We start from the raw sequence: 72,089 nt of genomic DNA, 5'->3' as shown, positions 1-72,089 counted from the left end.
TGCCGAGAACTAAGCTACCAACTATCAACCTGAGGTTGAGGCCGGGGAAGGCAGTAGGCGTCCTTGCAAAGAACCGATGACAGACCCGGAGAAGCCAACATCAAATGTTAGGGATGATGACGTCGAATCTGTTGAGAGAAATATTGGTGAGGCGCATCCAACAGAAGAGGGAGGTGAAGAGGTTGACATGAGAGAAGAGAATGGGGAATAAGACGTAGAAGAAGGTGAAGAGGAGGAACAAGGAGATGAGGGTGACGTAACACCCCCAAATCTCCCTCTACGGAATTACCAGTATAATACGTATAATTATACCGTAGAGATAGACTTGGGCGTATTACCGCCGCGTGATTATGCAAGGCTACTCAAAATACTTAACTCAATAACAAAACTTGCAGTGGAAACTCAACTTTCTTTTATTAATACTTATAAAAATAGTAACATTGTTATGAGTACTCAAAATAAAACACGAAGACCAACATTTCCTAATCTAGGTGAAACCATTCCCGGAACTCCGTATGCTCAATTATTGACTCCACCTGAAAATAGTCAACACTGCTTACCATTACGGTAAACAGGGCGAACCAAAACAAATAAGAAATACGAATTAGAAAAATATGCTAAGTACGATTAAACATGGGCACGGGCCGTGCCGACACGCGGGCGGCACGGGCCCGGCACGGCACGGCACGGCGGCCCACCTGTGGGCCGTGGGCCGTGCCGTGAACAAAAATCCGGATTCTGGCACGGCACGTGGCACGGCGGGTGGCACGGTGGCCGGCACGCTGGCACGATCCGCCGGCACGGCACATGGCACGGCCAGGCACGGCCCGGCACGAATCCAGGCACGGCCCGGCACGGCACGGCACGGCCCGTGCCTTACCGTTGGAAAACTAGCCGTTTATGGCCGTTTTCCAACAGCTCTAAAACGGCTAGTTTTCCCCCCCTTTTCCCACCCAAATTCCCTATAAATACCTCATATTTTCCTCCAAAAATATCACAATTCATCAAATCATCTATTCTCTCTTATTCTCTAATATTCTTACTCTTAAATTCTCAATTCTCAAATTCCTACAAATCATACAATCTTGCTCTCTTTTGTGAAAAGAAAAAAAAAATTCCTACTCTCTTATAAATTTTACATTTTTACTATTATTACTTTTATTAGTCTACTACCAACAAAAAAAAATTGTTATATTTACATTCGGGAAATTAAAAATTCGGGAAATTATAAGTTCGAGAAATTATAAATTTGGGAAAGCATTGAAGCGTCATTGTAAGATCTAACTCAACTTTATTTTAATTTGTTATTGTTATTGTTATTGTTATTATTATTGTTATTATTATTATTATTATTATTATTATTATTATTATTATTATTGTATTCTTGGAACTACTTAATTATATAAAAACTACTTTCTATTTTAATTGTGGGTTATTTGGATTGTTGAAATCTGTCTAAGGCGGGATTTGGGCTCTGGACAACGTCGCTCCTAACCTCTCCTACCTGGGATCTCATTGATCCAAGTAATCTACTATTATTATAATTATTTTTAAAAATTTAATTTATATAAAAAGTACTTACTAATTAATTCTTATTGTTATTGTTATTATTGTTGTTGTTAATTGTTACTTTGTTATTGTTAGTTGTGTTATTATTATTAATTAATCATGGCATCAAACCCGAACGTTTCCTCCTCCTCTAGAAAAGCCAAGTCAAAACGTAGGGAATCACCAAACCCAAACACTTCAATGTCTATGCCCCCCCCCCCTAACATGCCCTTTCCCTCTCCTAACATGCCCTTTCCAAACACTTCCACCCCTTTCTTTCATCCCCAAAACACGGGAGGGCAAGAACAAATGGATGATATGGCTCTTTGGACCCAATTTCAACAAACCCAATTTCAACAATATGAATTTCCTTTTCCTCCTCCTTCCCAAGGTAGCCAAACACAAGCCTCCGGGTCGAGTGAACCATCCACCCAAAATCCTAACATATTAGAGTGGTGTACCGAAGAGGATTTTGCTCAAACCAAAAGAAAGAATGAATGTTGGGCACATTATCAATTAAGTAAAGATGGAAAAAAATGCAAGTGTCGGACTTGTGGTAAAATTTTCTCGGCCGATACCAAGGGAGGGATGGGACACCTTACTAGACATACAAAAAAATGTGGTGGACCATCTAGTGATCCAACCCAACCTAAAATTTCTCAATTCCATCCACAAGGTTTCATTTACAATTACGAGAGAGATAGGGATGAACTTGGGAGAATGATTGTACATGCAGAACAACCTTTTCTTTTCGCCGAAAATGATGCCTTCAACAACTATATTAACCGAGCACTACAACCAAAACACAAAAAAATCTCCCGAAAAACCGTTCGATCTGCTGTCATGAAGACTTATCTAGAGTACAAATTGAAATTAGTAAATGAATTAGCTAATCTTCCTAGTAGAGTTTCTTTAACCGCCGATGCATGGGATGGTGGGTACGGACTTCATTATTTATGTGTTACTTGTCATTGGTTAGATAATGAGTGGATGTTACAAAAACGCATCATTCATTTCAAAATGCTTGAATACCCTCATACCGGTCTTAACATTTCACATCATTTAATGGAAGCCATTGATGCATATAGTCTTAGGGATAAAATCATGTTTATGACTTTCGATAATGCAACTTCTATGACATATAGTGCGAATTTGGTTAAATCCCAATTGAACGATGTTATATTAGATGGAGATGCACTTCATGTTAGATGCATTTGTCATGTTCTTAACTTGTGTGTGAAGGATGGAACAGAAGCAATTGGTCCATTTTATCACAAAATAAGGAATGCTATTATGTCTATTAATAGCTCTAACATGAGATATCAAGAATGGAAAGGTTTTTGCAGGAAACAACGGATAAAAACCTTAAAAATAGCACCGGATTGTCCAACTAGGTGGAACTCCACCTATGAAATGTTGAGTCGGGCAATCGAGTACAAGGTTCATTTAACACTTTTTTATAATATGAAATTTCCACAAAATGCTTTACTAGAAGATGATTGGGCTAATTGTGAAAAATATATGCAGTTTTTACAATTACTATATGGTATGACACATTGTTTTTCTTCTGTATATAATCCTTGTGCTCATTCTTTTCTTAGCAATGCATGTTTACTTGCACAACTTTTTGCGGAACACCGATCACAACATGTTTATCGTGGATATCTTCCATCCATGGAGGATAAATGGCGTAAATATTACACCGATATTCCTATGATTTATATTTTTGCTTCTATTTTAGATCCTAGACAAAAATATGATGGCACCTTTTTATTAATTGATATTTATTATAGTAACATGAATTTTGAAGATGATGTTGAAACTTTTAAGAATAAGGTGACGGATGAGTTTTTTAATTTATATAGAGTTTATGAAAGTAAATATGGAACCGTGTCTCGATTTGCCCCTTCTCAAACATCCAAAAATGTAAGTAAACGGGCCAAAGGTTTATTTGCACAAGCTGCTAACTTGATGTCTAAGTATTCAGGTACAGAATCATCATCATCTAGGAGAACACAAAGCGATGTTTCGGAGTTGCAAATGTACTTAAGTTACGACTTCATGAAAGGCATGGACGATGAATAGAAGTTTGGCCCCGACATCCTCGATTGGTGGAAATCACAAGCCGTGAAATATCCAATTTTGTCGGCAATGGTTCGTGATATTTTTGCTATCCAAGTCTCCTCCGTTGCTTCCGAAAGAGCTTTTAGTGCGTCGGGAAGAGTTCTAGACGATAGAAGAACAAGACTAAAACCCGAAACACTTGAAATGTGTGTTTGTTTCAAGGATTGGTTGGATGCCGAAACTCGTTCTCAAGATCGTACTTATGCACAAAACGACGACGATGAAGGAACGTCGACTTCTTTTAGTTCTCATACTTCTCAATCCACTCAATTGGCGGATGAACTTGAACCTCTAGGAGACGAAGACGAAGATGAAGACGAAGGCGAAGACGAAGACGACCAATAATAATTACATGATTACATATTTACATTATACACTATTGTATTCTTTTTGTATTATCGAACTTCGTATTCCGTATAATAAATGAAGTTATTCAATATTCATACACTATTGTACGATTTTTAATTATCATTACTTATTTTGTAATTTTGTATTATTGAATTATCGTACATTCGTACCGGCTACCGTCATATAATAAAATAAGTTATTATTCAATTTTTTGTGTTTTCGAATTATCGCACTCGTATTTTTTTTATTATATGCATTGTTGTTTTTAATTCGTTTTTTTATCATTTATTTTTTTTTAAAAAAAAAAGAAAAAAAAAGAAGGGTGGCACGGCCCGCTAGGCACGTGGGCCGTGCCGTGGGCTGGGGTGTGCCAATTTCAGGCACGGCACGGCACGCCGCGGAGCCGGCACGGCACGGCACGGCACGACCCCCACCCCGGCACGGCCTGCGGCGGCACGGGCACGGCCAGGCACGGCCCGCGGCGGCACGGGCACGGCCAGGCACGGCCCGCGGCGGCACGGGCACGGCCAGGCACGGCCAGGCACGGCCCGCGGCGGCACGGGCACGGCCCGTGCCCATGTTTAAGTACGATAAGTGTAAGATAATGTAAACTCAATTTATTTGCAAACATGCTTTTAAAAATCTATTCCAATAATTAATCCAATAATTTCAAACTCATTATTCCAAAACCGATTCCAATGATTCAATATTCAAAATAATATTTAATAAAACAATTCCTTTATTAAGAACCAATTTATTTTAATCCAATTCCTCACCCAAGTGTGCACACCCCCCAAGCTAGTCTCCTTATATTACAAGGCTATTCTTGAGGAAAGACCGGTCATACAAAGTCCAAGGCCTTATCAATAAACCAAATCCGCATAGTGGGATTACCAACATGCTTATAAAGCATTAATAATAATAATTCAATGGTTCAATAAATCCTTTTAATATCAAATAAATTCCAATATAATTGAAACTCCTTTTTAATAATTCCACATACTTTCAAAATCAAAACCTTTTAAATAGATACTTGAAAATAAAATCTCATATTAATAACTTTTCAAAATCAATAACTCTTCCTTGAAAAACCTTTTATTTAATTCAACAAACCTTTTAAAATCAATTCCTTTATTTAAACACGATAAGTAATTCAAACCATTCAAAACATGATTTAAAAATCAATCATTCAAAATACTTTTATTAAAATCAATATCTTCAAACATAATTCAAATCAATTTAATTCAATCACCAATAAAATCATATAAAACATGTTATTCAAACCAATCACTTTCAAAGGTATCTAGCCACCTAAACGTACCTTGATCATTGCTAGAAAAATCATACAAAAAGAACCTCAAGAACCTTGATTCCGAATATCAATCAACACTTCGCACTTTCAAAGTTCAATAACAAATACACCTTGCAAATAACATAACCATAAGGTTATCACAACATAAACTCAAATCTAATATGCATGGACTATAAAAATCTTTTAAAATAATACTTTAATATAAAATTATAGCTTATTTGTATTTTAGAAAACTAACCATGAAGAAGATAAAAGAATAGGATTAAAGAGAATTGCATTTTCGTAGAAAAGAATAGGCAGAACTTGCAGAGGTCATAACTCCTTCAATATAACTCCGAATTGGGTGATTCTTGAGCCTAACCTCAAGGATTTTTTGAGAGAAACAATTTTTTGTGAAACACCAATACCCCAAAAACTAACCAGAAGTGCCCGAAAACTGGCTTCAAAGGTATACGGGATAATATTAGTACGAAAAGAGGAGAAAAAAAGTATGAAAAGGTTTAGGGAAAAGAAGAATAAGAGAATTGGGTTTTTGGTGTGAAGAATATGAGAGGTATGAAGGGGTATTTATAGGCTAGCTCATGCAAGAATTATGGCAAGAGAATGTGGAAAGAATTATGGCAAGTAAGGTTTGAGGGATTACTTGGAGAAGTGAGTAAAAGAATTAAGGAAAGTTTGGATATTAAGGTGATTGTGTATACTTGAATATGGAAGGTATGTATGTCATGAAAAATAATAAGGAAATTAGAATTACTTGGGGAATAATTAAGAAGAATGAATGGCAAGAAAATATGATGATTAGATATTAAAAAGATGGAGAATTAGAATTAAGGAAAATAAGAGATTTTGAGGAGATAATTAAAAATATAATTTACCAAAATAAGTCACCCAAAAATCCATCATGGTGGCTTTAGATATTTAGGGAATTAATTTGCTAGTTTTAAGGAATTAAAAATAATTGTGTAAATAATATTTATTGTATAAAATAATTACTTAATAAAATTCCAATTATTCACTAAATAAAATAACTAAGAAAATCAGATTTTCTACACATAGAAAATCCGAAAATCATAGTTAATAATTTAGGAATTTTCGACCCTTTTAAATAAATAATAAAATAAAATTTTGTTTAGTTAAAATATCCGAAATATATATATATATATAATCCGATTTTTAAAATAAAATAAATGGATAATAAATCTTATCCAAAATCCAAAAATAATAATTGAGTTTTAAAATACTTTTGGCGCCAAAATTCAAATATCATTTTGGCTCCAAAATTCAAATAGAAAAATAAATTACTTAAGATACCCTTTTTAGAAAATACTAATTGATTAATTAAATAGAAAATACGTTTCAAAAATACGGGGTGATGATTTTCATGGACTTTCCCTCTTCTTTGAATTTGTTTCGGTGGTTGCATTGGATAAAGAAAGATAGCCAGTCACCCGGGTTTTGGTCCTTATATACAGCTCCTGGCAAATGTACAGTTTGGCCGAAATTGACCAGTTGCAAGAAATGGCAAGAGTTTTATTTCATGACCGTACCCGATGATTACAAAGTTCGTAAGACTTTCTACCCCCCTCACAGCATGTTTGATACTATTAGGTCTAGGAAATTAGGTAACCGAGAGGGAAAAGCTTTTAGGTGGTTTACCTGTAAATATGTTGGTGCCGGTAAGAAAAATAAGGTTGTTCCAGGGGTGTGGCTGCCCCATTGTAATTACATACTAGGCAACGCCCCTCTTTCTCACATCGGTCTCTGCCATACCAATGAATTTGGTATGGACTTTTTCGTGCAGTCACATTTCTTTAATATACATTGACTGCTTTGCTTTTTTTGATACTTGCTTTTTATTTTCGTATTACTTGTAAGTTACGTAATCAGTCTATGCCCTTATACTAATCTCAGGCTGGTATTTGCAGGAATTAACAAGCTAGACTTCGCTCGATTGGGCTGCACCCTAACGGTAGAGTCAAACATCAGTGCCCTCCGAAGCCGAAAGAGTCCTTTGACACCTTGCCCGTTTTTGCCACTAGAGCGTAAAAAAGAAGGCAAAGAAGAAAGCAAGATATGGCTCCTAAACAGATAAGAACTCGTTCTAGGAACCTTCCCTTGAAGAGGGGGGTCTTGTAGGAGATTATAGGTACTAAATTACGGAAAACATATGAATCATATTCATAAAGCACCTAAACCAAGGATCTCATGCATAACACATAAAGAAGTAAGAATTATACCTTTGAAGCGTGATTCCACTAGTAATCGAGCAAGAACAAGGGAGATAAAGAACCTCAAACGTGATTCCGAGGGATCGAATTATAGGTACTAAATTACGGTTGACTAATGTCACAGTCGAGCCCTCATCATTATGAGTAAGCCTGACTATATCAAAACCATCGTGGAGTGAGAACAAGATTATGTCATGTGCGGTGTCATCATCAAACGGTTTCCCAAGGACGTCCATCTGATTGAATAAATCAATCAGTTCATTGACATGGGTCCTTACTGACTGACCAGGCATGAGCTTCTTAGCCATTATCTTACAATGAACATTGTAAGCCTCATACCTTATGCTGTCAGTCCAAGTCCTTCATGGAAAAACAACTCTTCAACCATTCCTTGACTGACTCAAGCATTGGTATGTCATTTCCCATGAGTAGTATGTCATCCACATACAAGACTAGGAAAACTATGCTGCTCCCACTAGAATTCTTGTATACACAAGGTTCCTCTTCACTTTTGAGAAAATCAAAATGTTTGATTGCTTCATCAAAACGAAGATTCTAATTCCTAGATGCTTGCTTCAATCCATAAATGGATTTCTGAAGTTTGCATACCTTTCTAGGATTTCTTGGATCTTCAAAACCCTCAGGTTGTGTCATATACACTTCCTCCGTCAAGAACCCATTCAAAAAGGCGGTTTTGACATCCATCTGCCAAATTTCGTAATCGAAAAATGCAGCAATCGCTAGAAGGATCCGAATGGACTTAAGCATAGCTACTGGGGAAAAGGTTTCATCATAGTCAATACCATGAATCTGTCTGTACCCTTTTGCAACCAGTCTTGCTTTATAGATGTAGGCATTTCCATCCTTGTCTGTTTTAATCTTGTAAACCCATTTGCAACCAATAGGTTTTACCCCATCAGGCAAGTCAACTAGGGTCCACACTTTATTTTCAGACATCGATTCCATTTCGGACTTCATGGCCTCAAGCCATATATCTGAGTTGGGGCTCGCCAAAGCTTGCTTGTAGGTTGTAGGTTCCTCATTCTCCAATAAGAAGATTTCAGAATCCTCTGTTATTAGAACCTCAACAAACTGTTTGTTTCTGATTCTGGCAGACCTACGTGGGGTAGGAGCAACAATAGAAATATTATCTCCAACACTTTGAAGATTTTCGCATGAAGTAGATTCAAGTGGGACGATAGGAGTCTCGCTAGTCGAATTAGCTTGCTCCGACGCATGATTAATCGACTCATGCTCCCTCACCTCTGATGTGGTGTTATCCACATCCATTTATTGCTCGTCTCAAATTTCTTCGAGAACCACTTTACTCCCACTTGGCTTTCTAGAGAGAAATTCCTTTTCTAGAAAGACACCATCGCGAGCAACAAACACTTTGTTATCTTCGCGATTGTAGAAGTAATACCCCTTTGTTTCTTTTGGATAGCCCACAAAGAAACACTTGTCTAATTTAGGGTATAGTTTATCGCCTTGTAAACATTTTACATAAGCTTCACATCCCCAAATCTTGAGATAAGACAAATTGGAACTCTTCCAGTCCATAACTCATATGGTGTCCTCTCAACTGCTTTGGAAGGGCATCTGTTTAGTACTCTGGCAGCTGCTTCTAATGCATATCCCCAAAATGATATGTGAAGATCAGTAAAGCTCATCATGGACCGAACCATATCTAGTAAGGTCCTATTCCTCCTTTCTGACACACCATTCAACTGTGGCGTTCTTGGAGGAGTTAACAGTGAAAGTATCCCACAATTTATTAGATGTTCATCAAATTCTTGGGTTAAATATTCACCACCACGATCAGATCACAGTGCTTTAATTGTCTTCCCAAGTTGATTTTGTACTTCATTATGGAATTCTTTGAACTTTTCAAAGGCTTCCGACTTATTCTTCATTAAGTAAATATAACCATATCTACTTAAATCATCAGTAAAAGTAATGAAGTAATTAAATCCACCCATTGCTTTTGAACTCATTGGTCCACACACATCTGTATGTATGAGTCCCAAAAGATCACTAGCTCTTTCTCCTATACCCGTGAAGGGTGACTTAGTCATTTTCCCAAGCAAGCATGACTCACAATTTTCAAATGATTCATAATCAAAAGAAGAGAGGAGTCCATCCTTATGTAATTTTTGGATGCGCTTTTGGTTAATGTGACCAAGTCTATAATGCCATAGGTAATTTGGGTTTGAACCATCTGTTCTTTGCTTTTTATGATCAATGATGTAGACATGAGTTGTATATTCTAAGACATACAAACCATTAATTAACTTTGCGTTAGCATATAACATACTTTCTTTAGAAATAAAACAACATTTGTCTCTTATTTCAAATGAAATCCTTCAGAATCTAAAACAAGAACTGAAATAATGTTTTTAGTAATTGTTGGTACATAATAACAGTTATTAAGCACCAAAATAAGTCCAGTGGGAAGTCTCAAGTGATAACTTCCAATAGCAAGTGCAGCAACTTTTGCTCCATTTCCTACTCGAAGCGTTACTTCCCCTTTTGCTAACTTCCTACTTTCTCTTAAGCCCTGCACGTTATTAACGATGTGAGCACCACAACTGGTATCGAATACCCAAGTGGAAGATGAAGTAAGATTAATTTCTACAACAAAAACATCAAGTAACTCTTTACCTTCTGTTTTCACTGGTGTATAATGGGGACACCCTGGTGTATGGCGAAGCCAATCACCACAATAGAAGCATTCGCTTTGTCTCCTCTTCAGGTACTCCTCAGCATGGTTGAGTAAAAGGTTCACTAATGTCACAGTCGAGCCCTCATCATTATGAGTAAGCCTGACTATATCAAAACCATCGTGGAGTGAGAACAAGATTATGTCATGTGCGGAGTCATCATCAAACGGTTTCCCAAGGACGTCCATCTGATTGAATAAATCAATCAGTTCATTGACATGGGTCCTTACTGACTGACCAGGCATGAGCTTCTTAGCCATTATCTTACAATGAACATTGTAAGCCTCATACCTTATGCTGTCAGTCCAGGAATAGTAAATCTGAGGGATCGAATTAACGACCTTTCTTACATTGTAATCGTTGAAGTTTCCTCCTCCACTTCCTAATGCCCCAATACCACCTCGACAGATGGCATGAAGACATTCACACAAGTTGGTTAACTCATATTGCCTGAACCTTCTTTTCCAACAATTTGGAATAGATTCTAAAATGAGATTTCTGATTTTCTCTGCATCCGAAACAATTTTCGCATGCCTTTCAGGATCATAACCTTCAGTATACTTGCCCTCAACAGGTATGTATAAACGAGATTCAAGCTTTTGGCTTATGAGAACATTTCTCAACTCGTTCTCCCATTCCCTGAAGTTTCGGAGATCCAGCCTTAAATTTAGTTTCGTTGGCAAAATAGTGTTGTCATTATAGTTATTCATCTACAAACAAAAACAAAACGAGGCAAAGTTCAAAAATTATGTTTAATAAATTTAAAGTACCATAAGCGATTTTAAAACTGGTAACTTTAAAGCATTTATTCAATTTTAATTGATCCCTATTGAATAAAATGATTCCAAGACCCTTTATTTGTGCAATAATTGACCGGACTTTGGCCCTACCATCAACTATTACATTTTCAAGGTGAGTAAACTCTTTACTGATTACAACTCTTTGTAATTCTTGGTTGAATAATTACCCATCACATGTTTAATTATTACCCTTAGCTTCAAGGTTCTAAACTCTTTAGGTAACCTTGTTGAGTATAACCAATCAAAAATGTAAAATTTGTTTTACCCCCACTCCCCTAAGATATAATATGACACCCTGCTTAGGCATGACCCATCATAAATATCGAAGGTTTCATCGGGTTTTTGATTGGAAAAGCTACCTCAATATTACCGGGACCTAGATTTATTATATTGTGACTATTTAGTGAACTCTAGCGCATCATCAAGCAACATAAATAAAATCTAACATGCATAATCTACTAATGCATAAACATGACATAGTATGGCCCCTTAATCCTAAGAAAAACTAATAAAGTAAAGAGCTCCCACTTGAACCTTCATGGATCTCATCCATCTTGCTCCTTTGGGCCTTCACTCCATGGATTTCTTGGATTAACTGCAACCTGTAATACTATTCTATTCTATCTACTACTTAAATAAAATAAATTAAATTACAAAAATACTTAACGGTACGCAGACCGTATTTAGATTACAAAAATACATCACGATGCGCAGATCGTATTTAGAATCTATGGGCCATACTAGTCTATATAGCAATAAATAACATCATATATTATAAAATGCCATATAATAAATCACTCATCATGCTTTCCTAAACTACAACATCGAATATTCACAATTAAGGAAACATGGCTCCTAAATATCTCATATTTTAATTAATTACTGTAATTAGATAATATCATATATTATTCATAACCAATTATAAAATATCATATATTTTAATTTAGGTATGAGATAGAATCAAATCTTATTTTAATTATGGAAAATAAATATGATTTATCTTCCATGATTATCCTAACTTTAAGGAAATTCTATCCTAATTACTTGCCAATCACATATTTTAAATCAATTATTATGGGATAATCTCATTAAATTAATCACTATCCAAATAGAATATTTTGCTCCATAATTATCCAAACTTAACAATAATAACAACTTTAATTTTGTCAATTATCTTTTCAAAATCAAAACTTATCTTTTTAAATTTTTTTTGAAATCTGATTTTTTTTATTTAAATTTTTTTTTTTTTAAAATAGCTGCGCCAGCCACCGTGGTGTGGCCAGCCGAAGCCAGCCACGGTGGCCGTACACCTTACGGTGTACGCTGCACAGCAGTGACGCAGGAACAGCAGCAGCAGCAGCAGCACACGTAGCTGGTGGTGCACTACTGTGCTGCTCCTGTTCAGCTTCTGCCCAGCCCCCCTCCCTCCTGGACCACCACCGATGCGGCAATCGTTGTGGCAGCGCCACCCATCCGCGGCTGTCGCACCCAAAATCCCCCCTTTTTATTTTAATTTAAATAAAAACAAAACAATTTTGTAAAATTAAATTAATGTGGTCCAATTAATTTCAAAATTAAATCATATTCAATTTTGAAATTAGGGTTCTTCATGAAATTAATCCCTAATTCAATTTAACTTTTAAATTAAATAATTTGATCATGAAAAATTCATAATTTAACATGAAATCAAATAGATTAAATTCTCTAAACATAAAACTTTCGAATTAAATCAAAACCCAAAACACAAATTTCACAAATTAGGGTTTATGATTTCGAAATTTTCGAAATATTAGGGTGGGGGGTTCGAATTTTTCGAATAATATAGGGCAATTTCGGATCAATATTGGAGCAAATTAAACAACTTTTAATGATTCTATATTGTTAAATCAAATTTAATATAATGATCGACCCATAATTAAATTATTCTCCCCTCTTAATTGAATTAAAATTGTGGATTATCAAAGAATTAATACTCAATATATGTAATTGCAAGAGGCTAACTGATACCACTGTAGGAGATTATAGGTACTAAATTGCGGAAAACATATGAATCATATTTATAAAGCACCTAAACCAAGGATCTCATGCATAACACATAAAGAAGTAAGAATTATACCTTTGAAGCGTGATTCCACTAGTAATCGAGTAAGAACAAGGGAGAGAAAGAACCTCAAACGTGATTCCTCTACTTGGTCCACAGGCACGGATTAAGGCCTCCACTAATGCTAGTTAGTCGCGATCGAACTCTTCAATCGACTTTCTACGGAGAAGTATGAACAACGAACTAGTCACGAACCACCACGAACGCCACTAGGGGTGGCCGGTCGCAAGTCCAAGGGGGAGGGGAGAGGGGTGCCGTGAGAGAGAGAGAGAGAGAGAGAGGGAGGTTAGGGTTTTTGGGATTTTGGTTGCCTTGATTCACAATTCACTGTAAGTTAATTGTGACTTAACTTATCAACCCTAGGCATGGATCTTATTTATAGATCACATCTCTAAATAAGAGTCCATGACAAAGCCCAATTCCTAATCCCAATCAAACTACACTAGCCCAATCCTATTCATGATTAGTTAAATGTTCATAAGGCCCATTAATGGGCCTCTTACTTGCTTAACCCAATACCTTTGTGTGTGACCTCATAGGATCCATTCTAGCGGGCTTTGGACTATTTTACTAGCCCAATGATCATCTCTCATAGTCTAGCAACAGATGATGACTCCCCAAGAGAATGAACTTATTATCTCCATAATAGTGATCCTTGATATATCTAGTAATTGCACTTATCGAAGACACAACTCCTTCAGGTCTCTCAGTATCGGCTCCAAACGAGCCAACGAAACCAGTGACTGAGAACAGGCAAAGAAAAAGAAAAAGGTTGATGATCAGCAGGCAACACTGTTGCACACCCAGCAATCAGGGCTACCCAAGGACGTTACCGTCGACATCCAAAACATTATTCAGCTAGATGAAGAGGACGTGCAACCGACCGTTCAAAAGAAGCTGAACATTATCTTGCGCGGTCAAGCTACTACCGGTACCAACAGGGCCGCGTCCCTTAAGAGGCAACCAACTATGACAGGACGATCTGGCGCTAGTAGTCAGAATGCTTTCATCCTAGTGATGACGGGTGATTACATTGAAATACCTCACGTGAAGCTTCCGGACAAGGTACTTGAGGAGTTTCTGGTTCCTACCGGCAGTGCCGGTGAGCCTTGGCATCCCCGTATCAGCGTCAATCGGGGAGAGTCTGTCATATGTGATGACCCCGGTTCTGGGGGGAGCATGGGATGGAGGATGCTAAAGGATTTAACAACTCCAGCTGACAGACCTGTTGACCGGTTGGCTGCTCCTTGTGTGCAGATGCTTAATGATTTACTCAGAGTAAGACTTTGTGTTTATTCTTTTGCTTCCCCCTTTACATGTTATCACACGTATATATCTTTTTAATTTATTTTCACATATTTCATTCATTTTATGTGCTTATGTGATGATGACATACGTACTTATATTTTTTATTTTAGTCTGTCAACTCGGCTGTGGAAGTTGTGCATATGTATAAATACTATCAAAGGTATGCTGACCAAGCCGAAACGAAGGTGAAGAAGGCTGAAGAGGAATGCAAGGCTGCTGTTCTGGTGCGTGAGAATGGCAAAGTCCATATGGCTTTGCTACAAAAGCAGGCTGCAGATCATTCAGCTCTGAAGAAAAAACTTGCAGATCAGGATAAGCTGCTAGGTCAGACTGTCGATTTGGAGAAGAAACTCAAGGCCGATAAAGAGAAGCTGAAGAAAAAACTAGAGGAAGTACACAGCGAGAATCCCGGTATAAGGCGTCGAGCGGTAAATCGATTTTTGAAATTAGACTTGTACCGTGACAAGCTTGTGGATCGGTATGCATCGCTGCGTGTGCAAAGCTGAAGAATGGATCGAGGGAAAGTGGCAGGCTGTTGAGTCTGCATACGCTGAAAATAAACACCACTCCCCTACCAGCTATGAGAAATCTTATTTCGCCGAACCCCCTTCATATGAGATAATGACCAATTTGGATCCACGCGAGTTACCTAATGAAGAATTTGATGACGCCCTTCTTGCCAACCCTGAAGCTAGCAAGAGGCCCGAGAAGGAAGTTGAAAAGAAACAAGATTAATGGGGTGGGCAGCCATCACTAAACTCGTCATGTGGATCCTCTTTTTCCTATAATCACCGTTAGGGTTGTCTGTATGAACAATTTACGTTTTTGTGTTAGGAAACAATTTATGCTGTCGTTTTGTATGCCTATATCTTTAAATATTTGTTCAACTATCAACATTCTCAACTCTTAATATCTATTGATGTTTTATCTTATATATATATATATTTATTGTGGACTAAGGATTTTAGAATGGATATGAGGAATCCTCATTATCTTTGCGTAATCAATGACTGATGTCGGCCTTAGATAACTCAATGTATCTTTATCGTCCTTTAAGGATATACCACGTAATTTTAAAGCGTTTGTTACTATTATTACGCCTCCTAGTTTAGCAAGAAATGTTCAACTTAAATTACTTGCAAAACTTACATGGCTCCATAAAAGTTTACCCATCAGGGCCAAGCCTTTCGTCATCCAGATTTACCAGTGGTAAACATGCAACCTTTGTCAGGCCGAGTAAAGACAGTGGATCAGACCGTCATTTTAACTCGCCTTTAGGCGCATTCGTTATCCAACCTCCCTCACTTGAATTAGTGAGACAGCTAGCTAGGTTGTTCGCATGTTATACAGAAAGTGTGGGGGTGGTTCTGTTTTTCAGATTATCAGCCGCTAATAACTTTTATTAACGGTTTTTGCCAAATTGAAAGCAGGTTACAAGGTATATTATCAACCATTACTACAATAGTAAACATGAAATAACTTACAAAACATTTGACCATATGTCATTCCAAGATCAAACAAGTAAAACAAAACACTTAAAAATGCTTAGACATGATACTTCTTTAGGACACTGCATTCCAAACATTCTTTAACGGTATTCCTTCCAAAGTCATAAGCCGATATGAGCCTTGTCGGAGGGTTTCGTATATTTGTTACGGTCCTTCTCAGTTTGCGGTGAATTTCCCATCTATGTTTCCTTTACCTGTTGTTGCGGTCCTTCGTAAAAGCAAATCACCATCCTTCAGGTAATTAACTCTCTTGTTGTACGCCTGACTCATCCGATTTTTGTATGCTACGGATTTAATAGCCGCTTTCAGTCTTATCTTAGGAAAAAAATCTAACTGCTGGCGAAGCAGAAGATCGTTTTGATCTTCACAGTAATGATGAATACGAAAAGTAGGAAGGCCTACTTCAGCAGGGATAACCGCTTCAGAGCCAAAAGCAAGGTTGAAAGGCGACTCCCCAGTTGTTTCTCGTGTTGTCGTCTTGTTTCCCTACAGTATTTCGGGTACCAAATCAGCCCATAATCCTTTTGCCTCTTCGATCTTCTTTTTAAAAGCATTCAAAATCTGTTTATTAACGGCTTCTGCTTGTCCGTTTGACTGTGGATGACATACTGCTGCATAGGCAAATTCGACCTTGTATATGCTAAGGAAGTTTTTAACTGGGCTACAATCAAACTGGGAACCGTGATCGAAAACCATAGCCATTGGTAAGCCGAAACACGTGAATATGTTTTTCCAGATAAATTTTTTCACCTCGTTCGCTGCTATCTTAACCATAAGCTCGACTTCCATCCATTTTGTGAAATAATCTATGCCCACTATTAAAAACTTGCGTCCCCCTGTAGCCGATGTGAAAGGACCAGCAATATCCATCCCCCATTGCGTAAAAGGGATCGGATTGAGAACAGGCGTTAAGTCGTTTGGCGGCTGATTTATTGCCGGCCCCAAACTTCTGGCACTTGTCGTACTTTTTGGCATAAGCAAGCGTATCTGCGTTCATTGTCGGCCAATAGTATCCCATTTTCTTGCTTCTAAGGACATTGATCGGCCACCGGCGTGATTTCCACAATCACCCTCGTGAATTTCTTCCACAAGCCGGGCTGACTTGTACGCTGTTATACATCTTTGCAACGATAGTGAGAATCCCCGTTTGTATAGCATTCCACGAAACATGACGAACCAAGCGCTATCTTTCTTGACCTTTTGTGCCTCAATCTTATCGGTAGGGACAACGTTGTGCAACTTATAAGCCAGTATGTCATCGTACCATTCTCGACCTCCATCAACACAGTTAACCTCCTTTAGAGTTTCCTCGTCAATGCTTTTATGGTCCAAAATTTCAACCATTACTGTGCGTTCTAGATCATTGAAGCTTGAGCTTGCTAATTTCGCCAAGGCGTCTGCCTGCGCATTTTGAGCACGTGGAACCAAATTGATCTCGAAGTGATCCAGCTTAGCCGTTACAGTTTTAAGCTTGGTCAGATATGCTATCATTGTTTGCTCTCGAGCTTCGTATTCACCGCTAAATTGGCTTGCTACCAACCGTGAATCTGTTGTCAATTCAACTCGCCTTGCTTCAGCGGCTATGCATAGTTGTACTCCTGCTAGAGCTGCTTCATACTCGGCCTCGTTGTTCGAGGCCTTGAATTTGATCTTGATGGCATACTCGAACGTATCCCCTTGTGGAGAAATCATGATTATACCGGCCCCAGATTCAGTTGAGGCTGCGGAGCAGTCAGCTGAGACCTTCCACAAACCAATATCTTCTTTTTCCTCTGTATAAGATTTTTTAACAATAAAGTCAGACAAGTCCTGGGCCTTTATCGACACTCTTGGCCTATAGAGTATTGCGTATTCTGATAATTCTATTACCTATTTAAGAAAATGACCGGAGGTTTCCATCTTCTGGAGAGACTTCTCTAACGGTTGATTTGTTAGAATTTCGATCGTGTGTGCGTCGAATTATGGCCGTAGTTTTTGCGCCGCTACGACCACTGCATATGCTATTTTTTCTATCAGGGGATACTGTCTTTCTGCAGCATTCAAAACGTGACTCACGAAATAAATGGGCATTTGCACCTTCTTCCGTTCTACTAACAGTACGGCCGCTACCGTCTTTGGTGATGCGGAAATATACAACTGCAAGTTCTCCCCTTTCTCCGGCCTAGCTATTGTTCGTAAGGATCTTAGATGACTATTCACTACCTCCAGCGCTTTTTCCTGCTCTTTTCCCTACACAAATGTCTTATTTTGACGTAGCACTACAAAGAATGGTAAGGCCTTATCAGCTGACTTGCTAATGAACCTTGTAAGTGCTGCCATACGACCGATAAGCTTTTGTATGTCTTTTTATTGATTTCGGCTGTGGTAAGCTAAGGATGGCCTCAATTTTATCTGGATTTGCATCTATTCCCCTTTCACTGACCATGAAACCCAAGAACTTTCATGACCGAACTCCGAAGACGCACTTCTCTGGGTTTAACTTTATCCGATATTGTCAAAGGGTCTCAAAGGTCTCCCTTAGATCCGCAACGTGGTCTGTGTCCAGTCGGCTTTTTACGATCGAGTCATCAACATACTCTTCTACGTTCCTTCCCTTCTGATTTGCGAAGACCTTGTCTACTAATTTTTGATACGTTGCTCCTGCGTTTCGTAGCCCAAACGGCATTGCTCTATAGCAGTACACTCCTGCATCGATGATGAAGGCTGCTTTGGTTCTGTCGGGCTCATATAGACTAACTTGATGGTATCCCGAGAAGGCATCCATGAAGCTCAGTAAAGCGTGGCCAGAAGTCGAATCTATCAGCCTATTTATCCTGGGTAGTGGGTAGCAATCTTTTGGGCAAGCTTTACTCAAGTCTATAAAGTCAACGCACATCCTCCACTTTCCTGAAGGTTTTTTCACCATTACTACGTTTGCTAGCCACTCAGGGTATGTGCAGGGCTCAATAAACCTGCTGCTAACAGCTTGTTGACTTCAGCCTGTATTGCTTTAATTTTTCTATAGAGAAGTTCCTTTTCTTCTGTCTTACCGGCCTTACTCGCCTGTCTACATTCAACTTATGTACCATTACATCGGCCTATCATCATGGCATAAAAAGCCTTTGCAAATAAGATGTTGGCGGAGCTTCCCCCATCAACCAGTGCCCGTTTGATGTCGCACCCATTGACCATGAGTATCAATACTAACGGGTCGTCATGTGGGAAGACAACACCCTTGACATCAGCCTCTGAAAAAGACATGAAAGGAATTGCAGCAAGCCAAGGTCGCTCCTCTATTCCTAGGGCATTCACGATATGCTTATACTCCGACAAGCTCTTCTTTGCTTCGCTAACGGAGTCCCCATGCACAAGCCCACCGATAATGACGTCTATGGTGATTTTGTGACCTGGCGGCGCATGACCTTGTCGGTAAATGTCATCCTGCATGGATGAGTCTCCTTGCTTTCGGTATTCCATTTCCCTTGTCGGTAAGTGCGAACATAAGGTAATGCATGATCGTTCAACCGTCGGCTTAGTTCCGCTAAAGCCACCTGACTACTAGTTTTTTGTAGCTCCTCACTCTTTAGGTACTCATGTGCCTTGCTAAACGCTGTGCCCAAATTCGCAAAGGACTTCCTGGCCATGTACTTGTTGAAGTCACTATCACACAGACTATTCATGAGAGCAATCACGGCTATTTCCTGCTGCAATTTTGGTATGGTGTTAGCCTCGTTGTTAAAACGCCTGAAGAATTCCCTTAACGACTCATCCTTTCTCTGTCTAACAGCCATAAGCTCTCCCGATGTTCTCTACCTGGTGGTGTTGCTGATATATTGTCCCGTAAACACTTCTACTAGAGTTTCAAAGCAATCAATGGAGCCGAGTTCCAAATTGGAGAACCAATCCAAGGCCGCCCTTGTCAAGGTCGTCAGAAAAACCTTGCACCACACCGCATCTGTGTCGGTGTAAAGCAGCATCTGGCTCTCAAAGGCCGCTATATACCTCTTGGGGTCTCCTTTGCCATCGTACGTGCATGACGGCATTTTTATCTTTTCCATCTGCTGATCGAGGATCCCCTGAGTAAATGGGGACTCTCTCGGCCTGACCACTGCCCTGGCCTCGTGCCTTAGCGGCCCACTACTAGCATCCTGCCGGTAAGATTCCGATTCTCCAAACCGCACTCCTTGAGGAGCTTGACGCTCTCGGTTCATCGACTCTGTCCTTGCCGAGGCTACCTCACGGGGTTGTCGAGGTGATTACGGTGCTACCTGGTTAAATTGACTTTCTAAATTAACAAATGCAGGCATAGACTGCACTCCTTCCCCCCTTATTCCACCAGCAACCGCTTCACCAACCTCCTTTCTCTTTCGAGATATCACGCGCATGACTTTGGCCGTTATTTCTAGCTCTTCAGGAGTTAACTCAGCTAGGGGGTCTAGGGTGAGTGCTCGAGGTTGTTCAGGTGTCATTGGCATGTTTGTTGGGTCATTTGGGATTAAGTGGGTCTCATCCTCCACCACAATCTCTGGTTAAGTGGTCATTACCTTACTTGCCCCGGTATTGAGGATATCGGTATCATAGATATGATTTTCGGTTTTCAGAATTACTGTGGTGTTTTGGTTGTTTCCTTCCATGACTGCTTGAGGTTCTTTGGACGATAAAATTTATTACTATCCCCTCCTTCTAGCGCCAATTTTTCCAGATTAACACTGGTACTATGAGTCTAGGGGTTGGTAAAGGTTTACCGTCCAATTTAGCACATGTACAGTCAGCACAAATTAGCTAACCCGGGGGATTATCCGGGGATAACCGCTCCGATGCTAAAGTTAGCAATCTGATAAGAAGAATGAAAGAGTAAGAAAGAGATAGAGTAAGAAAGAGATAGAGAGAGAGAGAGAGAAAAAAAAAACAAATTGTACCTTAATAATGAAATTAAACATGCTTGGGTATTTATAGAAAGATAGCCAAGCTGGTGCCACCTATCGATATAGGTGACAAGTTGACTTTGCTAACAGCAGGGGCCTACATGGTCGTTAGCAGCTCTCCACGTGGCCGAGACTATTTCTTAACGGTATCGGCAACTATCCCATACACAACCTCATACGTCACCCCTATTGATGGAGATGGTGACGTGGATTGGATGTTTCCGGCGATGAGAAAGTATCTAATGAGTTTTCCGACAAGGGGATGGTGAACCGGTGTCAGAAACGACATTGTTTGTTGGAGATGGTGAATGTAATTGACGGAGTGTCACTAATTTAATTAAGTTTAATCTTGGATGGTACCGTACGGAAGAAACATAATATTTGAATATCATATGAAAAAGCCAAAAGTTAAATGGTATCATATGGAAAATCCTTAAATAGTAAAAACTAGACTAACTACTAAGAGGACAGAAGAATGGGAAATGTGGCCCATAACTTTCACTTACCCCTACTTTATCTACTTGATAATAATTTTAATAAAACACAAACAATTTGGTTTTGACTGTAAAACAACCAATTAAACATAATTTGATTAATTTCTATGTTAAACGTAGAATTTTGTAAACTGCTAGCTTCTGACCAATTGACCAGATTGATAAATAAAAAATACCCCTAGCGACAATTTGGTAAAAAAAACTTCATCCGGAGACAATTTGGTAAAAAAAGCTAACCATATGTGACAATTTGGTAAAAATAATAAACTTCAACGACATTTAGACTAAAAAATCTAATTTTTTTCGACAAACTCTTTAAGAATCCTAATTTAATTTTTTTTTGTGTTATTAAATTTATTTTTCCCTTTTAAAATTTTAAATTAATATGCCATCTCCTTTTTATTTTGCTAAATTCCGATACCAAATTTATTTCCAACCCCCTTTCTAAAAACATTTCATTAGTAAAAGGTACGAAACTTAAGTGAAAATTGATACTTAACAAGGTTTTTTTTTTCTTGAAATTATTATTTCCATAAAAAGGGTTGGTAAAAAAAAACCACGAAAAACGAACTAATTTAAGTATTTGCGAGTAATTTGTCGGAAATTTTTGTATTTTTTGGGTTAAATGTCGCCTGAGATAATTTTATTTACTAAATTGTTGCTTAGGGTTAACTTTTTTTACCAAATTGTCGCCTAAGTTAATTTTTTTACCAAATTGTCACTAAGGGTCTTTTTTATTTACCGATTTGGCCAATAGCCGCTAGCTTCTACTAACTTTTATTCTAACCTGAAAGGATAACATCCAATAATTCAGCCCAATTACAAGCCCAAAAAAATCAAATCGAACTAACCCACAGGTAAATCGACCCACGTGCTAAACAAGCCTATTTCAACCCAACCCATGTTAACCTACTACGCGACTAACACAACCCAAAAAAGACTCAACTTTATGTACCAATCCAATATGAACATAAACTCATTTTGACCTAATCGTTTCAACCCAACCTGTTTATTTATGATAACTATGACCCGACTAAAATTGATATTGTGCAAAAATTAAAGGATGTACAATTTTATTGAAAACGATCTGGTGAAAACAGGTCCAATGGTCCATATGTGAGAATTCATACTTATATGAGAATTGATCTAAATTTAGAACATGTGAGTAAAAATTTAGAACATATGAGTTAAAATTTAAAACATGTGACTCAAATTAAAATTTAAAACATATGAGTAATAATTTAGAATATTTGTGTGAGTAATAATTTAGAACATCTGATTTAAGAATTAGAAGAAGTGATTAAAAATTTATAAAATTTGGTTTATGAAATTTAGAACATATGAGTAAAATTAGTAAAAGTTAGAACATCTGATTTAAGATTATGAACATGTGAATAAAAATTTAGAGCAATTGATATAAAATATAAAAAATGTAAGTAAAAAAATTTAGAGCATACGAGTAAAAATTAGAACATACGCTTTAAAATCTAGAACAGATAATTAAAAATCTTAGAACACACGTTTTAAAATTTAGAATATATAAATTAAAATTTAGAACATTTGATTTAATTTAGAACACCTGAGGAAAAGTTTAGAACATCAGATTTAAAATTTAGAACATAGGAGTAAAAATTTAGAACATAAAAAGTGTTCTCATATAAGAAAAATTCTCACATATAGAAAAAGTTCTCACAAGAGTCTTCCCCTATATATATATATATATATATATATATATATATATATATATATATATATATATATATATATATATATATATATATATATATATATATATATAGGTAAGAACTCCTCCTTATATAAGAACCCTTTCTTATGTAAGAAAACCTTATGTTCTAAACTTTTTTCTATGTTCTAATTTTTTTTTTCTACTTATGTTCTAAAGTTTTTCTTATATTCTAAATGTTTCCTACTTATGTTCCAAATTATTTGTTCTAATTTTTTTTTACTTATGTTATAAATTTGTTCCTATGTTCTAAATTTTTCCCAATGTTCTGAATTATTTTTTCATCTTATGTTATAAATTATTTCCTATGTTCAAAATTATTTTTCTTATGTTCTAAAATTTTGTTTTCTTATGTTCTAAATTTTTGCTATCTTCTAAATATTTTTTTCCCTATGTTCTAAATTTTTTCTGCTTATATTCTAAATTTTTTCCTATGTTCTAAGTTTTTTTCTATGTTTTAAATATAAATACCTCAAAATTACAGAAATGCCATTACTAATGGATCATTTTAGATGGTTAGATCATAACTAATAAAGGGTTGGGATTGGTTCTTATATAAGATTGGGTTTTTATATGAGTCTTCCTATATATATATATATATATATATATATATATATATATATATATATATATATATATATATATATATATATATATATATATATATATATATATATGAGAAGTTTCTTAAAATGAAAAGAATGAGAAAGGTGAAATGTGCAAAAGTTTTTCACTAAATGTGCTTTTTTCACTAAATATGCAAAATTTATTTTCTAAATAATAAAAGTTTGATTTTTTTGGAAAATTATAAAATGTGCACATTATGTTCAAAATTTATGCACATCGAATTTGGGTCAAAATTGCACATTTTGTTAAAAAAATTATATGCACATTTAGTACAAAAATTCTGTACATAAAATTCTTCTCCATCTTTCTCATTTTAAAGAACTTCTCATTTGACCCTTAAACTTTATATATATATATATATATATATATATATATATATATATATATATATATATATATATATATATATATATATATAGGGTTGGGATCCAATGAAAAGGATCTTATAATGAGAAGGATGAGAAGCAATCTTGATCGTACATATAAATCCAACGATGCACATTTCACCTCCGCAAAATGCACATTTAGCACAAAAAATATGCACACTTAATACAAAAGTTATGCACATTCAATTTTTACTTTCAATTTTCTTCTTAACTGCAACAATCTCTCTCTGTGATCTCTCTTCCCTCCATTAAAGCATTTAAAGTTCTAACATTTATTTTAAAGATAACAAAGGAAGTATTCATTGTTTTGAGATTCAAGAAGGGAATTTTCTTTATTACTCTTTCCTCCTCCTTTCTATTATTTGGGAGTAAACAGTTTGACAACTTTACAACATTGAGGTAATCAAATTCGAGTAGTCGTATCTTTTATATGAATCAAATACAAAAAATTTGTGAGCGTTAATATCTAATTAGTAGTAGATATTAGTCAATTTACTGCACATAAGAAGGTTTTTTGGAAAATATTCATTGAAAGGTTTAAAGTATTGAATCTCTCGAAGGAATCACCATTGATGCTAGCTTAAGTTCCAAATTGCTTAATATTCTTCAAAAATGTCATCGATTTCATGTACTACACTCATAATTTGGACTATATTTGTCATGGCTTTGCATATATAATTTGAGATTTATTGTAATGCTACTCGAACACCAGCAGCTAAAGACTCTCTTAGATGAAGGAATAAATGGACTAAATATCATGTATATTTTGAAGTAGATTCATGCATATTTAGTTCATAAATTATGCACAATGAATTGTAGGTTTCTTTCGATTGAACACACGTGTAGTATCTTAATATAGGTAGAGGATGAGAGAGTGACACAAGTAAGGTCCCTTTATGAATGAAGTAATGGAGTAAATATTAAGCATATTTAGAAGTAAAACTATGCACATTTTATTCAAAATTAATGCACATAAAATTCGAGTCAAAATATATTTGCACATTTAGTTTAAAAAATTTGTACATTCAGTACAAAATATATGCACATAAAATCCTTCTCATTATTTTAAGAAACTTCTCATTTGACCCTAAATCTATATATAAACAAACACATTTTATTACAAAAAAAAAAAAAAAAAAAAAAAAAAAAAAAAGACATTTTATTACAAAAAAAAAATATTTAAATAATAAATTGAATAAATAATCTAAAAATGAGATTTAATTTACTCACCTCAATTTTGAGGATTGTCAATCAACAAGTGAAACTGTCCGGTTTTAGTAGCCACGACTATAACGGTCACTGCTCAGAAGTTGTAAGTCAGAAATAATTAAAGTTAAATATAAATATAAATATAAATATAAATATAAATATACATACACAGCTAACAATATAATTTAATTAAACATGTAGGTTTAGAAATATTGTTTGTGGTTTAAAATCAGTTCTGCGAATACATAATCAGCAATAACAGATTCGCTCGCAAAAAATAACTGCTGGATAAACAGTGTAATTGTAATTATTGTCAAACGATCAAAAGATTTGCTGATATTGTTCAAACTCATTGTCATGAATTGATAAATTAAACATATAAGACATTTTGTCAGTAACGAATCTAGTTTTTTATGGGTGTGTTCAATCCACATGAACAAATTGTAATAAATAATTTATAAATTAACAAATTACGTGAAACTAAATTACGTGAAATCATGAGTAAGTCTCCATTAATATAGAAATTAACATTTAATATTAAATCGTAATAAAAAATATTAATACATTTTACTACTATTTTCTTAAAAAAAAAATTATACAATTAAGATCACACATATATGTTAGAGATAATTGATATCCCAAATATTACGCCTTCAATCAGTGAACAATAATCTATAATGTTAGAGTATTAATTGATTAGAATTTCAATCAATTAATTCTCTATAATTAACTCTACATGCTTTAATAATACTTGCCAAAAATTCTTTTAAAAAAAAATAATACTTGTCAAAAAAGACACATGTTGATTATTCTTAGTGTGATTTTTTCCTGTCATTTTTGTTGTTTTTCAACATTAAATTGATATGAATATATCATACAAAAGTTATAAAAAAAAATTATATAGTGTAATTAATGTTAATTTAAAAAATAATTATTGAAAATTATCATACATGGCATGGGACCTAACCTAGTAATAATATTATTAAAACTCAAAGGGATAACATGAAATCGTCATGTGCCTTTTCCTGAAAATGACTAGGTGCCACATGTGTATTATTTGTCATCCCATGTGTTGAGATCCTTCAGTTGGCTGTGAACAATTGTTTTGCTTGATTTACTTTTAAATAATAATCATCAATTTTCAATTGGATGTTTAGAGCAAAAATTAGTGCCTAATTTAATTTGGTAACTGATAGGCTTATTCCAATTTCCGACTAATTTAATAGCTTAACTGTTTAAATTTATTCCATTTAATTGTTATGCTTGATTTACTCTTCGTAATAATTATCAATCATCAATTGGAGCAAGGAATAGTGCCTAATTAATTTGGTAACTATTGGACTTATTCCAATTTTCGGATAATTTGGTGGTTTTATTGAATGATTAAACTAAATGGCAATGCTCATTTAAATTTGGTCTTTGTATTTTATGTTTTGTATTTTTTTTGGTCAAAACTTTAAATGGAAACCATTATTGTTCATGTCATTTTGTTTATTATAACGTTTGGCAAGTAATTGAGTCTTTCTTTTTTGTGTCTTTCTTTTTCGAATTGAGTCTAACACATGTGTCAAAACACATTGAATCACATAAGAGTCACACACGTGTCAAAACACATTGAGTCAACCTCAAGTCAGTCAATCACCTTAGGTCAACCCTAAACAAAAATAAAAAACACTAGCAAAGTCTTTTGGCAATCTTTTGATTTTACAGGATACAATCAGAAAAGCTCCTGTTCACAGCCAACCGAAGGATCTCAACAAACATCCAAGTATCATTCAAATCTCTTTGTTCAAAGACGCGTGGACATTTCTTTTCAAGCTCTTTTGCTCAGAGACGTGTGGGCATCCTATTTAAGCTCTTTTGTTCAGAGACACGTGGACATATCAAAAAGCTCTTTTGCTCAGAGACGCGTGGGCATATCATTCAAAGCTCTTTTGTTCAGAGACGCGTGGACATTCCTTTCAAGCTCTTTTGCTCAGAGACGCGTGGGCATATCATTCAAAGCTCTTTTGCTCAGAGACGCGTGGGCATCCTATCAAAGCTCCATTGTTCAGAGACGAGTGAACATTCCTCAAAAAGAAGCTCTTTTGTTTAGAGACGAGTGAACATCAACGACGACCAAGCACGACCACAACATCAACAACGGCAAGATGGCGTTCCCAAGCTTGCAGAGGGTTGTCACAAACAACTGAAGATGGCTTCAAGCGGAGTTATCTTCAACGACGTTCCCTAGCTTGTGGAGGGTTGTCACAAACAATTGAAGATGGCTTCAAGCGGAGTTATCTTCGACGACGTTCCCTAGCTGTGGAAGGTTGTCATAAATAGGAGGTGATTTCAAGCAAAGTTATCTTCGATCATATTCCCTAGGATGTGGAAGAAGGTCATAAAACAGCGGAAATTGAAGGCAACTGCAAGCGTGGTAGTCTTCAGGCGGTATCCCCTAGCTTGAGAAAGATCGTCAAACAAGATCGGTTACTCTAGAGACGTGTGCTCGACGGTGCAAGATACGCTTTTCTTAACTCTTTTATCTGTTTAACTAACACTAGTTTGCAGGTATCGGCGTTACAAGAATGATTTAGGATTGCAGAACGTTCTGAATCATTCTCCATCCCTATCGCTACTTTGACTTTCGTTTTCGAAACTTGCGTTTCTCCAAACTCAGTCAAAGTGGGGGCTTCTGTAGACACTCAAATGTGTCTCCCCAAAACCTAATCCAGTGATGAATACCTTTCACGTCATTTGATTATCGAACAAAGTGAAAGTATGGAAAGCCTAGTGATGAGGATGTTTTTATTAAAATATTTCTCTTTCTGTTTTCAAAAATATTTCTTTTCTTACTCTATTTATATAAAAATATCCAGTCCAATTTGGTTTAGTCCATGATAAGGGTCCAATAATAGTGTAATTGGATTGAGCTTGAAAAGAGCTTTCCAATGATATATTATAAGCCCAATTCCGATGAATTATAAGGAAGTTATGGATTAAATTAAATTAGGCCCAATGATCTAGAGGAGGGCCTATTAATTATTACTCCTAATGTAATTAGGATTGATTTTGATCTTCTAGGAATATCTAGAGGGTTCTCTTTAATTCTAATAAGATTAGGATTGATAATTATATTTTAAAAAGATGTTTTATTTTGAATAAAATATATTAAATCTGATTTTAAGTCTGCTTGGACGCAGAATTACCTTTAACCGATTTAAAAGGTGATTCCGCGTGTAAAAGCGCGTTGTACTTTTGAACCAGCGCGAGACGACAGAGTCGTCGCTTGGCGCTGACCTTCGTCGCCTGGCGATGAGCTTGTCGTCTAGCACTGACTCCTGTCGTTAGCGTCAGGAGGTATTTTATTCCGAATATGATTTTCTTTGATCCCGTGCTATTTTTCCTATAAATAGGGGTCGTATCTCCCCGTTTTCTACAATCTACAATTCACAATCATCTCTATCTCTATTCTCTTCTCTCTAAATCTAGAAGTTTTCTCTCTCTCTATTCTTTCCCTTTCCCAAAATTCCTCATACATTAAATCTAGACACACCTAGCCGAGATCGAAGTTGCCTTCGCCCTAGACGTGAAAGGTTTAATATTTTTGAGGGTTTATCCCCAAATTCCTATTTCAGTTATTTAATTTAATTGTTTGTTTTATCATTTTCCTTGAAGTTACTAACGCGTGTATTTTGTTATTAAAAAGAGATACGAGGCATCGAAGTAAGTAATTTAATTGTTTTATTGATCTCTTGATATAGAAATCATGCTTAGGTTATTTTGTTGATTCTTAGTATCATGTTAGGATGTTTTTGTTACTTTCTAGTATCATGTTTAGGGATAACAAAATTTCTAATATCATGTATATTATTATGATGCTTCCTATTTCTTTCTAATATCATGCTAGGGATAAAGCTTTGATCTTTAATGCTTAGTGACATGCTAGGGTTTGTTATTAATCTTGTTAGTATCATGCTTAGGATCTTGCTATTATTATTATGCTTTGAGATTGAGATTATTATTATGATGGTGATTGTTATTATGTTGCTTGGTATATTATTGTTATTGCTTGATCACGCCTTTTATGCATGTTTAAAGGGAATTTGTACTTGTAATCACGTTTAATAAGATAATTAATAATCTTGTTTAGGCTAATATGATTATAATTCAAGTGATCGCCAATAATAGTTTTGTTTGTGCATTAAATTCAACCAACATAGATTAAACAGGTTTAGGGTTAATCTATTAATTGTATGTTAGTCTGAAAGTGCACATGAATACGAGAAGAATAAAGTAGAGGCCTATTTAGGGCAGGTTCAATCTCTTTTAGGTTGGATTTGTACCTTCATCCCCGAACTTCCAGTCATGGTTCCAGACCTATTGGAGTTGACGATCTCATGGATCGTTAAGGGGTGTAACCTTCACCCTGTGAACGGTTTACAAGTTCCTAAAACTTATTGGCGACTCTTTTACTCTAGCTTCCTTCTCTTTGGACGCCGCCATGCTTAAGTGTATGATCACCGTGGGGCTCAAGTGTGGGATGCTTGAAATATTCCCTACAGGTATGTACATGTCTACTTCGTTGTAAGTAGTATCATATTTAGGTACCAAAAAGGAAAGAACTTAGTTTCATGTTTAGAGAACACTTGGATGGAAATTGTTTGGTTATACATTTAATTAATTCATGTGCTTATGTTTATGACACATGTTTTGGGGAATTGATTATGTTTGTATGGAATTATGGATGCAAGCATGTTGAATTATATTGGATTAATTGTTTGTATGGAATGTTGATACAAGCATGTTTTTATGGATTGGTTTATTAACCATATTTTGATTAATGAAGAATTGGAATTAAATGGTTTAAGTGGAATGAATTTATTAATTATTCCACAAGGTTATTATTATTTTATTTATTACTCAAGCATGACTTGTTAGTATGTTGAGTAAAAGTGGATTAAGCCGAAATGGCTAGGTGGGTTGACTATGTTCAACAATTTTGGATAATTTGGAGTTTAAAGGAACTAAAGGTCAATTTGTGATGTGATCACCATTGTACTAAATAAAATTAAAAGTGAATTGATGTATGATTGTTATGTATGGTCTACTTGAATGAGTCGGCTATTAATTAAATTGATAATCACGTAAAGTGAAATAAGGATGAGCAATAAAACTCTGGAAAGTGTGCACTTCTAGAGTATTGACAATTATGGGTTGGGGTACACGGTGGTAGCCCGTGGCTTTCCGAGGCTTGTTTGATCAACATGTCCTCTTCTCTTTTGGTATTTACATTTTTATTTTATAATGAAAGTTAGATGGGATCCTAGACTAACTTTGTGAGAATGGAGTCGCACCCATTTTTGCATTGCGCTAAACTTTTATTTTAAATGGTCAATTGGGACCAAAATGATTTGGTGGGTTGAACAACCTCGTCTATTGCTTACTCCAAATTAAATTAATCAAAATTGAATATAAAGAGTCAAGTGTTTGGAATTGGTTAGTAAGTATGTTGAGTCAATTGACTTGTCTAAGTGTGGAGTCTTGATTAATGAATTCGTGTTGTACGTTTATTTACTTTAATTAATTGAGCATGCTAGGTTTTGTACGTTGTAGCTTGTATGTACTCAGCTTTGCTGATTGTGTGTTTTGTGTGTGTTACTTTTGGTCATGGCCTTCGCCTTTCAATTACCCTGTGATGATCCAATTATTACACTTGTATTATCGGGGAGTATATTGCACAAGTTAGCTTGATGATGTGAAGTTTGGGGATTTGACATACGCATTGTCAAGGGATTGGTGTGATTGAGAGTATTCGTTCTTTGTGTTGAACTTATTTATGTTTTACTATTTTAATTATGTTTTGGGATTTTGAATATAGGTTTAGTTTTAATAGGGCCTTTATGGTTCCAATTTGTAAGCTTTGACTTATTGGTTTTCTAAATTATATTATTTTAAGATTTAAGTTGGATTTCCGCTGCGATACTTTGATAAAGCCTTAACGTTTTAACACGTGGCGGTAACATGCCAATGGTTCTCCTCTAATTTTTATTTAAAGTAAGTGATTTGGAAAAGGGAGAATTATTGGGGTGTTACAGAAACTTGCTGGCAACCACAAGCAAGCAGAAGAATATCCCTCACCACTCCACCAAAAGCGCATGGAGATGTAGTTCCCTTCTTCATATGATGAAAGAGCTTTAAGTTATCGGCTTCAAGAATGAAGTTCCTAAAACCAGCTTCCATTGCAATTTTCAAGCTCGATCTCATTGCAATTGCTTCACCTACATCAACCTCAACTCGTCCCTTCTCTGTCGAGCAGTAAATAACCACAGCCGCTCCCTCCGCATCCCTTAAAATACCCCCAATACCCAACAACTGCCCCTGGAAAGCTGCATCTGTATTTAGCTTGTACAAACCCGCAGCTCGAGCTTTCTATTTTGAGCTAAACTGCTGCTCCTGCTTTCCCATCTCACCCCTTACATTCGCCTCCTCGTACTCCCCCACCATGCCTACAGCCTTGTGTAAGATGTCAGGTTTCCATTTCTTTTTTTTTTTTCAAAAACCCACGCATTCCTCTTAAGCCAAAATCCCCAAGCCAAGCTCTAGAAATTATCCCACCATTTCTTTTCCTTGACTTTTACATACATTGCATTACACCATCCTCGAAAGCCATCAAACTCAACAGAATTTACATCTAAACGCAGAACAGAATGTCTCCAAATTGAGGTTACAATTGGGCAGAGGAGCAACATATGAGCAGTGGTTTCTTCACCCTCCCCACACATCGGGCAGCGATGATCCACATTCAAACCCCTTGCTACCAGCCTACTCAAGACAGGCAGCCCCTCCTTCACACTTCTCCATGCAAAGAGCTTGATCTTTGGAGGGATACCAGCACTCCAAATACTCTTCCAGTTGAAAGAGACATTGCCATTAGATGTAGATGCTTTACCCTTTTCCTCTTCTTCAACAAGAAGATTATAGCGCTTCTAACACTATAGAGACCATCATGCGATTGGTGCCAAGACCACCCATCCTCTTCTTCAAACATAGCTATGGGAATGCTGCAGATATTATCAATTTCTCCCTGTGAGAATAAACCAGCAAGCTTAGTCATATTCCACCTCTGATTTTCCCACAATTCATTCACATACCTTGGAACATCATCATCATCTCTTCTTGGTGACATAACACGGAAATTTGGAAGTTTTGGTACCCATGGGTCCTCCTAAATTCGAACATTGTTCCCCACACCAATTGTTTTCACAGCCCCTTTCTCAATCACATCTCTAGCACTTAAAATTGACCTCCATGTAAAACTCATGTTTGGGACAGCTTTTGCTTCAAAGAAAGTTGAGGACGGAAAATATTTACCCTTAAGCACTCGAGTCATAAGAGAATCCTTATTACTCAAAATTCTCCATGCTTGCTTTGCAAGCATGGCTTTGTTAAAAATTCTCATGTTTCTAAATCCCAAGCCTCCCTAATTTTTTGATCGAAGCATCTTGTCCCATCCAACCCAACTCATCTTCCTTTCATCACCCTTTTGCCCCCAAAAGAAAGACCTACACATTTTTTCTACCTCGTTTAAGATACTAACGGGGATAGAAAAACATTGCTTAGCATAAGTGGGAATAGCTTGTGCCATGGATTTTATGAGAATTTCCCTCCCGGCTTGAGATAGATAGCCACCTTTCCACCCTTTGAGCTTCTTCCAAACCCTATTCTGAATATTCTGGAAAATTTTCTTCTTAGAGCTTCCAATATAAGTCAAAAGGCCTAAGTATTTTTCATGTCCCTCGACGGCCTTAAAATCTAACTTCATCTGAAGCTTATTTCTCTTTTCAAGCTCAATGTTTCGGCTAAAGGACACCTCCGATTTTTCCATATTCAGTTTCTGACGCCACCTCATAGGTAGATAAGATATCAAGAACTTTATCTGCTTCCTCTTCACTAGCCCGAACAAATAACAAGCTATCATCAGCAAAAAATAGGTGAGAAATTGGGTCCACATGTCTTCCAATCTTGACCCCATGAATAAGCTTTTTCCTCTCTGCATCCCAAAGAAGAGCAGATAAACCCTCGGCACACATAATAAACAAGAAGGGGGATAACGGATCACCCTGCCGGAGCCCTCTACTCGGTCGAAAGACTCGAGAAGGCTGCCCATTCATAAGCACATCAAAAGAAGCCGATGATACACATCTCATAATACTCTGCACAAAAGGCTCCGAAAAACCAAATTTCAGCATCATTTTTTCCAGAAAAACCCATTCAACCCTGTCATAGGCCTTGCTCATATCTAATTTTAATCCCATATAACCTTTCTTTCAACTTTTCTTTTTTCGCAAAAAATGAAAACATTCATACGCCACTAAAATGTTGTCTGTGATCAGTCTACCCGGAACAAAGCCACTTTGAGATTCATTAATAATAAATGGTAGTATCTTTTTAAGTCTGTTTTCCAACACCTTCGACACAATCTTGTACAAAACATTACACGGAATTATAGGCTTATAATCAACAGGAGACTCACATTCTTTTTTTTTTTTTTTTCCGGAATTAAAACAATGTGCGTCTGATTAATACAACCTATATCACTACCATTATTTAAAATATTCAAAGTGTTTGCTACTACATCATTCCCAACAACATTCCAGAATTTTTGGAAAAAGATAGCGGACATACCATCGGGCTCAGGGGCTTTTGTAGGATGCATCTGAAAAAGCGCCTCACGCACTTCTTCACCAACAAAAGGAGCAGCAAGCTCTGCAAATTGATCCTCCAAGATTGCAGAATCAACTTTCTCGATCACACTTTCCATATCACATTGACCTCCAGATGAAAACAGGTCATCAAAATGGCGAACAAAGACCTCTGAAATTTGCTCTTCATCTTAAAAAATATTTTTAGCCGACCTCACTAATAAGCCTTACTTAACTTAGTGAAAAATGAATGAAATGAACCCCCGGATGAAGAAAAAATATCCCCTCCCTTTTACTAAAGGGGAGCCCCTATAGACGTAAAGACTTGACTTCACTGAACCGGCACTACTTGACATGGGCTTCAGTCATCATGCATTCGGCCTGGCTCCACTTTAACTTCTTGGATGTGATTTCTCGACTTTCTTTGGCTAGCTTTTGTATGAAAAAAGGTGGTGTTTTTATCACCATTTTTGAGCCAGTCCTATCTTCTCCGTTGCTTCCAGTAGAGCTCCTCCCTTCTCTCCAACTCATCCATTATATCATCCAAGGCCCTCATTTGTGCAATAGTCTCATCCGATTGTGCCTCTCCCATAAGACTCTCCATCATAGCTCTACAATCCTTCATCTCCTTCATAAAATCGCCAAATTTATTTCTGCTCCAAGCACTCAAATTTATCGATGTGTGAGCAATTTTAGAGCAGATATCCCCTCCCCAGCTCCATGCTTCCTTCAATATATCACCACATGTCTCATCTCTAAGCCACATTTCTTCAAATCTATATTTTTTCTGCTTTTTTTTCTTTTTTTATTTTCCCTACGCCTTCACTGATGCAAAGCAAGATGGGCAAATGATCTAATTTCCTCTTCGAAAAATGTGTCACAAACGAGGAGCCGGGAAAGATATCTTTCCAGTTTTTATTTGCCAAAAATCGGTCCAAGCGTTCATGAACATTACGCTCCCCACCTTGATTGTTTGTCCATGTGAAGCTGTGACCCACATTACCCAAGTCTTCCAAATTGCAAGAAGCTACTGCTTCTCTAAAAATGTCAGCTTCATCATTCCGAAAATCATTGCCCCCTTGTTTTTTGACATCAACATTAAGTTAAAGTCTCCCCCGCATACCCATGGCTTAGTTGGATCACCTTTTAGACTTTCCAATAAAGAACGAGACAAGTGCTTTTTCTCCGCTTCCGGGAAGCCATAAACACCAGTAAATCTCCACCCTTGCTTGCTTGATGATATTTTGACCCATGCGTCAATATGATTTAGAGAGTACGACTTCACCTCTACTACTATCGAGTCTTTCCATAAAAGAGCTAGCCCTCCACTACGTTTCCTTCCTTCCCCCATACAACTTACATCAAGCATATTATTAAACTTGAGCTTATTTTTAACTTTTTCCATCTCATGACTCTTCAACCTTGTTTTCGACAAGAAAATAATTTGGGGTTTTTCAAGAAAAGTGACATTTTTTACTAATAAATGTCAATTTCTAACATTACAATAGACATTAAATTATCAAAAAAAAATATTTACTTTTATTTTTTTTATATAAAATTTTAACGGGTGAATGAATGGGCCAGGTGATGGGTTGGATGTATATCATCCGAATACAACCCGATCTGTTATATTTTACCCATACTCATGGACTTGAATTTTTTTTTTTCCTTAATCCACCCCTCGTCCCCTCCATTTCTCTTCCCATCCTTTCCCTCCATCCAAACACACTGTTTAAGTGTAAATCGACATTTAACAGAGTTCTTCAATGGAATCCCTCAGTATGAATTTATGGGTGAAGCCAAACCCCAATTCTCAGTTCAACAATCGAATTTACTTATATAAAGAGAAGAAGAAGAAGATTAAAGTGGGAACCCAAGTAATTTCTGCTTTATCTTATCAAAAATTTGTAGACTTTGCTGTTGAAGAAACTAAGCGTCGTACCCATCTCATGCCTTCTCCTTTACAGGTTATTTCTTGCTTCCTCTTTGATTTTTCAATCATTTATTTTCTGGGTTTTAGTTGATATATCACAATTTCAATGGTATGTCAATTGTACAGTATGTTGATTATAAATTAATCTTTTATGTGTTAGAATTTCCCATGTATTAGAAAGATATTAGGAGTTACTGAAGGTCTGATCATTAAAGAAGGGTATGTTGTCATGTTATTGCCTATGATTCATCTGATTTGTGTGATGATTCATATGAAGTTGGTGTTTTGGGATTGCAGAGAGAATTGGTAGGTTGTGTTTGGTTTGGAGGAAACCATTTTGAGCTGGATATTTTTTTCGATTGGGAAGTATACGGTGATATTGTTTTCCTTTATTTGGTTCTATGATGGAATAGTTATGGAGAATAATAAGGGGTTATTGTTAAGCCCAGGAGAAAATCTACATGTGAGTGGTGTGTTGTCCCACATTGAAGAGTGTAGAAAGTGTTGGAAAGTGTATCCCACATTGAAGAAATAAGAAAGTTGTGTCTACTTTATAAGGCTAAAGGGCTACTCCCCTTATTGCCATATAGTTTTGAGATGGAACCTCCTTTGTCGTATAAAGTGGACAATTGTAACGGGTGTGGCCTAGGCACGTTTATCATGGTATCAGAGCCAAGTTGAGTTATGTTGTGATATGGGCCAGTATTATGGACAACTCACATGTGAGGGGGAGTGTTAAGCTTATGAGAAAATCCACATGTGAGTGGTGTGTTGTCCCACATTGAAGAATGTAGAAAGTGTTGGGAAGTGTATCCCACATTGAAGAAATAAGAAAGTTGTGTCCACTTTATAAGGCTAAAGGGCTACTCCCTTTATTGCCATATGGTTTTGAGGTGGAACCTCCTTTGTCGTATAAAGTGGACAGTTGTAACGGGTGTGGCCCACACCCGTTTATCAGTTATGGAGGGGATTGGGTGGTAATAGAGAAGAAGAGGAAGTTGAGGAATAGGGTCATTGGGAGTAAAATATGACATTCCTTTGCTAAGATTTCTAAAGGTAGGATTTGGGAACAATTATGCAGAAAAAACTAAATCCTAGGTATGCGAGATTGATAGATGAATTTAGGAAGGCAATCAATGAAACTTATCAACAAAACCCCCCTTTTTTTGTTTTTTTTTTTAGGGTTTTGATGTTTTGTTTCAAATTGTACCATCTTGTGGAGTGATTGCAATATTCATCATCAACTTCATTTAGAGGTCTAGAGGGATGAGGGTGTGTGTGTGTGTGTGTGTGTGTGTGTGTGTGGGAGGGGGGGGGGGGAGAGAAGGGCTTGACAATCATGCCATTTTGGAAATGGGAGTTTGGTTGTTGAATATTTAAGTCTGATATAGTTTGTATTTTTAATGGGAGGTGGTTTGTGATGCTTGTTTATTGGTCAGTTGGTATTAAATAAATTGGAACATGTGTTGTCCTGGAATATCTCACTGTAGTCTTCTTGATGGCTGTTTTGTTGATGCTTAGTCTATATTGCGTTGAGGTAGTTATTAATCTATCTCAAATGCTTCTAGGCCAAGCATCAAACCATATAACTCTACATCGTGGTTCATAAGGGAGGGAAATCCAAACTAGTTTGTCCAGTGTGCATCTTTTGTCATGCATGTGCTGATTGTGTTGGATTATTTTTGACTTTAATAGATTTCATCATCATCTGGTTGTAATAGACTTTCTGCTTCTAATTTTTTGTTTGTTCAATTCCTTTTTTTTAATTACCCAAATTATTGTTTGAGTGTCAACAGAAAAATTTTAGCCACATTGAAGCTATAGATGGAAAGGCCAACCTCAAGTTTCAATCTTTTGAAGATTCTAAAATTAGACTACTTCGCAGTATGCACATTGACGGGGGTGATTCACTGCAGGTATTTCTTCCTTTCTTTTTTGCCCCCCTAATACATACATTTTTATGGGTGAAAGGAAAAACTAATAAATGCTGATAGATAAATAATTGGCCATACCCAATCTGTTGTGTAGCTCTTCTGAAAGTCTTTATAAAAATGTGTGAATATGCTAATTCTACATACATTGAAAAGTATATGACACACATACCAGTTTAGTAGGTGCACCTATTGCTTCGAAGATGTCATTGTCTTTTGATTTCTTCAGCATTCATTGCCTTAGAAGTTAGAACGAACACATTGTATGGGGATTTTATTAGATACCAATTTAATAGGTAAACCTGTTTTAAGAAGACGTTAATGTCAATTGAATCACCAATATCTAATGCCTTTAAAAGAGCACTCTGTATGTCGATCTTGAATTTGTTTAATGATGATGACTGTGCATTAATCATCTCAATAAGATGACAAATTTACTAAGTTTGACTTTTATATAGCTCTTTGGCTGTATTGGAGAAAAGTCAGATCATGTATCATTTGTTTGGGTACAAAGTATTTTTGGAAGGCTAATGTTTTTCCCAACAAGATCCTGGCCTAGGAGTTATCAAACATCTATCTTTTGTTTGAGAAGAAAAATTCATCTGGAAGGATATTGTTTCTTAAACAAGATGATGGTACAGTAGGAAGTAGGCTCTATTTTGTCAGTCTGGGCCATATATAGGTGCAAAATCCATGTGATTGAAGTCTTACTTAGATATTCTGTATAGGAGCAAGCAAGGCTGCGGACAGTAGGTTTACATCATGGTTCCCTGTTTATTGAGCACCTTGTCCTGAAATTTTGACAGATATTCTGAAAATATTAAGTTCTCTAGCAGTTTAGAAGGTTCAATGTAGGTGCTATGTGTAAAAGTGTTCAGTTATTAGCCTGTAATTTTACTATTTCATGCATATTGCAGTTTTTAGCTACAAGGGATCATAATCTCACATATCATATTGGGGTCAAAAAACTATGTATTGAAGAAATAGTTGTGTGGATTACTGGATTAGCCATAGAGGAATTAGATTGGACTGGAGGAATCTGAGGTTAAAGATTTTCTCTACATTGTGATGGACTTGTAATGGCAGGGCATGAGTGTTTCGATTTTGGTACATTTTTATTTTTAATTTGTAAAGAAGCATGCTCATCTTTTGATGTCAAGAAAGGAATGTCTCCAAACAGTAGATACTTAAGATTTTATGCTACATAGGGGTATTTTGTTAAACAAGCTGAGCCAGATACATAAGAATGTAAGCTACATTGGGGTGTAATATGATTAGCTACTCCTATTGCCACAAAACATAGATAGATTCACCAAATGATAGTTTAGTTGCTAACTTATTACCCTGCCCTAGTTATGAAACTGCTCATAATCATCATAGAAAACATGGGATAATTACTCATGTTTGCATTATAAGCATGATCAAAACTTTAAATTTACCATTCAAACTAGTAATTAAAACATAATATTCTAAGATAAATGAACAATTGCACTATATTATTGCTACCAAATTGAGAAAAATTCAATGGCTAAAATCTAATATCAAGGATGAACTTGAAAAATGAAAAAGATCACTGAATTGAGCTTGAATATTGAAGAATTTGAACACTTGATGAACTTTCTCTCGCAAGTTATTTCTCTTTAAAATCTAAGGGTTGTCAACTTATCTTTCTAATTTTTTTCATTCAAAAAATCTGATGCAAAAATTGATGATGAATTAATCATTTTAATTACATTTAATAAGCTTAAAATATGACATCAAGATGTTGATCTTTGGACTTGCCACGGTCGCATTTGTGGTTACACCGAGCGTATCTCTAGGTATAAAGATCTGGGAACGAAGGGCATTGCGGGCATGCTCTTGATATACCACCAGCACACTCTCTATAAGCCATTGGCACGTCGCTGTGAATCCTGCAGGTGCCACATAGATGTTATCCAACATCTGACTTTTCTTATTCACACCTGCAGGCAGAGCAGGGCAAGGCACGGGTGTATAGTGCAGGCATTTTTTGATTTATTTCCGTTGCTAAATTCTTTTGATCACAAATAAGCAGGATAACCTGTGTATATAATGGATCATAATTGGTGGAGTTACCAACCTACTAAGGATAGCTGTTGGAATTGGAATAAAATTTGTGAAGTGAAAAATATTGAAAGTACTATGCTCTGATAGTGAGTTGAAAAAACTGTACCAGAATTGGCTGGCGATGCATTTCAGAGAAGAAAATGTACCAGAATTTGGAAATGAATGTTCTCAATTTACCTTGGACAAGGAGAGAATGGAACGGATTTTCTGTTCCAAACTCAAGTTCATTGATTGGCTGGCCATGCGTAAGAGATTGCAAACCAGGGAGAGTTTGATGAATATACCGGGTGTTGGAGAGCTGTGGAATCTCATAAACCCTTGTCTTTATCATGTAAATACAGCACTATAGCATGGAAGAGATACGAGTTGGCTGGGGATCAGATGCAGAACAAGTGATATATTACAGAGATGTTCAATTGGATCAGTAGAAGAGCAAGGGATGGAAGCTCCAAAAGGATGTAAATACAGCAGCAACTGGCGTTGTGGTTTACATAGTATGGCAGATCAGAAATGATTCCCTATGGAATCATAGAAGTTGGACAGTTAATCACTCTGCTCAAGACACACTGAGAGTGATAAAGGTAGTTTATTGTCTAGTAAACTGAAACTGAGGGATGAGCTGTGATTTTTGTGTTCGTAAATGATATGTGCTGATAATAGCTTGATCACTAATGTTTGGTCATGAGTCCAACCTAGTTTATTTTCTTATTGATTTTAGATCTTAGTTTGTATCCCTTTTGAATTTCAATAGTATTCTTGCTCTTGCACCCCCCCCCCCCCCCAAAAAAAAAAAAAAAAAAAGTACACTATGCTGGCCAAATAATTGACTTTTATTTCTTAACTTCCTACAATGCACATATACGTATTATTTATTTCAGCAAATTTTTGAAATTTCCACCTATCTTTTCTTTTTTACCATGACAATATTATATGCAGGTGTTGGACTTTGGCATCTTCCCAAAAGTTGCTTTCGACTTGCCTATATTTTGTGCCAACTTTTTCAGCAGCTCATCGATGAACATTATTGTATTGTAAGTTGTAGTTTGTACCCATTCCAATGTTGCTTCACTTGTGTGTGTGTTCATGTGTGTGGTTCTCTGCTGATGAATGTTCTCTTGCTTCCTTGGTTTATTTTTTACACATTATGTCTCACGTTTATGTTTATATCCCTTTTCTTTTATACGGTTGCATCAGGGATCTCAATCCGTTGTATGATGTCATTACTGATAGAGAATACAAAGAGAAGTATTACAAAAGTTTAATGCCTCTCAGCATTAAGTATGCTGAAGTAAGTTTGTATTTCTTCTACATTGCTAGATCAAGTCTTTGATGCTGTCATCTCCTAACCCATATTAAAATTCACTGATTTTAATTCAGATTATATGCAGCTTTTGCCATGGGGAGGAAAACTTACAGGTGAATCTTTGAGGTTTTTCTCACCAATAGTTATATGGACAAGATTTACTTCAAGCCAAGAGAAGCATGATATTCTATTTGACGCATTCAGTGACTATTACAAGGTAAATATCAACTTCTAGACTTATTGACTCAATTGCTCTGATATCTTGCATGAAATAACAGCAGAGACAATTAATCATATTTGTTAGCTGGTGATGTTTTAATCAATAGTTTACAACTTAATTGCTTTCATAGACCATAACTTCATAATCAATAGTTTACAACTTAACGTCATCTAATGCGCAGCTTTTAGAGAAATAACAATGCAAGACCACAAGTCGGAACCATGATCATATATGCAGCAGATTCTTGGGACTGTAATTGCTTTCTTTGGTCTTGCTAGTGACTTATCTGTTTATGTCGTTTGTTTTTGTCATTCAACCTTCCAAACTAGTTGTCCTTAGAAGATTGCCCCAAACCTAAACATTAGTTTCTTAAGAACTAAAACAAATTTATGCACATGGGCGGGCACAATTCTTGATGAGAGAGAGAGAGCAAGTGAGGTTGCAACTGGAAAATTATACCAAAATAAGTTATGGGGCAATATTAGGGACATCAATGTAGCATATGGGGCAATCTATTGACTGCATCATGGAGATCTTGTCAATTTGCTGAAATAATGGTAAAATGTTGTTGAGGAAGAAGTAGAAAGTGTAGATTGGTATTTATACCATGAATTAATGATTTTACTCAGTAGGACACAGGACACCATTCACAATTTCTTAAGATATGCTGTTGTCTCTGCAGACATGGCTTGACTTGATGGAACAGGCAGTGGAAGAGACTGCTGCTTCGCAAATTATGCTCAACAGTGAAGCACAACATAAATACCTTACCTGGAGAACAGAGAAGGTAAAAACATCTTCCTTTTTTTTTTTTTCCACCAGTATCATTTATTTTACTACGTATTAAGCTTTTGCAAAATGACTTTGATTAATCCTCAATATGTTATTTGTGAAATATAAACCTATATACTATACAATGAACTATTTTTGGTTGGGGATGGTTTATAGAGAGAAAATACTTCTACTGGGCTAAGAAAAGTTTTTGCTAAGGTGGAGAGTTTTTGTTCTCATTTGAGGAATGAATGCCACACTTTCTATGGCTGAACATCTATGTATTTATTGATAATATTTTCCATAATATCTTATTCCACGATTCCCACCATCCCAGTTTATAACATAATAAGCCTGACACTAACGTAACATATGCAATAGGATCCGGGGCATCCAATGCTGAAGAGATTGCTTGGGGAAGCAAAAGCAAGAGTATTTTCTTGAACTGATCTATTTTCTACTTATTCTCATTTGTAATATGTGTGTAATTTAAACTAAGACCTTATTTTTTTATGAACTTCTATTTCACAGGATTTGCTGAGGAGCTTTTTATTTAATGGAGTTGATGAACTAGGCAGTAAAACATTTCTGGACTACTTCCCCGAGTACAAGCTTGACGATGGAACCTTAAATGAGAAGCGCAGTATCATGGGGAAGTCTTTTGAGAACCGGCCATGGGATAGTAGAGGGGAACTCATTGATAAATGTTAGCTTAATTTAATATTTGGGCTCAAAAGGTTGGGATAAGATTTGAGTTTGCTATCGGCAACCTGATTCTGAACGTGATCTGCTGATCCTTGTTCTTAGCAGCGGCTTGCAAGTCTTATATTATGTATATGATGTGAACTCAATTTATTCACTTAATGCTCGTGATTTTTTTTCCCTGTTGGCTTCTCTTTAGATCAGAGCTTCTCTTAAGATACTTTTTGTTCTTGTATTACAGGTAGATTAAGTATTAATTTGTCTGTTAGGTGTCTTAGGACATTATGTTAGTGATAGAGCGGAAGAATGTTTAAAGAAATTTCCTTCTTCAATTACAAAAGTGCTGAATTACGAAAAAGCTTTTCATCTCTTCGCTTGATATAATGTGGTTTGAATCTTTTGGTTCTAGTTTGATTGAATCTTGACTACATTTTTGTGTAATTTATTTATACGGAAAATACTACAACATATTGTAAGATGTTTTTGAAGAGAGCAAAAAATTGTACAATAAATGACTTAAATTCATTATTTTGCTATTTACAACTAAGTGAAGTGAGTATTAGCTACTACTTCGTATATTGTAACATTATTGACAATTTGTTTATTTAATTGTACTCACATGTCTTACTTCGGCTTTATAGAATACAAAATATAAAATAATTGTGGTGTAACTGCCCTTAACTGACTTTTTTTTACACAGGAATGACTAAATTTCCCTTTGCAGGGAAGGGAGAAGGCTGTTTAGTATTGTCTGATTAGAGCAAAATAACATATTTTAAATGTTGTCCTGCATAAATTACTGTGGTATAAATGTATAAGCTTCATATGATACCCTAGGCTTTCCCAAAGTTATTTGTTTAGAGACGTACACCTTGTTCTCTTGATGTACTTTTACTATTGTTTGTCATTATAATACGGAGTATTAAAATAAAATTTAAAAAATCAATTACTGGAAAATAATCTTTGCAGATACACATATTTATGTGAACATTACAGTTTGTGTAATCTCATGATTTACAATGCTTTTTACAGGTTATAATTTATAAAACACCCAACTTTAACTTTCTTTGAAATGTGAGTTCCTTGGATTTTAAAATAGATGTTTCTTACTAGACCAAATGAACCACTAATTAAATTTTCCCCTGCAAAATTTTCGCTCCTACAAGCTACATCAACTTTCCAGCCGAACACGAAATGATGATTTACAGTACTTTCTCAGGTATTAATGTACAGCAACTATATAGCTGAATGATACTAGGCAACGACAATAGCAATAGCAACAGCAACAGCGGAAACTCCAAAAAATTGTGACACCTATTCATGTAATTCATCTCCCAACCGCTTCTCTGACAAGGGGAAATCGATCAGACCATCGGGAATAACCTGTGATCGTTGTTTAGAAGCGCTGTAAATGATATTCTCAATATAGTGCAGAAGACCTAAATAAGTAGTACTAGTACATGCAGAAAGTGTCCATAGAATATTGTCTACTGGTCTACCAAAGAAAAAAAGAAATGCTTCATGCCTTCTTTGTCAATTAGAATTCCAAGGAAGAACAGAAAAAATAATAATAAAAAGATAAAAATACAGTCAGTAAAGTGAAACTTAATTTAACCAACTTTATGTCATACAATCTCAACTTGGGTATCAGAGATTCAGAGAATTTGAACAAACCTGCAGCTATTATCTGATGAAGATCCACATCCGAATTTGCATTGTCACAGTTTTCCTGTGACGGATTTTTTTACAAGGATCAAATTTTTAGAAGGATCTCTACTTCTCATGAAAAGCCAAGAAAATATTAAGCAGAGAAAAGTAGATAGCTATATAAGGAAATATAAGGAAATTAAGATTTAATGTTTCTTTATTTAAGATACAAACAAGTGATTTCATGTCTACTAGTGAACTCATCCCCTGATTAATTTGCAGCAACAAAGATTAATCCCACCAGGAAACAAGCAGAATCTTATGCGCAATATTCCATGCAAGGATTTATAGGATTGTTATTCAGACAAAAGAATAGAGACATTATGGGCTTTGGCATAAGAGCTACATAATATCTGATGGAAGTTAATTATAAGATGTCGTTTCTTTCCTCTTCCTAACCAAAACAGTTTCACTATGTTTGACTGCAAAAGTGCATTTCTCAATGTGAGTTTTAATAACATACGCAGAGGAAGCTTGGTATTTTACTTCTCTTAAACTTTTATCCCAATTTATCTAAAGAGGCTTTTACTCCAGGTGGGTTGAATATCTACTGCCTTACTCCTATAGTAGCAGCAAAGCTGTCTAGAACAGACATCTAAATCGAAATGCTAACACCATTTACATAATGAGTCAGTCACAACTAATCCAATACAATACAAACCCAAATAGAAAACATTTACTGATTTTTGAAATAATTCAGAAAATTCTATTGTTGGATTCTACCGAGTTTCTAGATAAGATCGTGTTTCCTAAAATATTGAGAAATCTGACTCCTTATATCATATGCTTCAGAACTCAAGTTTTGTACAGTTTAAGCAGTATTTAAAAAAGATAATGACCCAGTGAATAGGAAGTATACCATCTTGTGAAAGTTATGGATATATTTGAAACACAAATGTTTGTACAATCAAGATCGAACCATTGGAATTTCGAGAGTTCTAGCTGCATGTAGGTTATGAACAGGAGGTGGTTGTGAAAACACCCCCTTTGTTCTTTCCCTCCTATTCCCACTCCCTCTCTCCACCATTCTCTCACAAATTGAGTGAGCAAGTATGCATGCAGGTGTGTAGGGAAGCAAGAACAACAATGCAGATTCTCAAATGTTGCATGTCTCAACATAAAATGTACATGATTGAAAAAAATGCAACTTTTACCTGTGCACATACAACAAAGCTTCTTGCAATGAGCTGAGACAATTTATGTAAAATGCTTATATCAATCCCTGGATATGCCAGAAGGGCCTTCTCTGATGTGTTGTCAAAAATAAGTGAGCATATGGTTGACGCCATCATGATGTAAGTTGAGTCACTTGTTCCCTCTGGCCATTACAGAGACAATAGCCTTGTATAAGAAAACAAATAGATGAATAAAATTTGATGGGAAGAGCTGATTCGTGTTAAATATACACTGCATCTAACAATTTCAACCAGAACAATTTTGTATGGCTTGTATCTAATTTATCTTACATATTGATGGGTCCAGAGGCACCAGATCGGCAAATCCAGTCAGTAAAATACCCCACTCCCCCATAAGACATGAAAGATAGGAAAATTTATAGTAGTGGACAGCAATTATTGGGATACTATTGGTTCAACACTCTGGCATTCACATATTAAAAACGCTAACTCAAACAGCCCAAGCTTCTCAGTAACTTGTCATATTCAGGTCACCGTACCTCACTTTGTGGGTTCATATCACTAATATGGATTGGGCCATTTCAAACACTTGTTAAAGTGAGCTTATTTTATATAAAGTTTGGGTTTGACTTAAATCAGGTATACAGGCCTAGATTTAGTCCCTTTATGTGTGTGTGTGTGCTGGTTCCAGTCAATTTAGACATGGGTCAGAATCATGTTGGGTCAGGATGAGGTTCAGGTCAGGTCAATGTTGAATCTGGATTCTGGTTAATGTAGGGGAGGGTGGAAAAGGTGGATTAGGTCCTCAGTTTTCTTTCTCAAGCAAGTTGCATTCAGATTTGTAGCTAAATATAGATTAAAGATTTTATACAACCCATAATACAAACATAACTTTGATCTACAGAGTACATGCATAGGGGTGTCGTAAATTTATTCACGAATATTTATAGATCAAAAGCAAGTAAAAAAACACAGAAGACATTTTATTCAGATCATTTTCAAGCATGGGCTATTAGACTTGCCTAAGAGTCAAATTTGTTATGACTTAGGTTATTTCAGGTTTTATATCAAGAGTAGCTTATCAAGGAGCCTGGTTTCAGGTCTTGCATCACAGATCTAACAGCTGTCAGTCTTTTATTCTTAGCTAAATGTCGTATGCAGAAGACAAAACATTGAGATGCAGAGCACGTATTACTAGATTAAGCTCAACATCCTTTGCCTTTGTTGAACAAGTTCAGCAAATGTATGGAAAGAGTAAAATTTAAGTGTTTTTAGATATACAGATTTTTCATCATTGTCCAAAGGCAATATGAGAATCTGACATCCAAAAAAGGTACCTGTCCAATAAGCCAATGCCTTCAAGACTTGGACAAACACAGCTTCATCCAGCTGAACTTTGATGTGTTCCCTCTAAGGAAAGCCAGGACAAAAACAAAACCACAAATAAATGAATAAGTACCATTTAATGTAAAATAACCAAGGGAAAAGAAACTATATTGCTAGAGGCATTACCTTCAACAAGAAGTTTATAACTGTATCACATGTTAACAATACAGAATCACTATCCTCACTGAGACGGGAATCTTCACTCACTAGTTGTACAAAATACTCTATAACCTGCCCAGGAACCAAAAAAATTAAGATGTAAAAAAAAAAAAAAAAAAGTTTAGCTGACACATATTAACAAAACAAGGAGACAAGGAAGCCAAAAGCAATGAATAATTACGAATATTGTATTGCCACTCCAAAATAAAGAAGAAATTGTATTGCCAATTTTACTCATGCATTGCTATTATAAGTTCACTAAGTGGGTTAGGACCATAGAAAGTTCCCACAATATATTCAAGAACGTTCCTCCACTGATTGAAACTTTAAGATAGCTAGAAATTCCCTTTCCCCCAATTTAAGTCACTTGTATGTTCAGATAGTGATAATGCTGGACACCAATAGAGGAAACAACAAATGTGATAACCAAAAGAGCATTTAGAGAAATGAAACATCAATTGGAGTCCCAAATTTATACTCACATCAGAATTTAAAGAAGAGGTGCATCAAAATACAATAAGCAAGCAATCTGGGAAAAATGAACAGCTCCACATTCTGGTAGAATAAGAGCTTTTCCACCAAGAATGCAGTTGCTGGAAGCATAGGATACAGAAATTGTTGCATATACTCTGCAATTATACAGAATAATCAGAATAAAAACTGATTGAATAATCCAGAGACATTAATGACTGAGGTAAAAAGAGAGGGTTCTCTTTAGCCCCCCCCCCCCCCCCCCCCTCTCTTTTTTTTAATTTTCTTTTGGTATATTATTGCTAATTTACTGCTGTATATGGGAGCGGCCGAGTGGGAGCAACAAAAAGAAAGACATGTTGCCCACAATCTCCATTCTAAAATCAATCAATAACTAAATTCCATTACCTTTACAAAAGAAATTGCATCAACACACAATTCTATTTAGTAAACAATTAGTTGGTCATATGCATTATAATAATGAGGGAAGAAAGTTACAGCTTTGTAAGCTCCAGAGGAAGCCAGCATTTTGACTCCTTCAGTTGTCATTGTTGCTTGGCAGATCATGGGAAGCAAGAAGCTTCTAGAAAGAAAAGGACTGCCACAGAAAAATATATTAAACATGCTATTTAAACTCAGAAAGAAATTTTATTGACTTTGAAAATGTACATTGTACTTAAACTTACCTTAACTCATTTTCACCTTCAATTGACAGCAAATAATCTAGAAGCTGCTCGACCTTCTCTTTGCTGGCAAGGGGAGTCTCTGCCAAGTAACTAAACAAAAGTGTATCAGAAGCAACCTCAAAGGGGACAGATCTCCGATTTTGAAGCTGACAAAAAAGAAAAGAGGAAAAATAGGCACACCTTCCAACAAGTCGTACAGAAGCAAGAAGATCATCTCCTTTCTTTTGACCGTGATCCTTCACAACATTAAGAATAAGTTTAATATTGTGAATCTTTTAATTGTATTTAATAACACCACATAATTACCTTTGCATCCTTAAGATATTCAAGGACTACTTCAACTGTCTCATTAAGTCCAGAAATGACCTTTGTGAATGTGCCTTCACTAATAATACTCTCTGCGGTTGCAGAAAAATCGTCAGAGTCATTAATTAATCAATTTAGTGACTTGTGTCAGTCAAATGGAAAAAATTAGAGCTACCACATAGAGACACATACAATCATTCATAACTAACTATGAAGGTAGGAAGAACTCAACATTCTAGCCAAGCAGAAAGTACTACTTATATATGGACAACTGAAAGAAGAATATGCAAACAAAAGTTTCCACAAATACTGGTAATACTACGGAGTACAATATATAAGAATCTTCAACTGTCAAATTCAGCAGACAAGAAGTGGGGGGTTGGGGGGGGGGGGGGGGGGGGTGAAGACAGCAAAAAATTGTGAAAAGTAAGAAAGATCCAACAGCAGTATCAAGGCAATACCAATAATCAGAATGTTCATTGTAGAGCAAATGATTACAATTTATATTTAAACTGGTCTCCTAGCCAAAAACTTTAAGATAGCCCCAATAATCAGAATGTTCATTGTAAAGCAAATGATTACAATTTATATTTAAATTGCTCTCCTAGCCAAAAACTTTAAGATAGCTATTGGCTATGTTAGGTAACTAGCTTATTTGAGCAAAATTAGCTTATTGACTATTAAATAAGCTAATTCAAGGTGTTTGGTGGGAAGCTTATTTAAAGAGCTTATTCCACTAATAAGCTCTTTTTCAAAAGCTCCTTTTAGGAGCTTTTTCAATTAGCTTATTCAATTCTTATGGTGAAATGACACCGTTACCCCCATTTAGCTTATTCAATTCTTATGGTGAAATGACACCGTTACCCCCATTTAATTAAAAAAACCTATATGAATCACCTACCCTACAATTAGCTTATTGGTCATTTCACATAATCAATTAACTTTAAACAATCAGCTATTTACCAATCACTTTTCTACAATAAGCTAACAAAATAAGTTAGTCAAATCAGTTAACATAATCAGCTAGTTAAAATCAGCTAACACGCTTTCTCCAAACACGGCCATTAGCTAATGCCCCAGGAGGTATAAATCTTATGCATATGTACACAAGATGACTACATTTTTCAGAAAGAGATCAAATCATCAAATTACCACTACTTTTATCTCCCTTAAGGCACATTTTGTAAGGAACCATTATGAGATTAGTGATATAGTGTATTGGTGAGAATAGGGTGCTAATCGGTCGAGCCAAACCAAAACAGTGGTCAGCTCGGCTCGTGTTGGAGCAGAGCTCAAAACCTGATAAGTCAAACTTTGACCCGGCGTTGACCGATCCGATATCGAGCTGTTCACGAACATGCTTGACTAATTATTATCCTTAGTTTACTTGTATTTATTTATTATTAATAAAATTGCAGTTTTGTGAGTTTTCTTTTTTGACGACGAAACTAACTTATTATTGTTGCATATACACATAATATATAATCTTCATATATAAAAGAATGTTTGAGCCTGTTCACGAGCTTTTGGAGCCAAGCTTGGCATACCTCAGCTCAGCTCGTTAAAGTCTTGAGCTAAACTCAAACCCAAGTTAGGCCACCACAAGTCAAGCTTTGACCAAACTTTGACCGAGCCAAGCTTGAACTGTTCACGAACAAGTCAGGCTCATTACACCCCTAGGTGTGGAGCTGAGGATCACATTCCAACATCGTCAAGACCGTTGGTTGATTTATATTCTAAGTTAAAGTTGCCAAGTCTCATATCGTACACTCCAACAAGGTCAAGACCTTGTTAAATTATCTTCTAATTTAAAGTTTCCAAGTCTCGTATCGCATCCAAATGACCAAATGTTTAAGAATTAATGCAGATGCTCTGAGAAGTCTGAATAAATCACTTTTTTACTCTTAAAAGCAAAGAAAATGTTGAAACGGCATTACCTTCATCTTCACTAAGATTAGAGATGAGTTTGATGATATTTTCGACCAACGAAAACACAATGGCCAAGTTACGTCTCTTTAAAAGGAAGGCCTCGGGATTTGATGAAGCTGCTTCATATTTTAAGTATGCCAGCTCATTAAGCAAAACAGCAATCTCAACCCGTGCTGACTCTAGAACAAGTAACAAGCACCTGAGAAACAAAGAAGAAGAAGAAAGAGGGAACTAAAAATTTAAAAGTCCAGCAGTGTAAACCAAATTGAAATGGATGATTGAAAACCAGAGATTCACATGTTGCCTACCTTTCAGATGGAAAGGACTTATTCAGATCCGGGACATCCAACTGGCCAATCAGCCACCCTTCTCCCACCATAGCTAGCATTGCCTCAGCCACAATAAGAGCCTGAATCTTTTGCTCCGCAGCTGCAAGGAGAGACAACGGAAATCAACCTTAAGATTTTAAGCTTAGATTGGAAGGCTAATAAAAAGCCAGGAGAGCTTATAGCAACAATGTAGGGCATTCTAACAAGTGCAAGACTTTCCCTTTGATCCTTCTAGAAAAGGATTGAAGTTCAACATTCTTTGAAAACAGGCATCATAGACCCTCTGTAACCCAAGCATGACACAGCTCTTGCTCAATATATATAGTACAGTAAGCCATGAGCTAGAAACATACTACGTAATTAATTTAGCACAAGGAAATATAGATAGAAAAAGGCTTTAGCAATCTTTTTCTCAAGCTTGTTTATGTGTGTTACGAGATATTTCTAAAGCTATGATCATGAAGTTAGCTTTCCACAAATAAAGCAGATAATTAAATGGAAAAAGCATGAAAAGTAGATATTATAATAGCAAGATAAACGTACCAACACGATTCTGTAAAATATCCACAATTCCAGCACGCACATAAGCAGACCATTTATTATTGGACATGGCTCGGAGTGCACTTTTCAGAGGAACCTAAAATATTTCAAAATCATCATAGAGGTTTTCAGAGTCATGAATAACTCAATATGAAAAATCTAAACGAGATCAAATCGACAATCATATTCATAACCATAAACGATAACATGACTGCAGTTCGCAACAGGCTACACAAACACCTTTTTTTTTGGGTTTATTGACAAGTATTAATACAATATACTGTGACAGACAGTATGTGAGCGTGTGAGTCACCTAGACAGCCATGTACACTAGGAGGGCACCTTCTAGCCATGAGGTTGGAGGTTCAATCCCCACTAGGGACAATTTAGGGAAGGGATTTCCTTTCCTTTCCTCTCACTCTCCCAAGTTGTCTAGCCCACTAACCTGGGTTCCGGCCCAGTAGGGCCCTTCATCTTACCTACCCAAAAAAATGTACAATAGGAAGGCAAAGGACAAAGCTCATATTTTTGAAGGCTTGAGCTATGATGGAGCAACTTGTCCTCCACATCAAGTAGAGCATCAACTATCGCTCATAACCTATTAATTTACTTGTAGACTTAAGAAAAGAATATAAAACCTTGACGAAGGGAAGCTATACCATCATAAATCCATTAGTTTCATTCTTTCTAAGTGTCCCACAAAAAATGCCTACAGTATTTTCCACACTTTAACAGGCCAAGTTTGCTTCAACATATTTTCCAAGCTATGCAAGTATCTTTTCTGAAACTAGATTGAGCCCAATTCATCCCAGACAAGGCTAGAGATAGATGCAAAAAGAAAGAACACAAGGGACATAAGGGTAAAAGATGATAAACAGACTTCCTCCTCGAGACAAACTATAATGGCTTGTATTGTAAAAATGATTGAACCCAGTTCATCACAGACAAGGCTAGAGATAGATGATGAAGGGAAAGAACACAAGTACATAAGGGGAAAAGATGATGGACAGAATTCCTCCTAGAGACAAACTACAATGGCTTGTATTGTAAAAATTCCTCCTCTTAAGAAATTCCACCACTAGGATCTTCTCTATGACAACTGCCCAAGTAGCAAAGCAAGCTTTAGGTGGAGCTAAACTGATTGTTTTTTAAAGTTCCCCTCACTTTCCGTTTCACAGTGTTTTAGAAAATTTGACTCACTTTTACATTTTTTATTTTTGGTAAACTTTTTTACAACCTTACTCTACTTACCCCACACTATCTACACCTTTCCATCCACTCACTCTTACTTAATTCACCATTTTCTTACCACTCATTGTTTCCAAAAATTCCTGAACACAATTACACAAGTCTATAGTAAGACAAACTTTTGGGAATGAAAGGAGAGTATACATATGTTATGCGATTTATCATGATGGCAATACTTGTTCCAAAATATTATGTTTGCACAATCAACTATTAATTTTGTGTATGACACTAATCCATACATAAAGCCAGTCTTATACACCCCTTGTCCTAAAAGTTATAGAAGAGATCAAATTTCTGGCAAAGTTCATAGTATATAGTTTTAATTCAAATCCTTTTTTCCATTATATAATATAAGATTTACTATCTGTGAGAACAGAAGATCTTTGCCAGCTTCATCCCCGAGATATAATATAAAACCTTAATGCATCATTAGGGCTTCTATGGATTTAAAATTTTGTTCGTGGCCTTGCCGTATAAAGAATGATCAAATTCCAAGCCACTTTAAGAGCTTGAAAGAGTTTACTTATAAGCATCATCAGGAGTTTGAACATACCGAATGATCCGATGAAAGGATAACACAAAGGAGCTGGAGCAAGTCAAATTTCAGAGCATTTTGAAACAGAGCAAACTGCCTAGCTATGGGTACAACCTGAAAGATAAAGATTCAGTAAGAGACTTCATAATTTCTTTGATGAACAGGCAATAGTTGTGATGCAGGAACATGTTTGAGAGTTGCTGGAGACTGATCAAATATAGATTTCCAAAAAATAAATTTGAGGAAAATATTTAAGCTAAAGTATGAAACAGCTTCATAAACTTTGTTATAGGGGGAAACATTTTCTAACTTTTATATCTAAAACTATTATTGCTCAGTCATCCAAAACGTATGAGGGTTGATTATTATTCATTTCCAAATTCTCGATTTTAGCAAAATAACAAAATGGAGCTGTCTCGTGTAATTTACATCTTTGAGAGTCAATTAATGAATATTGGTTTTCTCTCTCAATTTGAATTCTTTTAGTCACTTTCAACTGTCTTGGCATATATAAGTAACTTCCTAGCCACATTACAAATCAATTCTAACAAATGAGTGGCATCGGGATGGATTGTAGTGATCAGTTTTCTATAGATGTCAACCTTTGCTTAGTGCTTCTATGATAGATCCATATCCTTTATCTTAAGTTAAAGGTAAACATAAAAACCAATTAATAGTATTGTTTCCTTGATCTTTATATTTTATTCAGCTCCAGTCAGTTGAGAAACAGTTTTACTAAATATGATTTACCCGTCCCAATGAGTGCAAATACACATCAAACAGAAAGTGTTTTACAGATTATCTCACCATAGTTGCCAACTCTGGTAAATGTCTGCCTATAATGACATCCACAGAAACTTTGCTTAAGATGAGTTGGAGAAGTCTCAAGGAAAGTTCCAAGACCTGAGAGCCTGCAAATAGAGTCCACAAATCACTAAATAAAAAAAGGAGGTATGCATATTCAGACATCTCAACAAGAAAAGATATCCCACACAAGATACTTGTCAGCAAACCATTTGCTACAGAACTCAAAACAAAGAAGACAAATAAATCATAAGTAAACTACAAGAGGATGACAGAACTATTTTGTTTTCATACCATCTGGAAGTGAAGGCAACTGAATAGAAATCAACCTCAGGCCTCCGGACTCAAATAGCGTAGCAACTCCCTTGTCAGAAACTGATGAAGTGAGAAACAATATTTCATAGCACTCTTCCAAAATAGAAGAAGATGACCTGCATTTGAAATGTAAAAGCTACTAAGTATGGCCATTTGACTAAGAGCCTAAGACAACAACTACAAGACCTAAAAACAAGTCTAGGTTATAGATACATAACACGAAGTGCAACAAAACCAGCTAGCTAAAAATGCGCAGATTTGACAATAATCTAACAAAAATAGCTTTAATAAAAAAAAAAAGTATTACTCTTTCTCCATGATTTCAAGGATTAAGGGTATCTTTGATACCATGTCTTCAGATGCCGCTATTTCTGGAACACGACAAAATGCTGCAAGAACTGTGATGCATAGGTGCAGATATGCATCACGATTGTCACTTCCGCTATTGGCTGTATTACCTTTACCCACACCTATCAGAAATGCATAGTAGATTGCGATCAAAATGGATCTCAAACTTCTGTTTCATCAAGTTAATTGATCGTGCAGGAAAGCTAAACCAAAAAAAAGCCAAACAAAAATCACAGACAAAAGAAATTGGGGGCATAACTGCTAAAGAAAGTTTAAGATACGTCATTGATAATTTGATATTATATTAAGCTAATTTTCCAAATGAACAATAAACAAAATAAATTCTTAAAACTCAGCTCAGCCAACAATATTACCCAGTGGCCAGTGCTACCTATGGAAGTACGAAACCAAAACCAATCCCTCAATCCCACACCCCACTTGTCTCTCTACTCTCTATGAAATATTTTTCCTATCTTATCTTAATGCTGAAATAAATCCATCTACCCCAAATAGTTTCATTGAAAATAATCAACTTAGCCATATACCCGTGAACTGAGCAAATGATATTCACCTAAATATACTATAAGTCTATAAACCTTAACAAGTTGGAATCCCCCACATCCTCCAATTCTACCACCTTAATTTATGATTTCATCTTCAACAATGCCAAAATCCCCATAAATTGTTTTAAATATCAAACTCACAATCGAATATAACAAGCCTAATGCAGGCACAAACACGTACATATACACGATACTATAATCCATGATGGAAAATACTTTTGCAAAATTAACAAACCAACACTATTATGACAAACCTAATATTAACGCGATAACAAGGAGCTTAACCTATACCAGTAAATCGTAAATCCACAAGTAAGTCAGGTTTTCTACAGAGTGAAATCAAAAACATTACAGCAGTGCTTCCTCAATAATCCTAGCAAATTCTTCACCATATAGTTATTGCAATAGCCATTTTCTCAGTATTTATGGCAGCAATTGTATCTCAATTTCATAATTTTATGTAAAATTAAGCATCTTATAAAAGGAAAATTCAAATTAACACACCCAATTCGAATACTGCTTAAACATGATATATAAAACAAACAAAATTTGGTAAAATTATGAAGAAAAAAAAAACACAAAGGAATGAATTAAAAATGAGTTACCAGTGCGTAAAAGGCGGTCGAGGAATCGAACACCAACAGCATGATACACCTTAAGAATGGATTGTTGGTCATTCTTGTCACAACACCGTGTGACTAACAGTAAGCCGGCGAGACGTTTCTCGTCGGTTTCGCCTCTTAATAGCTTCAAACAATCTTCTAGCATTGGCACCCGAGTTTGCTGCTCCTCTTTCTCTACTACTTCCTGCAACTCCCAAATTCAAGTTGAATATAATTTACAAGAGTAGCAAAAACTCTAATAGCAATGTAATTGAAGATGGAATATAGTCAAATACCATGAAAAATGAACAAGATGCGCTCTTTAATTCTTATGAAGATGGATGATTTTAAGAAGCCTATTTCCTCACTCCTCAGAACCTCAGTTGCGAATTCCAGACAACTCAAGAAAAAACAGAGTTTGTGAATTTGGGTTTCTTTACCCGGCTTTGTATTTTTCAATTTAATCATTGAGTTTTTTTTTTTTTTTTTCCTTTCTTTCTTTTATGTAATGTATTTTGGGGTGCTAATTGAGTTGAGGAGCTCATGAGCAACTCGAACTCGACTCTACTCGAGATGTTAACAAGCATGAGTTGAGCAAACTCGGCTCGATACAATAAGCTCGTGAACAACTCGATAATATATTTTATTAATATAAAATTTACAAATAAAGTTACCATTTTTAAACAAATTTGACACTTAATAAGGTGTTAATTTATATTATCAAAAGAGAAAGAGTAAATCTTTAATAAAAAATTAATAAAAAAAATAAAGGCATATAATAATAGAAGGGCAAAAACTTTAATGAACAGATCGTGAGCTAGTTGACTCGAAACTTTAACGAGCACGAGTTGAGCATGTTTTATTAGCTCGAAACTTTAGCGAGTACGAGTTGAGCACATATATAAAGTTTTCGAGTCGAGTAGCCCTCAACTCGTGATCGACTCGCTCAATAAGCACCCCTAGATGTACTAATGTGAGAATGTGAGGTGCACGTGATGATCAATGCCATAAAACTAAAATCAACTTTTGGAATTGAACTAGTATTCAGCCTTGCTCACCTCCCCTACCCCGGCTCCCCTTTGCAGCTTTGTGCCACCTTCACTTCCCCCACCTCCCCTGCAACCACCTTCCATACCCTCGAATCCACCCATCAATTCCGCGTGGGTCTGGTTGGTGGGTGAGTGGTTTTTTTTTTTTTCTTCTTAGTTTTTTAGGGAAGATTGAATGGAAAAAAAGAAATTATCTATTGATATTTAGGTAACTTAATAACTCATCTAAAATTGAGGGGTAGTATAAATCCACTTATTTTGAGTTAATCAAAATCTTAACTTATTTTGAGAAAATCGGCTAAAAGTTGACTTGCTTTGACAAGTTTTTCAATTTTAAAATTTGAAAACTTTAAAATTTAACAAAGTGTTGCACTGTTGCAGCTTGGGAAGGGTTCAGGAAGTGGGAAAAACTATACAGTACTGTACAAAATCTTTAGAAAGCTAAGACCTAGCGCCATGTTTATCACAATTCTTGATCTCCGGCAACCACGTTTCCCATTTTCTTAGCTTCTGTAAAGCTAAGTTGAAGGAAGAAACATGAATTCCTCAATTAAATCAGCCCTTAAAACCCCACTTTCCACTTTCAATTATACAAACTCCCACTTTTTCCATTCCACCACACTTCTTCACCGAGCTCGTCACAATTCCTCCACTGCTGTAAGTCCCACTTTCCACTTTTTTAATTTAATATTCTTTTATTATCTTCCCTAAAAAAAGTTTTTATTATCAAGAGGAGTAAGTAACATGGCTTGGATTGAATTGGGTTTAGAAATTTGGGTTTATTCTTTGATTCCTTAGAAAATTTTGGATTTTGATGAATTAAATTAAATAACATGTTGTGGGTGATAATGGGTATTAGCAAATTGATTTTGTTCTTTGATTCCTTCGAAATTTTTGGATTTTTGATGAATTAGATAAAGTTATATTTTGACATGTTGTGGGTGATAATGGGTTTTAGCAAAGTGATATTTTGGTTTGAATGGGCTTGGTTGAGCTAATTTGATTCATGGGTCTAATTTAATTTATTGAGGAGGCATTTAAGAACTTTTTTAGCCTTGTAGAGAGGATTGAGAAATTATGGAGATGATATTTGATCCCGGGTTATTATATTTACCAATTAAACTCGTTGACATCCACAAATTAAAGTTATGTTGTTGCATGAATATTGATTGTTGTTTGTAATAATTGACTTTTGATGGTTTGGTTTGTTGCAATGCAGAAATCCAATAATAACAGCAACAACAATTACAGATGGTTGGGTCATGGAAGGAACTATTTCAAGCAAAATATAATAAGTAAAGTGAAATCTTGTGTTAGTAACCTGTTTAAGGTGAGAGTTTGATGATATTTTAATATTTAGCAAACCAATAACTTGTGGGATGAGATTGGATTTTGATTTTATTCGCTTGTCAGATTGTATTATAATTTCATTGTCTAGCCGGACATATAATGAGTTAAAACCTAGTAGATTTGTCATCGTAGATTGAAATATATTAAATAAATCAATTGCCTAGACGAGCAGACTAGAGCATTATCAAGATTCCTAACTGTTAGGGATCATTAGAATATCAATATGAAGCTACTTAATTACCTATATAATCAAAAGCTTAAAAAGTGAGGCAAGAAATCTACAACTTAGTGAATTGATCGATCGTGGCATCATGAGCTTGACCGAGAACACGGAGTATGAGAGTGAAGCACAAAAGCGCAGCTTGCGTTTATTTGTTGAATTTGAATTATGGTTTGAATTGGGCTTGGTTGAGCTAATTTAATTTATGGACCAAATTAAATGTTACGGGGGGAGGCATTTGAGAAATTTTTTGGCGGTATCGAGGGGATCGGGAAATTATATATGTAGAAGAGATTTGATCCCGGGTCTTTATTATGACAATTGACATGTGGTGCTTTTATTTGTTGAAATGCAGAAAAACAACAGCAATTACAGAAGCAGAAGGTCAGGTCATCGAAGGAACCATTTCAAGCAAAATTTAATGAAGAATGTGAAAGCCTGTGTTGATTACCTGTCTAAGGTGAGAGTTTGATGATGCTTTTAAAATCTATCAAATCCAATAACATTTAGGATGAGATTGATTTTGATTTTATTTGCTTGTCAGGTTGTTAAAATAATGTGTTTCTGTTGGATGCTCATGTTATTGTGTCGGTAGAAATATGACCAGACTAGTAATTTGAAACACGTGTTTGTAGCTATATAAACATCATCCACCAAAAGTTTAAGCTAAACTTGTGACTTAAGAAATTTGAAACACCATCAACTAATTACCATAAGACAACATTATTTGAGCTCATAAACTTTTTATTATTATTTTGTGGTTTAATGAAACGTATAATTAGTCAACACCTGGTAGATTCATAATTGTAGATTGACATAGAACAATCAAACCAAATGCCTAGACTAGTAGACTAGAGCATTATATGAGTCCTAACTCCTCGGGATTATTAGAAAATCAGACTGAAGCTACTTACTTATATAACCAAAAGCTTTAAAAGTGAGAGGCAAGAAAGCACAACATATTAAAGTGATCGATCCTCGGATCATGAGCTTGACCGAGAACAGTGTATGGAGTATGATAATGAAGCAAAAGTACAGCTTTGGTAGCTGATCTTTCTCGTTCTGGTAACCTTAATACAGAGGAGGGCTTGGGAGTATTTAGTTTGCATTTATTTGTTGAATCTTAATTTTTTGTTTGCTACAGTGCCATCTTCATCCACTAGATGTATCATTTGATTAACTCTCATTACACCCATAGTATGTTAACTACTTCCTCCGTTTCTTTTTAGTTGACACGTTTCTTTAGTCACGTTTGTCAATGCACAACTTCAATCGTTAATATCTTTAATTACCGAAAAGCAAAAATTATAAAAAGTTGATATTTTGAAAATATATCCCGCGACAAATCTAACAAGACCCCACATGATTTTATTTTTTATTACGTATAAATCACAAAACACGGGAAGTGTGTGAATAGTGCCAAAGTCAAAACGTGTCAATTGAAAAAAAAACGGAGGTAGTATGTTATGCACTGTTCCAGATTCTGCAAAATTTAGACTCAGACCAACTTCTTTTTAGGCATCAAGAATGTCTACCATACAATAGAAAGAACTTTCTTGTACATGTCATCACTACCCCAAATATTAACCCTATTATGCTGGTTAATCTTCTTGATGTTTTTAAAGATTGATGATCTCTATTTCAGCTTTTAGTATATTTGTAAGTACCTGTGTGGCTGTGTCATACACTCAACTCAACATAGGTATCGAATTCTTACCTGACACTTAATTTTTTCTCTTTAACACCACACTTATTGCAAACCACATATCTGTAGGAAAAAAACATAATAAGATAGGAAGATTGAAGAGAAGTTATGTAATGTTTTTAATCTTAAGGATTGAGAACACATATGTTTTTGCTACCATGAACTTGATTTCTGTAGTCTGCTAGGACTGAATACATGGTTATTTTCTGACTACTATTGCCAATGTGGTTGTTCACAGAGTTGGCAATCTATTTCCGGCCAAGATGACCCGTCATCTAATAAGCGCCCTTTGCGGTACAGGAAACCTCATAATGGATCAGGAAGGACTTCTTCTTGTACCAAGGGACATCAAAAGAAGGAAATAAGTAAGGATAAATTGTATATTTTGCTTGCAAATGTTTGTTGTCTATGTTTTTATGTGCCTTTTTCCAGCATAAGTTTTGCAATCATTATCCTTTTGTTTGTTATGTTTCTCTATAATTTTTCTTAAGTAATTAGGCATTAATTCCGTATTTTGCTGCAAATGGAACGTTTTAGTTGCCTAGTTGTCTTATTTGAAAATTGTTACTGGCAATATAGGAAACCTTGATGAGGGTTGGTCTGACTTCAGGTGACCTATCACACTGGACCATGTGTTTGGCTTTTTTTGGTCTCTTGCCATGCTTTACTCATCACCCCAAATCATTTAAAGACTAAAATTTTGTTGTTGTTGCCATGCTTTACTCATTGCAAATCTGTCAGGGTTTGTGACTTTGTGCTTAATTGGAGTAAATAGAAGTCAGAACTGAGATACTTCTATAATGTATCTTTAGAGATGGCATGGACATGAATTGCATGATGAATTCTGATGCGAAGAAGTTATATAAGCATGTGTAAGTAATGAAGAGAAACAAACATGAAGTATACGGGTCTTGTTAACTGTTAAGCTGTTGAGGCATCTGCTAACCCAGTCACCCTTTTTCAAAAATGAAGCCAAGTGCTGATGAATTGAGGAATCCACAACATATCTTCAAAGAATAATCCTTGCAAATATATAACTGACTATGAGGTTTAATATGTGCAGTTTGTTTTAGTGTCTAAGGCTATGTTCACTTCACTTGATATCATGTGATATGATCTCATCTTATCTAAATTTCTTTGATATGATTTGATATCCTAATTTGACCTTTGACCATATGTATACAATAAAAAAAATACCAAAAAGATGTCGTTAAATATTTGACCATATTGTATTATTATGAAACAATCTTATTTTGATATATTTTTTTTAAAAAAAATTATGAAATCAATGCGGAGTAATATTTAGTAATAAGGAAGCGCAATAAAAAAAATTTGTAGTCTAAACTGGTTTGATCATTTATGAAATAAGCATATTCTTAAATAAGTTGAACATGTATTAACCATCCCTATATGCTTTAGATCTAAAAACATATCACCTGTATGATTGCATGATTTGTGTCCAGGAAGATATGAAGATGAGCATGGCGATGAGGCTTTCTTCTGGTGGTATATGATGAACTCATTACGAAATTCTTCTTCTGCTTCTGCTGCTGCTGATGACGATGACTTCTTTTAGTAATGGTAATTAGTTGGTGGCTGATTGATGTAACTAGCCGTATTAACTGGTTGATGACTAGTTGGTTGTATTAGATGGTTTGACTAGCTAATTATACATAGCTAATTGTGTAAAAGTGTTTGGTAAATACTAAATTGTTGGTAATTGTTAGTTGTTTAGTGTATAAAATAGCCAAAAAGCTAGCTGTTGAATTCAATAGACTAATTATAAAAGCTCTTGTTTTGAGCTTTTTCAAAAAGAGCTTTTAGCTTTCTCTTAAACTTCAAATAGGTTTGATTAGTGAAAAGCTCTGTAATGTACAAGGCCAAAATGGCAAAATAAGGGAAATATGGTGGGTGTTATAGTGATTGACCAATTAAAGTTATACCTTTCTCTGATATGATGAGATGAGATTAGAGAGTGTGCTTTTAGGAACTACTTGCTTTGTTTACTACTTTATGAGCCCTTTCTCTAAAATAATGCTAGAAAACATCTAATTTTCAAATTACGATCAATCTTTTATTAATTCCCATTATACCCACGTAAGCTAAAAGAAATAAACCATTTTCTTTTGTTGGTTCAAGTAGCGGTTTATTTTAGAAAACCGCCACTTAAAGTAGCGGTTTATATCAAAACAAAGTAGTGGTTTTTAACATGAAAACCAGTAGCAAGCTTTAATTTTTGTTGTTCCTATAAACTCACCATTATATACAATCTCCAAAATCAATGCTTATTATTTGTCAAATTTATTACTTCCTCCGTTCTTTTTTTATTGCACCATAAGGGATTTCATGCTTGCCAATGCATTATTTAAGCTATCAATTATCTTCAATTATACTTTTGTAAAAATTATAAAAATTTGATATTTGAAAAGTAGAGTTCGATACGAATCTAACTAGATTTCACATGACTATATTTTTCCTAATGTATAAATCACAAATGATGGTCAAAGAAGATTAAGTGAATAGTGTATAAGTCCTAATGGTGCAATAAAATAAAAACGGAGGAAGTATATGAATTGAAAATAAGAACAAAATTAACAAGTTAATTAGGTAAAAACAAAATTAGGGTATAACATAAAACAATCCTTCATCCGACCCCTAATTTACAGCAACACCAAGACGGGGTAAGGGGGCTAAAACGACGACAGTAGGGTGGCGAGAAGCCAGCGGCAGTAGGGGAGGAGCACCTCCATCAAAAGAAAGGGTGGAGGTGTTCTTCGTAGTTGAGGCAGAAATCCTTGTTGCTTGAATAAATGGTACTATGTCAATGGATGTTTATTAAACAAGAAACTGCTACTTGAGGTAGCGGTTTTGAGTAAGTATAGCGGTTTTCCAACATACACCGCTACTTGAAGTAGCGATTTTCCACTTAAACCGTAAAATAATAAAATTCCCTTGAACCGGTGACATGGACGGTAAAGTGGATGGGAATATTTGAAAAAGAGACTGTATTTATGAAATTGGATGTTTTGGTAGCATGATTTAAGGAAAGGGCTCCTACTTTATAGAGGAGAGAAGAGAAGTTTTAATATATTTTGAGGAAAAGTGAATGTATGAATGAGAGAGCGTAGGTCAAAGTAGGGGTTTGCCAAAATAAGAGGACTTGAAATGGTCTCTGGTCCTTGTAATTGCAGAATTTGCCTACACCTCTACACCTCCCTTCTCCTTCATAATAAAGTCATTTTATTTTATTTTTTAGTTTCAAATCATCTATAAAGTGTTCATATTTGTAAATGTTTGATTTTGTATTATTAAATGTTTAATCTTGTGCAATATTTTTAGGGAAAATTTGTAAATTACCACCTTAACAGTAGACCTGTTTTAAAATTACAACTCGTTAAATTTTATTTTTCATTTTGTGGAATGCTAAATGTCACCCTCATTTTACATAATAATGCCCGCATTTTAATTTGAACAGACCATTTTGCCCCTCTTGTTCACTCTCATTTTCATTGGCAATCGTGAATTCCCCATTGAAAGTGGCTACATTAACCTCTAAATTCTCCCATTAAAAGCACGTTTATTTTTCCACCTTTTTCTAAATTCCGGTGGCTTTTCCGGCTGCGAGCCCCACCTAGCAGCTACTAATGGCTATATTGACCCTTTTAACTTATTCCCCTCGATTTTTCTTTAAAACAGCTCCCAACTTCAATTCGCATTTCCTTCACCAAATTCCACCAAATTTTCTCAAATTTTTCTACCTATTGTTTGAAGAATAAATCCCCACAATTGAAGACGCTCAATTCGTAGTAAGGTAAGATTCCACTTGTTCTTAATTTATGGTTCTCCGCCAACTATAATTGGGGTAAATGGGTAGATTTGGGAATTAGAATTCTTGGGACAATTGAATTGGGCATTTTCAACAAGGAAATTTTGCGAAGAACTACCTATTAAATGACGCGTTTTGGAAACAATTACCATTTAAATTTTTTTTTTGAAACAACTACCACAAAAACGAAAAAAGTTTGAGCAGCACTACCTTGAGCACTATTCCGGCGAGAATCTCCGATTGTGGGGCCCACCACTTACAATTTCCCTCCTAAAATCTCACTTGAATTGACGCATGTACCCTTACTTTAATTTCTCCCCCAACTACCTATCTTCCTCATCATTTATTTCCCGCCTAACTCCATTGTTAATTTTCTTCATCTACTCATCTCTGAAATTCAGAGAATATTCCCCCAATTGTCTCTCTCTCTTCCATTTTCAGTCACCCTCTCTCTCTCTCTCTCTTACGCTTGTGGTCCAAATTTAGCTGGAAAGGTTCTGCCTTTTTGTACTCTTGGCTGCTTTTTTGGGTAAAAAGAGAAGTCGGTGCCTTTAATGGAGCAATTGGAGATGGCGACTGCTAAAAAACGACAAAAAGTGGTCAAGACGAGGTACATTTCTGTAATTTATGGGGAGTCTTTGCCTTTTTTCATTGAAAACTGAAAACCCTAATTTTTTAATTGGGAATTGTTTAAACCCTATGTTATAAATTAAGCTAATTAACATTTAATTTAGTCACTGGAGTACTAATTATGCGAAAGTGGAGTACTGTATAAGACAAATTAGTTGATTTTTATATTATTAATTTACAATCTGATTTATGCTTGATGTCTTGTTTGCTGTGACAATTATGCTCTGGGAAAATGTGTTGTTCTGCATGTGTTTGCTAATTTGTGATTGTTTGAATGCTAATTAGTTTAATTAATTGTAGGACTGCTCCTGAATATGTTGACATGAATATATGGGTTGGTGGGAAGTTTGAATTTAATAAGGGAAAGACTGAATACATAGGTGGTGGAATGTTTATGAAAATGAGTTGTTACTTGTCTCAAATGAGTGTCAGTAGTGTTAGAAGAGCAGTAATACAGGCTTATGACTTAGTTATGAAGAGAGTTCCCATGAACTTCAGTGTTTGGTTTAGGATGCATGGTAAGAACTTGACAAATGGTAGGAGGAAGGTGGAGACAGAGGAGGACTTAATGGAGTTGGTAAAGTCAAGAGATTTGAATGATAGAGTGATTGTATGGGCCTTAAATGAACCAGGACAAACAGGTGCTAGGCCCAATGTAGTGAGGTCCAAAAACCCAACATATTTTCCACCTAGACTAATTGGCCAAACAAACATACCCATGACTGAAAACACCAAAAAATCACCACCCAAAAAATTGAAACCCATTAAAAAAGAGAGAGTGGGGGTGAGGAAAAGTGTCAGGTTATCCCCATTTAAAGTCAAGGATAGTGATGTTGACTTGGATGCAGAAGTTGTTACCAAAGAAGAGTATGACTTGCACATGGCTTCTTTAGCCTCAAAAAGCCTTACTCCATATTCACCCCAGCCCATTGCTTCTTCTCATAACAGCCCACCTACTTCTCAACCTACTCCTGTTTCTCAACCAACTGAAGCTGCTTCTCAACCTACATTTGACTCCCCAGCTAGTAAGGGAACACCTAAAAGGAAAACTGTTGCCACAAAGAAGAAAGCAGGGAAGGTTGCAGAGAAAAAAAAGAGGGAAAAGGGGAAGAAAGGGAACAAAAAAACATAAAAAGGAAAGGGAAAGGCAGTTGTAAGTCTAGGGGTGGACTCTGATTGCAGTAGTGAAGGGGTGTGATCTACAGATTCTGATAATTCAGATCTAGATGTTGATTTTGAGCCTGGTAAGGAAGATAATGTTGGTGTAGTTGGTGATGAGTTCTTTGAAGAGGGTCCATCTGAAAGAAAGGCAAAAGTTAAGACAGATCAACCTCAGTTTAGGGAAGAGGAGGTTAACATAGGCAATGTTCAAGAGATTGATTATGATTCTAAGGAATTGAGGAGTTTGCAAGGATCTGATGATGAGATAGATCCTTATCCAACCTTCAATCCTGAAGTTGATTTCAAGAACAAGATTAATTTCACTCTAGGACTTAAGTTTCCAAATGTTGTAGTAGTTAGGCAGGCAATTAGGCATCATAGTATTGAGAACAACTATGATTACTATCTACTGCACAATAGTAGCTTTAGGGTAACTGCTTACTGTAGGAATAGATGCAAGTCCTGTCCTTGGGATAAGAAGCATGGGAAGCTGAGAGAGTGCACCTGTGATGATGAAAACAAATGTAGATTCAAGATCTATGTGAGACAATTGCCAGGGGAGTCAGTTATGCAGGTTAAGAGTTTAAGGCTTAACCACACTTGTGGTTTCTATCATTCTAGTACAAAGGTGAGTTCTGAGTACTTGGCTGTGAAGTACCTTGGTGATTGGAGAGCTGATCCAAATTAGAAGTTAGTCAGATTTGTGGATAGGGTGTACAAAGATTTGGGTGTACATGTAGGGTACTACAAAGCTTGGTATGCTAGGGCCAGGGAAAAACTGACTTTGTATGGGGATTCAGCTGAAGAGTATGCTAGAATCTTTGATTATGGGTTTGCAATTCTGAAGTATAACCCAGGTTCATCTGCAATTGTGGTCTTAGAAGGAATTGAGAGGCCTCCTCCCTTTTTTCAAAGGATGTATGTATGTTTGGATGCATGTAAGGAGGGGTTTAAGAAAGGCTGCAGACCATTACTGGGTGTGGATGGTTGTCATCTTCAAGGGGCATTTCCAGGAATGATTTTGGTTGCTGTTAGTAAAGATGGGAATAATAATATATTCCCTGTTGCTTGGGCAGTAGTTGAAACTGAGAATAAAGATAGCTGGACTTGGTTCCTTGAGCTGCTAATCAAGGATGTGGGGTTTCCAAATGGGAAAGGATTGACACTGATGTCTGATAGGCAGAAGGTAAAATCACTCACCTTTTTTAACTTGTTCATTTTAGTTGTTAACTAAATAAGTAATTGGTTTATTTTTGTATGCTATTTCAGGGGTTAATAGAAGCAATTGCTGTCATGGCACCAGATGCAGAGGTGAGGTTCTGTGCAAGACATATATGGGCTAATTTTAAGCTCAAGTTCCATGGTGACACATTCAAGGAACATTTCTGGAAAGCATCTAGGTGTACTAACAAGGTATGGCAGATCTAGTTACCTAACATGCTTGTGACTTGGTTTTTCATTTTTTTTTATTTTTGTTTGATTTTTTTTTTTGTGTGTGTTTACACTTTTTGTTGATTTCATCAATTAGGTTGATTTTGAGGGTCATTTGGCATGCGTTAGACTGTTGGATAAGGATGCATACAAATACTTAATTGCAATCCCTCCAGAGTATTGGGCAAGACATGCATTTAGAACAACATCTAAGTCAAACATGTTGCTGAATAATCTATGTGAGACTTTTAATGCTGTTCTGAGAGAGGCTAGAGACAAGCCAATTATCACCTGTCTTGAATGGATCAGGAGATATGTTATGAAGAGGAATACAGAAAAATGGGAGGGGGTTCAAGGACTTGAGGGCAGGTTTATGCCATATGTGAGCAAAGTATTCAAATGGATATCAAGTTATGCTTCTAAGTGCACTGTTGTGCCATCTAGGATGGATATATGGGAGGTTGATTTTGAGGGTGACAGGTTTGTTGTCAATCTGAATGACAACACATGCACCTGCTTTCACTGGGAGTTGACTGGAATTCCCTGTCCTCATGCATGGGCTTGCATTGTCAAGAAAAGACTAAGGCCTGAAGGTTATGTCCATGAGTACTATACTAAGCAAACCTACCTGCAAGCTTATACACCAACCATCAAACCAATGCCTGGAATGAAGAAATAGGAGAAATCAGACATGGTACAGCCTCTGCCACCATTGATGAAGAAGATGCCAGGCAGACCATCCCTGAAAAAGAGAAGAAAAGAGAAAGGAGAAGATGAAGAGTCTAGGTTTGTCAAAAGGCCTAAGAGATAGAACAAGTGTTCCAATTGTGGGGTGCCAGGACACTACAAGAACAAATGCAAGAACCCTCCTGCCCCACCTAAGGAAGTAGACAAAGGTGGTAGGCCTTTTGCTACTGATGAGTGGGCAATGGCACAAAGGAAAAAGAAAATGGACAGGAACCTTAGAAAGGTTAGATCCTTCTCCTATTTTATTGGTTAATTCTTTTTTTTGTAACTTTTTTTTAAAAATTGTGTGCTGTACTTATTTGTTATTTAACATGCAGACATATGACCCACAACCAACCCAAGACAGTCAAGCTGCTGTGACAAATGTTGAGGTTCAATGCAGTCAGGCAGGGTCATCCATAACTCAAGCTAAGGGAAAGGGAAAAGCAACTACTTCAAAGGGAAAGCCAAATGCACCTCCCAAAGGAAAGCTGCCCATCAAGTCCAACAGCAAGAAGAAGCATTGGAAGCCTTGATAGTTTAGGAAGATGTCATGATGTAGGTTTTTGGTAGTGTAGGCAAAGTGTTCTGCAAAAGCTAGGCTAGTATTCAGATGTTTGCCTAAAACATTGTGTATGTCAACTGTTCTTTTGCTATACATTTATAACTAATCAGTCATGAATTTCAGAATTTGGTCTATGTATGTGGTTTTTTTTTAATTATGCAACAATGACCAGGGAGATATTATCTAACAAAAATTGCAATTATTTCACAAACCAATACTTTCATTTCATTCATTACCAACAGTTTTACAACCAACTTTGCACATACATAGTTTATTGCCACTTGATTACAACATAAACAGAAAATTAGTGGCAGTAACCTAATTGTGCATTACCTACTACAACTTAAGCAACTAAAAGCTTAGCTACAACTATTATCAGAATGGCAATTGCTGCATAAAAGATTACTGCACTGCAGCCTGTTTTGGCAGGGGATCAACCATCCATGGATGTGCACCTCAGCTTCTTGCTCAATTTCTCATTTTGTGCAACCAACCTAGCTTTCTGATCTTGGAGCAAGCACACCTCTTGTTTCAGATTACCAATTTCAGCCCTCATCAGCTTCTTCTCTAATACAAGCTGGTTGGTTATCACCCTCTGCCACTCCACAATTTCCTCATCAATCCACTCAAAAAACTTGCAGCCACGCCTACCACTCATAGCGTCATAAAATTTGCAGGCAACAAACCTCCTCCCAGGATTAGTGCTTGTCCAAGAAGTCTCTATTTTTGGGGGAATTCCACAATAGCATTTTGAAGGAAATGGCCGAGCTGATTGATATGATGAATGAGACATGGTTGGAAGCAATTAATTGCTGCAAATACAACAATAGAAGATTAATAATGAACCCTAAAATAGACAATAGAAAAGAATTTCCCTAAATGTCACAATTTTTAAAAGCCCCAATTTCACTTATTCAAAACCAAGAACCCTAATTACAACATTCAATGTAGAAATTGAGTAATTAAAATGGGAAATTAGATATACATTACCTTGATTTGAGTTCGCCAACCAATTTCCCTTGTTTCGCCGCTCTTAATTTGAAGAGACTCAAGAAATTAGGGTTTTAATTTGTGGAGAGGGGAAAACGAAGTTTAGTAGTTATAGACAGAGGAGAGAGAAAGATTTTAGGAGGGAAATTGTAAAGTGGTGGGCCCCACAGTCGGAGATTCTCGCCGGAATAGTGCTTAAGGTAGTGCTACTCAAACTTTTTTCGTTTTTGTGGTAGTTGTTTCAAAAAAAAATTTTAAATGGTAGTTGTTTCCAAAACGCGTCATTTAATAGGTAGTTCTTCGCAAAATACCCTTTCAACAATTAGGGTTCTTGGGACAATGGAATTGGGCGTTTTCAACAATTGAATGTTAGGAACTTCACCTACCTTCTGGTTCCCTAAGAACACCCAAAGATAACGACTTTTCGCACCTTTTTCCCCTTCACCAGTACATGCAAGTATAGTAAAGCGATTAATTTGCTGAAAAAACAAAACTTAGGGTTTTACTTTAATAATTTTAGGGGTAGCTGAACACTTGATAGAAATTTAAGAAGAAAGAGGGAGAAGATTGATGATGGTTCAGCAATTTATTGAAGGAATTGAATGAGGGAAGTGATAAGTTGAGTGTAATAGAATAGCGAGAGGGTTAAGTCGAGAGAAAAGAAGAAAAAAAAAAGGAGGGAAGTTAGTTTGGTGGGGCCCACACACGGAAAATCCACCAGAATATTGAAAAAGGTGGAAAACTAAATACGATTTTAATTTAAGGGGTGGTAAAATAAAAAATAAAAAATTAACGGGTGGTAATTTTAAAATAGGTCTGCTATTAGGGTGGTGTTTTACAAATTTTCCTATTTTTAATCTTGTGAATACAATGTGCAATATTGAAATTATTCATTTAAATTATTAATTAGTCTTCTTATTTACTCGTAGTTAATTTACTAAGGACTTTATTTGAAATACTATATGTCAATATTGAATAAAAATTATTCAATTATAATTATTAGATCATTCTAAATTATCACATATTCATTATTTTAAATCTTAAATAGGAATATGTTTTATTTCCCAAATGTACATATGCTTAATTTTAAAAACCAAAAATCAATTTCTCCACTTTTCCTTCTCCTTGTAACAATACATTGAAAGAAAAATTGCTACTCCACTTTTCACTCTTCTTAAAACCATTCCTACTCATATTTTTATAAGTCATGATGAAACTACTCTTGTTAAGGATTTAATAAAAAAAAAAAAGAAAAAAAAAAAGAAAGGAACTACTTTTGTTAATCATTTCTCCATAAAATTATTCGTGCTTCTAATAACTTGCTTATTTGTTTCAAAAAAAAAAATAACTTGCTTATTAATGACGTAACATGTGCGTTAAAAAGGATTGGAATCCGGATTTTGGATGTAGTCTTAAAGGCTGGGTATCTTTTTTGGTTGTATTTTGCAAATTAGACTTAAAAGATTGTAACCCATAAAATTGGTACTTTTGTTAGTTAATTTTGCTATTAGCTTTTTAGGTTCTTTGGCAGATAAACAAATTGATCAATACAATGAAGGAGATAGAACCCCCCCTCTCCCAAAAAGTTCGATTCTGCCTTTGCTTCCTTACTCATGGTATCCCAACTGGATATTTCTCAAAGCCTTGAATTGCTTCCCTCTATGACACCAGTTCTATTCAACACAGCTAACTAACAATCGTTTCCTCTTCTGTCCCCCCACCCCCTCAAACTCCTTGTAAAGGATTATTCGACCATTATGGCCAAAAATCCAAATTTGCTCTCTTTTTTTGAAGAGGAGGCTCCTACTAAAGGCTCTATAATTTTAGTAGGTGACTCAGCCTTAATTCTTGCTATCAATGAGTTAGAGGGGCAACAGGTTAGAGGAGACAAAATGCTAAAGAAAAGCACTCTACTAGGCCTTGGATAAGTCTCTGGATGACCCCAGTTTTAATCGTGCTATGAATATGCCAGATGAAGTCACAATTATAGTTAAAAAAAAAAGAAAACGAATTAAGGATGCGGGAATCCTGACTATGAAGATTCATGATGATACGCTAAAAGAAGCCTGCTCCCAGAATACAAAGTTTGGTATCCATATCAAAAGTGGAGTAACATCTTGGTTTTGAAGACTTCTTACAGGTGCACCTTGTTGTCCATCTAATAGCTTCTTTTATAACACAAAGAAACCTTAAACTATTCTCTAATGAATAAATTAGTAGCCGTCATGAGCATATTAGATTATAGGAAATAAATCGGAAGATAAATGAAATGAAGCAAAGCAAAGTTCGAGGAAACTTTAATGGCAAAAGCTTTTAGCTTTGAACAATTATTTTTTAAAAGACCATAACCTTCTCATTTTTTTCTTCTTATTATAA

The 72,089-nt window shown here is 35.9% G+C and overlaps 4 protein-coding genes across 6 annotated transcripts; 2 read left to right on the top strand and 2 right to left on the bottom strand.

The window, feature by feature from the left end:
• Positions 1-16,153: 16,153 nt before the first annotated feature.
• Positions 16,154-16,867, bottom strand: LOC145581254 (uncharacterized). Its single transcript, XM_081638293.1, has 2 exons — positions 16,607-16,867; positions 16,154-16,483 (listed from the first exon to the last, which is right to left on the bottom strand). The coding sequence occupies exons 1-2, from the start codon at positions 16,865-16,867 to the stop codon at positions 16,154-16,156; spliced, it is 591 nt and encodes a 196-aa protein (XP_081494419.1).
• Positions 16,868-35,714: 18,847 nt separating this feature from the next.
• Positions 35,715-43,452, top strand: LOC145582311 (phytochromobilin:ferredoxin oxidoreductase, chloroplastic-like). The gene is made up of 8 exons (XM_081639314.1): positions 35,715-36,015; positions 37,778-37,897; positions 40,937-41,031; positions 41,195-41,288; positions 41,389-41,520; positions 42,206-42,310; positions 42,676-42,726; positions 42,826-43,452. The coding sequence occupies exons 1-8, from the start codon at positions 35,815-35,817 to the stop codon at positions 43,003-43,005; spliced, it is 978 nt and encodes a 325-aa protein (XP_081495440.1). The 5' UTR covers positions 35,715-35,814; the 3' UTR covers positions 43,006-43,452.
• Positions 43,453-43,974: 522 nt separating this feature from the next.
• LOC145582310 (uncharacterized) lies at positions 43,975-56,497 on the bottom strand. Of its 2 annotated transcripts, XM_081639311.1 has the most exons (18): positions 56,357-56,496; positions 56,064-56,265; positions 54,855-55,017; positions 54,527-54,663; positions 54,236-54,339; positions 53,447-53,542; positions 51,649-51,742; positions 51,085-51,205; positions 50,785-50,975; positions 48,848-48,939; positions 48,722-48,777; positions 48,542-48,631; positions 48,354-48,453; positions 47,352-47,456; positions 47,177-47,249; positions 45,858-46,021; positions 44,671-44,725; positions 43,975-44,379 (listed from the first exon to the last, which is right to left on the bottom strand). In XM_081639311.1, exons 1-18 carry the CDS (start codon positions 56,357-56,359, stop codon positions 44,324-44,326), a joined length of 1,902 nt encoding a protein of 633 aa, XP_081495437.1. In that variant the 5' UTR covers positions 56,360-56,496; the 3' UTR covers positions 43,975-44,323. The 2 variants fall into 2 exon arrangements, with proteins under 2 accessions (XP_081495437.1, XP_081495439.1); XM_081639313.1 differs by lacking the exons at positions 43,975-44,379; positions 44,671-44,725; positions 45,858-46,021; positions 47,177-47,249; positions 47,352-47,456 and adding an exon at positions 47,846-48,013 and having other exon boundaries at positions 56,357-56,497.
• A 1,002-nt stretch (positions 56,498-57,499) lies between these two features.
• On the top strand, positions 57,500-62,289 carry LOC145582309 (uncharacterized). Of its 2 annotated transcripts, none has more exons than XM_081639309.1 (5): positions 57,500-57,766; positions 58,329-58,439; positions 59,035-59,139; positions 60,623-60,749; positions 61,848-62,289. In XM_081639309.1, the coding sequence occupies exons 1-5, from the start codon at positions 57,647-57,649 to the stop codon at positions 61,958-61,960; spliced, it is 576 nt and encodes a 191-aa protein (XP_081495435.1). In that variant the 5' UTR covers positions 57,500-57,646; the 3' UTR covers positions 61,961-62,289. The 2 variants fall into 2 exon arrangements, with proteins under 2 accessions (XP_081495435.1, XP_081495436.1); XM_081639310.1 differs by having other exon boundaries at positions 61,852-61,976.
• Positions 62,290-72,089: the final 9,800 nt, after the last annotated feature.

The sequence above is a fragment of the Chenopodium album genome, chromosome 15 (genome assembly GCF_948465745.1).
Source record: "Chenopodium album chromosome 15, dcCheAlbu1.1, whole genome shotgun sequence".
In the NCBI taxonomy this organism is placed as follows: domain Eukaryota; kingdom Viridiplantae; phylum Streptophyta; class Magnoliopsida; order Caryophyllales; family Amaranthaceae; genus Chenopodium; species Chenopodium album.
This window is presented reverse-complemented; position numbering and strand designations above follow the sequence as displayed.

Excerpts from the sequence above, each read along its gene's own strand:
- LOC145582311 (XM_081639314.1), top strand. The coding sequence starts at position 35,815 with ATGGAATCCCTCAGTATGAATTTATGGGTGAAGCCAAACCCCAATTCT. Across the intron at positions 36,016-37,777 it reads TCATGCCTTCTCCTTTACAG|AAAAATTTTAGCCACATTGA; the intron begins GTTATTTCTTGC and ends GAGTGTCAACAG. Across the intron at positions 41,521-42,205 it reads CATTCAGTGACTATTACAAG|ACATGGCTTGACTTGATGGA; the intron begins GTAAATATCAAC and ends TTGTCTCTGCAG.
- LOC145581254 (XM_081638293.1), bottom strand. The coding sequence starts at position 16,867 with ATGGATATTGCTGGTCCTTTCACATCGGCTACAGGGGGACGCAAGTTT. Across the intron at positions 16,484-16,606 it reads TCGAATTTGCCTATGCAGCA|GGAAACAAGACGACAACACG; the intron begins GTATGTCATCCA and ends GAAATACTGTAG.
- LOC145582310 (XM_081639311.1), bottom strand. Across the intron at positions 48,778-48,847 it reads AATATCTTAAGGATGCAAAG|GATCACGGTCAAAAGAAAGG; the intron begins GTAATTATGTGG and ends AATGTTGTGAAG. Across the intron at positions 48,454-48,541 it reads GAAGGTGAAAATGAGTTAAG|TCCTTTTCTTTCTAGAAGCT; the intron begins GTAAGTTTAAGT and ends TTTCTGTGGCAG.
- LOC145582309 (XM_081639309.1), top strand. The coding sequence starts at position 57,647 with ATGAATTCCTCAATTAAATCAGCCCTTAAAACCCCACTTTCCACTTTC. Across the intron at positions 59,140-60,622 it reads GTGTTGATTACCTGTCTAAG|AGTTGGCAATCTATTTCCGG; the intron begins GTGAGAGTTTGA and ends GGTTGTTCACAG. Across the intron at positions 60,750-61,847 it reads ACATCAAAAGAAGGAAATAA|GAAGATATGAAGATGAGCAT; the intron begins GTAAGGATAAAT and ends ATTTGTGTCCAG.